Below are 59,986 nucleotides of genomic sequence, written 5' to 3'. Positions count from 1 at the left end.
TGGCCCTGGGAGCTGAGCTCACTGCACTCCGATGGCACCAGCCTCACTTGTCTTGATCCTGGGTACGTTATGGTGAGAAGTCACGGGTCGTGACTTTCTCTCTCCGGTCACAGCCTGTGGCCAGCTCACAGTAGAGACGAGGGAGCTATGTACTCAGCGGGTGGTGGCGGCCGTGACTGCAGAGCAGCATCTGAGCTCAGCAGCAGCTGTCCTCTCCATCTTCCTGTTCAATTTCACCAGCCCCAGGTCTAGTGAGACCACGCCTTGCTCTCACCCCGTGAAGAGTGGATGGTACGTGGTCTTCTACACATGGCATTGAGTTGTACAGCAGCCTTCTAGACCTACAGTCCACATCTATGACATTAAACAGATTGCATCTGTACTGACATGCGGAGGCTTTCCTTGTCATTCTGTAAATGGTGCAGTCACCACCACCTGCCTCACTTACTCATCTCGCTTTAGAAATGACTACAGAATGCCAGAGATAGGCCGTATACAAACATGGCTCAATTTTACAGAAGAGATTGGCTTATCCAGGTTTGATATCATGCCACCCCCTGTCAGTACCAAGGGACTGCCCCAGCGGAAATACTGTGGTGAAAAGAGAAACTTATTTAAGAGTAAAGCTTACCAACTCCCTGACTGCAGGCTAGGGATGCACCTACTGGTTTTCTGGACCTCGTGCTGTCTCTCATCAACCAGGGCTATCGGTACTAGAGACCTAGTTGTTTCAGGCCCTCGGTGCCACAGTCCTATAAGGCAGCATCTGAAATGGGAAGCTACTGGCTAGCTTTGAGAACTCAGCATTCTGGGCCAGTGTCACAGACTGACTGGCTCCCCTGGATTCAGGCCCTGCTCCTGACAAGCTCCTCGGGCTCTGTCTGAAAGGCTGTGGGGAAGGAGAGATGTGATCCAGCCGAGCTGGCCTGGGAGGGCACACACCATTGTATCAGTGGAGGGCACATGGGAGGTCTCCAGGCTTCCCCAGCATCCTCACCAAAGCATGTGTACAGAATGTGTTCAGTCACAAGCGATAATAGAGGCCAAGTGTGCTCAGGCACAAGCGATGATATAGGCAAAGCAAAAGGTTAATATTCTTTATCCCAATTCATATTTTATTTTCCTCTGCATCCCAAAACAAATGTAAGCAGCAAGCAGGTTAAGCATGCTCAACAACATCATCTATGTCTAAGGCATCTTCATCCTAGCTCGACTATTAACATGTGAAATGGTCCTCCTTGTAGACTTGGTTTTGACCTGGTCAGTTTCTTGCTACATTTAAGACCATTGTAAATGGCTTTTAAAAGACATGGCTGTCCAGGTTGGTTTGAGTTCAGCAGTTCATTTGGCCGTGCCTGGCTCACTAACGTCAGTTCTACAGTTGAGAAGTTCTGTCTCCAGGCTTACCACTACAGGTCACTCGTTCCTGAAGTCAGCTGATGCCCTGGGGATCCCCATCCTAACTGTGGTCCTAGGGGAGATCCAGGGGTGCAGGGGGTGAGGAGGAGGAACCCTCCTGCTGTAAACATTGGTCAGTGCCAGTTCTACTTGCTGGCTCCTCTGTTGTCTGCGGGGAGGCCCTCCGGAGGCAGAAGGAGGGGTTGAGGCTGTGACTCCATGGACATATTTGGTGGGGCTGGAGACTGTGCCTGTGGACAGAGCAAATGAGAGGCAAACATCAAAGGACTGGCTAGAGAGTGGCCCTTAGCTGGAGGGCCTACCTGTCCCTCCCTGCCACGAGCCTGTGCGGAAGCCAGGGAGACATGAGTGTCTTGTTGGGAGCCAAGCCTTGAGTCCTTCCTTCTGTGCCAGCCCTTGCTTCTGTGTTCATCTCTCCTCAGGCATCCAGCCACATACCTGAGTCAGTCACTGCTTAGCCACACTGTCTTTAGCTAAGCTATCTATCTTTCCTGGATTTCCAGGCCCTGGAGGTGCTGGACACAGTGAACATGGCTGCCTGGTATAAACCTCTTGGATTTTATTCACAGAATAGGATGATTGCTATCTCATAAGTGGCGTCAGGGTGAGCAGGGGCCAGGGACAGGCTAACAGGAGACCCATCATGTGATTACAGTGGTAACAGTGAGGGGCACAGGAGGGGAGCTGCTGAGGGCCAAAGCCCTTCTCCTCAGATGCCCCAAGATGAGCCTTTTGTTTCTTGTCCTCCACCTTATTTTGGGGTGGGGGTCCTCACACAGTGCCTCAGGGGACTTTTCTTTCTTTTTAGATTTCATATCTGCGTGCCAACATCAAGTGTATGCCACCCAGAGAGGCCAGAAGAGGATGTCAGATTCCCTGGAGTTGGATATCAGGCAACTGCCCCGTCTGGGTGCTGGGAACCCGACTTGGGTCCTCTGGAAGAATAGCAAGTACTCCTAACTGCTGAGCTACCTCTTCAGTTCCAAATACACACATGTGCACATGTCTTCGCCACCCCTCCCAGCTAACACACGCACGCACGCGTGCACACACACACCTACACCCCTTTAGGTGGGTTAGAACTTAGTGTAGACCAGGCTGGCCTCAAACTCACAGAGATCTCCCTGCTTCTGAGCAGTTACAGGGTAGAATAATCTAGAAAGTCAGTTACCCAGCCCCAGAGGATCTCCCAGGACTCATCTCTAACTTAGCCAACAGGACTTGACCAAGAGACAGTGACCAGAGATGCCTAAGTTAGGCTCCTGTGTCCCTAGGGAGCTCATCAACAGCAGTTAACTGGCACCTGGGGTTGTTTGGGCATTTTTTTTCCCTTTTACAGTTTTATATTATAAAATCCATACATGTAAGGTGCTCTGTAGTATGCTTATTGCCACACTAATTTTAAAATAATGACACCATTCCCAAGAGAACCCCATTTTCAGTCCCTTCATTTCATCTGCTTTCCTCTAACCCCTGGGTAACTACCAGCCTCCACTCTGTCTCTGGCTTCACCTATTCTAGAAATTTCACATAAAAGGAATGAGAAGATACATGGTTTTGTGTTTGGCCTCTTGCACTCAGCAGGATGTCTCTGAGGGCTAGTCATGAATGGCTCACTGATGATAAGTGCCGAGGAAGTGGCTCCCTGGGTGGTCTCTGTGCAGATATCACAGGCTGGACTCACACAAACAGTGTGGAACCACTCCTGTATGTACTGATTGTCATTGTGAGGCCATCGGCTGCTCACCCACGGTCACTGTGAGCGGGGCTGTCCCGACACAGTGCCCTCCTTACACTATTACATCTGCGTTTGTCCCATCGTCTGTCTTCCTGCTTACCTCATCTGTGGGGAGCCTGACCAGGACATGTAGAGCAGGATGAGGAAGAGGAGCACCACGAAGGTAGCCAGGCTCACCCAAAAGGCAATGACGATGGAATCTGTGGGAAGAAACAGCATTAGCTGCGTTGGCCTGACAGCAGAACGGTCCTCAGCAGCAAGTCGGGAAGGGAGGTGGGTTCCCTGTGAGCTGTCATGACCAGCTGTGTCCAGGAACAGCCTTGGGAAGGGAAGTGTGCGAGCAGCTCCTCCTCAGTTAATCACAAACTAACTGGAATCTTGGGGCTCCCCACAAGCTTTCTCCTGTGCTGCTGCTGCTTGGAGGAAGAATCCTGGGGGATGAGTTACAGTCTCCTTTTCACAATGCGTGCAGCTCTGTGCAATAAGACTCTTGCTGAACCGGGGCGACAGGTCCCAGGAGGAACCTTGTAAGGGACCCATCCTCAGAAATCTAGGAGAACTTTATAGGGCTACTGGGCCCTGTTGAAACTCAAGGCTCTTACCCCTGTGGGTGGGGCCTGGTACCAGGGAACTGGGTAGTGACCCTCTCTCAGGTAGAGAGGGTTGTAGCCAGCACCATGGCCATGTGTGTGGCTCTGGGCAAGTGGCAAACAGGAACCTTACTTAGTGTCTTCCATCCTTGTGGAGAGCCTGGCAGGGAAGAAGGGCCTGTCTCTGAGGCTCCAGGTCAGGGTCATTTGGCAGGTAGCTGGGGAATTTTCATACTATGGAGGTTTTGGGGTGGTGACCTACGGCTATGAGAACAACGGGGTAACCTCAGGACAAGATGCCCAAGCTGGGAGAATCTATACATCCCTCAATGTGTGACATAAAGAGACCACTGAAGCATAGTAACCCAACAGGTACTAAGCACACAGCCCTGCCGTGCAGCCACCTGTTGGTGAATTGTAATGCTACACAGATGGGAGGGCTAACACAAAGGGAAGTGCTCACACATTGTATCAAGGCAAACAGTTGTTCATGAATGCTGTACAAACAAACGAGCAACCATCCCAAGAAATAATGGTGGCATGAGAGACGTCAGCTAAGTGGAGATGGAAGTGAGGCTTTGGGTGTAAATAACGGCATCCCTCCTTTTCAGAATCCCCGACCTTTCCAAGGCCCCTAGTGAGTACCAGCATCCTCAGATCCTCAAGTCCATCATGGAAGCCCACACTGTGTGTGCATATAGCCTGTGCATATGTAGCACTGCCCATGTTTGGAAAAAAAGGGGAGCATCTCTGCTTCCTATGACCCAGATAGGTAGAGAAAAAGATATTTGCAAAAGTGGACCTTGGACCCTAACAGTTAATGTCAAACTGAGGCTTAGGGCGGAGGAGGTGACTCCGCTGGTGAGCAGCCTACTGCACAAGCATGAACACCTAAGGTTGGATCCCAGGCATGCATGGAAAAGTGAGGTGCTCATCTGAAACCCTGGCCACTGAGGGGGGACGACAAGTGGGTCCCCAGAGACCACTGGCTGGCCAGCCAGGCCAATTGCTGAGCTGCTGAGCTTCAGGTTTAATGAGCAACCCTGTCTCCGTAAAATTAGGTGCTCAACATTGAATCTGGTTGCCCAGGCATATGTGTACTTGCACACTATACTACACACACGCAAACACACACACACACACACACAAAGGAGCGGGGGGGGGGGGGGAAGCGCAACACAAGCCCCTGCCTTTTAATCAGTTCTTTACAGCATTTACAGGAGGCAAAACAGAGATCTGAGCTGTGTCCCTAAGCTAAGAAACATGAAGCAGTTTAAGGGAATTTCTGGGGTACTGGGAAGTGGAAAATGAGGTCATAGTGAATGTCCTAAACTGAAACATGTCAGGTCGAGAGGAAACTCCAGTCCTCCAACCCCCAAAAGGCAGTCCAAATATTCAGAAACAAGCTCAGCCTGGACTGTGAGGTGGCTATTAGCACATGAGAGCTCACACCGGCCTCCAGGCCCCCTCAGTACCACAAGTACTGTTACACATGCAAACTCCATGCTAGACCCCAGCTCTCCTCCCCTCCTACCTTACCCTAAACTCCCTCCAGCTCACGGGCTTCCTTCCCCCAGATATTCAGGGTTACAACCCTGCTACTCTCTGTGTTCTCTTCTCTCTCTATCCTTTGTCCTCTATCCCCTCTCACAGCTAGTGCTGGCCATGGTCAGTCTACTTTCTCTGCTCTGGGGACTCTTGCAGATGCCTCTAACTGTTCTTTCTCATATCTATAATAAAAAAAAAAAAAAAACCCTTCCCTGTAACCACACCATGGTCACTTTATAAAAAAAATCCTTTTCAAAACTGGCCAGTGGTGGCGCACACCTTTAATCCCAGCACTTGGGAGGCAGAAGACACTCAGATATCTCTGAGTTTGAGGCCAGCCTGGTCTAGAGTGGTTCCAGGACAACCAGGGCTACACAGAGAAGCCCTGTCTCAAAAACAACAACAACAAAAAACCTTTTCAAACGATCCCTTTGGCTTCCTCAGCATGCCTTGCCATGGGCCTATACTCCCGAAGAGTTATAATTCATTTCTTAACTCCCAAATATGAACTTATACTTTCTGAAAATTTAGAGTTTAGTTTGGAATTTTCTTCTGGATGGGTATTTCTGATTTCTGTGGGCTTGATGCTCCTTTTTCCTCTTCCCTAAAATGATGCGAGCTTTGAGGTTCTTAGCTTCTCAGTAGTTCCAACGAGCTGCTCAAGGGAGCGGCTTCAAGCAGTCAGCAGGCGAGAGCGGCCTCCTCACAGCTGCCTGCTGCAGGCCTGCTTGTTATCCCAGATTCTGAGCAGGAAATGAGGCAGCCTCTCACCTGGAATCCATTGTCTATGGATAAGTAGAACTTACATTTTGTTGTAGACCAAACTGAGGATCAGTAGCCACCAGTCAATTTCTATGCTAAACTCACTCTCATTGTGTTGCTTTGAAAAAGAAAGCCAAGAAAAATAGTTTCTTCCTCTTCTACTGAAAGTTCATGAGTGTTCACTGAGAACATTTTGTTCTAGAGGCAAGAACCTCCATCTGACTGAAAGGCTCTCACAACCACGGGTTTGTTTTCACAAAGAGGCTGTGGCCTGGCTAAGAAGGAAGCCAGTATTTATGGAGAACCGCCAAGCTCCTCTCTTTGCCTCTTTCCTGCCCATTCTTTTCTCTTCCATCCCTCTTTTCCTCTCCGACCCACCCTTCCCACCCCTCCTTTCCTCCTCTCTCCCCCCTTCCTTCCTCTCCCAGTTCACACAATGGACTGTGAAAGACCAAGCACCAACAGAGAATCCACCAGAAAAGATTGTGAGGCACATGCAGCATTGTATGCTTTGGTCTCAGCTATGTGGGGCACTTGGTGCAGGAAGATTGCTGGAGCTCAGGACGCAGGGCCAGCCTGGTCAACAAAGAAAGACCCTGCCTCTCAAAAGGCTCAGATGCCAAGTGTGGATGGCTTCGCTTTGTGTTAGAGGACTTATCTAACCTGTACGACACTGTGACAAAGTCCCTGCACATGCAACTTAAAAGGAGAACTAGCTTTGTGGCGCACGGTTTTAGAGATGACAGTCTGTGGTTGCTCCAGGACTCCCCAGTATCCTCCTTAGGGGCATATGCCAATGACCTAACCTCCATCCCCTAGGCCCCGCCTCTTAGAGTCCTCTCACTTGTCAACTATACCTCAGGCGCTGACTGAGCCTTTAGTGTAAGATCATACAGATCTTAGAATGGAGTTCATTAAAGCATCCCTGATAATGTGCTTCAGTGTGGCTGAGCCAGAGCCAGCCAACTCTAGTTTTGTTCTGGCTTCACTAGCATTCCAGGGTCCTGGTAGGAAATCGACTTCAGGTTTTTTTTGTTGGTTGGTTGGTTTTGTTTTTGTTTTTGTTTGTTTTTCAAGGATAGGGTTTCTCTGTGTATCTCTGCCCTGGAACTTGCTCTGTAGACCAGGCTGCCCTGTCTGCTGGGATTAAACCCACAGTGCTGGGTTTATGCAGATTGGTTTTAGGTTCACATTTTAACCCTTTCATTTCCTATTTATGACCTTGGTCATTCTGAGATTTTTTTTTTTTTTAACATTCTATCCTTGTCTATAATAGAGCCTATTATCAGAATTCAGATGATTACATGAAATAAATATAATTCAGGATAAATCCCTGGCATGGTTTCTTGTCCAATGGTTATGATTTCTAAGGAGAGCTAAGATTGTTGTTTTTGTCAAGAGAGTTTTATGGCAGGTGATGCGGTGACCTCTGACCTCACTAAAATGTGGAGTCTGAATAAACTGTGGCACAGTCCACTAGTTATGAATCCTAGGGTCTGTTCTTTATCCCTGTTTCATCTGGGCTCAAGGCTATCTGAAATAAAAACTGCATTTCCCAGCCACCTTTTCAGCTAGGTTTTGTCTGGCTAGACTTCCTGTACCTTACATCCTTCCTTATTCCTTTACTCCAATTTTCTGCTCAGCCATTGACCGTGATGTCATGAGCAAAGCCTAGAATGTGAGGTTGAGTGACGTGTATCAGGGATGGTAGAGGAGTGAGCCAGAAGTCGCCTAAGTCCTGAGGATTTCACGGCACCAACTCGCCACCCTGCTCTGGCAGATGTGCGTGAAAGAGAGCCATCAACTGGTTCTGCACCCTGCTCCTCTGTGAGCTGCCATCTGTGTTGCTCATGGAAGAGACAACAGCAATGGCAGATTCAAATGTCACCTCCCATTCTACCATGGAGAGAGAGAGAGAGAGAGAGAGAGAGAGATATTTTCCCAAAGTCTGTCTATTGATCAGATATTGAGAGCACTCTTCTCACTAGTTCCCAGAAACAAGTCACCCTCAACACTTCTGCGTCATTTTCCCTCCGAAGATGCTTCAGAGAGTGTGCTATGGTTGCCCAGAGTCCGTTTCAAATCAAAGGGTTCCTGCAACAGAGTCACTCCAGGGCCGTGCCCCCCCCCATCCCCCGCCTGAGGCCATTTGGTGAAAGTTCATTCCAAAGCAAACATTGCGACATCTTTCTTTAAACCTCACTTTCAGGATTTATGGCATGGGCGTGGGGTGGGCCATTTGCTGAAGACACTGAAGTCATGAGTAAAGTCTGACACTGATTGTTCCTCGTGTGAGAAGAGAGGTATCCTCAGCCCTCTGTGTCGGGTTTGTGGAAGCCCCTGTTATTTTCCAAGAAGGAGTGTGATTTAAGGTGTGGTTCTGCTCCCCTTAGCTCAGCTCCTGGAGTAGCAGGTAAACAGACAGTGTCATAGAAGCTGCCAGAAGCAGGGCAGCAGCAGAAGTCAATGTGGACGATGACAGATCCTTCCTAACCCATAATTACAGGGAAGGAGACATATGGAAGCTAATAGAGCATTAAAGCCAGTTCTCCTCGAGGGAAATCAAGTCACTGGAGGTCCATTTTATTAGGATAATTCGCATTGTCTCTGTAAGACTGGCATGTAGGATTGGTTTTCTTCTTAGTGCAGCCTCTCCCCCTCAAGAGAGGGACAGATATGAAGTCACCCCGCCAACTCCGATGGGTTCTTCGAAAGCCCATCTGCTGTTATACTGTGTTGCCACATCTCCACGAAACAGACATGAGCTGCACTGAAAACTACAAGGCTAACACCCTTGTAATATGGCAGCCCACAGCCCCCGGCTAAGTCCTGATTTCCTCTGTATCATAGTTAGAACTAACCTCCTAAGAACCGGGGGCACTTGAGAAGCTAATATTGTACATGCGTATGTCATGTGTGTGAAGGCATGCATATGCCATGGCACACATGTGGAGGTCAGATATGTGTTGGCCATTGCCATCTGCCTTATTTGGTACAAGATCTTGTTGCTCCTGTGTACCCCAGGCTAGCCCATGAGTGTCCACAGGAGTTCAGGGCTACCACACCCAGTTTTTATATGGCATCCAATCCCTGGTCCTTACCACTTTAAATACTGAGCCACCTCTTCGGCTAACAAATTAATATAGTCTTACTACATTTACTCATTGTGTGTGCACAGCCCAGCATGTGTGTGTGGGTCAAGGACAATTTGTGGGAGTCAGTTCTCTTTTACCACTTGAGTCCCAGGCACTGAGCCTCAGGCACTAGGCAAGGTTGAGCTCGCAGACTCTGAGACAGCCAGGAGTCCTCCCACCCAAAACAGTGGAACAGCTTTACAGAGCTGGTGGTGACCAAGTGGGACATCATCTTCCACACTCAAAAGAGTCACAGGATCTGAATGTCCCTGAACTCTGCATCTGACTGGTGTTCATTTTAAAAAGCTTTTCTCGGGGGAGATTGGGGGGGCGGGACTAGAGAGATGGCTCAGAGGTTAAGAGCACTGCCTGCTCTTCCAAAGGTCCTAAGTTCAATCCCCAGCAACCACATGGTGGCTCACAACCATCTATAATGGGATCTAGTGCCCTCTTCTGGTATGCAGGTGTACATGCAGCCAGAACACTGTATACATAATAATAAATAAAATCTTTAAAAAAAAAAACTTTTCTCAAGGCAAACCCACATTTTGTCCAGACCAACATGCGTCCTCAGGTTCCGAACTTGTGGTGGTATTTACAAGTAGGAATACTTTTTAATCCCACCACTTTCTCCCTCCACTTGTCTTCCTTATTGTGAGTCCGCATGTACAAGCACCTTCCCCTGAACATCGCAGTTATCTACCTGGCATCAGACAACACACAGCAAAGCTACTGTCCCCACCAAGGGCTTCCTGTGGTGTTGGGGACAGGGAGGTCCACAGGAAGCATGGACAGGCGCCTGCATTTGATGACTGCAAGTTGGAAACGAAACAGGAGCTTCATCCCAGAGGATGTGCTAGAAGGCAGTTCTGCCCCCCCGCCCCCGCTGACGTTTGACCTTGACCACATAGCTGGACTGGCCAGGCAAGATCATCTGCAAAGAGCCAAGACGCCCGAGAGATAAATGAAAGCAGATGAGTAAATGGAAATTAACTCCTGCTTGCTTTGAGGCCAGAGAGGCTGGACGTCTGTTGTCAGTTCACCAGATAGCTCAGAGGTGGTGGGAACACAGCTCCCAGATCTCAATATGAACAGTGAGAAAATGTAAAGTCTGCTGCTTGAAGAAACTTACGCAGCTTACTGGTGCCCCCAACAAAGGCAACTTTACCAGGAGATGTGCTTTCAAGACAGAAGTGAAGGGGGCTCGGCAGGCTCTTTGGTTCAATCCCCAGCATCACAGGGTGAGTGAAAATAGGAGGGCAGCTATTTGGGGGAAGGAGGGCTGGGGGCAAGGGAGGGTAACGGGGCCTGAATATCATCAAAGTCCATAGTTGGCCATGGTGGTGCGCACCTGCAGTTCCAGAACTTGAGTGACTGAGGCGGGAGGATTGCTGTGAGTTTTGAGTACCAACTGAGCCAAAGCTATATAATAAGACCCCTTCTCAGAGGAACAAAACCAAAAAATTATACTATCTACATGTATGAAAATGTTATGCGAAACCCATTATTCTGTAAATTAATATATACTAATCAAATGGGTGGAAAAATAAAGCATAAAAGTGTATGTATGTATGTTTGTATAATGTGTATGGTTGTATATGTGAGTGTGTGTGCATGCGTGTGTGTGTGTGTGTGTGTGTGTGTGTGAGAGAGAGAGAGAGAGAGAGAGAGAGAGAGAGAGAGAGAGAGACAGACAGACAGACAGACAGACAGACAGACAGACACAGCACTCAGACTAGGAGCCCATTCAGTGGAGAACCAGAACAACTTCCTCAAGTTGTCCTCTGACAGTCACAGATGCACCATGGCATTCCAACCCCTAGATAAATGTATATGTCTTTTAAAAAGAAACATTCAGGCTTAGAGAGATGGCCCAGTGGTTAAGAGCACTGGCTGCTGTTCCAGAGGACCGGGTTCAATTCCAAGCACTCACATGGCAGCTCAGAACTGTAACTCCAAGATCTGATACCCACAGACATACATGCAGACAAAACACCAATGCATATAACATAAACAAATTATTAAAAAAAAATAAAGGCGCATTCTGCTTAGTTTTATGGCAAGTTAATTCATAACCTTACTACTGCAGGTGCAGTTTGAACCCCATGCCTGCTTCATTTATATCTGTGTGTACACCAGCCGTATCATCACTGCTGGGTGAGTCTTCTGGAGTCAGTAAGTGAAGTCAAAGCCAAGAGCACCTCATCTAGGGCTTGGCCGGAGCCTCCTCTGTCTGGCCACCTTCCCAGGCTCTAACTTACACTTGTTGGCTTTCAGCTTCTTCTCGTCCACGGGAATGAGGTCCATGTAGTCCAGGTAATATTCATAGCTGGTGTCCAGGACAGAGGCGTTGGTCCTGTTGGCCATGACTGTGGCTGTGGAGGCCAGTGTCTGTCAGAGGCTCATATCCGGAGCTGAGCCCGGAGTCCCAGGGACGAGATTGCTTAACTAGTTTCTGTCAGACTCACCCAGACCTGTCTGTGGGTCTCCAGACATGGAGCCTGCCTACTTATCAGAGCTGCTTGGCTGGAAGGTCAGGGGGCTGTTCCCTTGTAGGGCCTCTGGTTCTTGCGTCTCCTGGAGAAAATTCCATAGAGAGAAAAGCCAGCTGCTACAGACGCGGCTTCCCGTTCAGCTCCAGCTTGCCTCTCAGTGGAAGGACAGGGACCTGGGCAAGAAATCAGATGGCAGACGCAGAAAATGACTAGCAGGGCTAGACTGAGCCGTCATTTTTGCCTCTGATACCTGAAAAGTGACTAAAACTACAAGGAGACCCTGCCAGTGCCCTTGACTTACATTGAGGCGGTTCCTGGTGTTATTGAGTAACCCGTGGGCCTCTGGCTTGGATTCTGAATGCACGCCCTGTACTTGCAACCTCTGTCATGTGCACAACCAGTTACCTAAAACCCCCACATCCCACTACTCGGCTGAATGTACCCCCCAGCTTTTACCCAAGCTTCTAGCAGCCAGCTGGGTGGCCAGCTGCGTCTGTTCAGACCAAAGAGGCAGTATATCCGTGTCAGCATTCCACAGAGCTGCACTCTCAGGAAATATGGCACAAGGGTCTTCACAGCTCTTGGCTGACACCGAGTGTAAGGAGGAATCCAGGCTTCTTAGGGACCTACCCCTAAGTTACACACTCACACGATCCCTAGATAGTCCCCAAGAATACGAAGGATACTGGAACCTGCAGCTAAGGCATGAGACACCTTAGGAGTTCCCTTTGGGGGCTCTGTTCTGGTTCTGGGTCTTTTGTGCTATGTCTTTTTTTAAGTATTTCAGTCTTCACCCCTGGGTGTCAGCAGGCATATTCTAGACAACTTGAGCCCTGCCAGTTCTGATCAGTCTGCTCTGCCAAGGCTGGCATCCACTGGGAGCTCTCTGAGGTCCTCAGCGGACTAGAAAGGGAGGAGATTGGATTTCCAAACAAAAGGGCCACTCGTTCCCTGGGAAGACACTGGGAAGCTCGCGTTTCTTCTGCTTTGACCTGCACCAGAAGTGTAGAGTTTCCTTCTGAAGCAAACTCCTGTTGTCTTCAGACACTCGCTCACACCTGAGCTCGGTGCTGACGTCAGCTGCCCTCAGTTGGCAGATCCCTAGGGTTGTGGGCACGACCCACAACCAACGTGTCTCTCCCCACATCAGCTGTTAATTCCAAACCCCAGGTTGTCGCCTCAGTTCTGACCTACTGGCTAGACACTGAGGGCTCAACAAGCCTTTCCTCTCGTTCAGTCACATGCTGGGATAGTTCCCAGGACTCAGGGGAGTGGTTCTGTTATCATTAAGAATGAGATGCTATGCAACAGATATAATATGGAGTGATTTACTTGGGGGAAGGGAAGGGGAGAGGAGGTAGAGCCTGAGTGAGCCGTGAGGGTAGAGAGGGACAGAGGCAGAGAGACAGTGGGAGAGAGAGAGAGAGAGAGAGAGAGAGAGAACGGGAAAGGGGGCACCCCTTAGAGAGAGTGCAAGAGAAAAAGAAAGGAGTGGCCAGCCAGCCAGCTGGTCCTTTTATATCTGGTGCCTCTCGCACACACCTGGTAGCGGGTGGCAGATGATGCTGTCAGAGGTTGCTAAGCAACCTAGAGGCAGATCAGACCAGCTAGCAGGCCAGCAGATTGGCATGTGAACTAACAAGTTCTTCACTGGATTCCTAGTGTATCATTGTTGTGGAAGGCATATTAGACTCTAGCGGGCTTCTCTGTCCCAACCAGTTCACAAAGAATCAAGACAGAGACCTTTTAGATTAATAAAAGCTTTAAGGGACCGTAACTAGAATATTTTGCTGTTTCCCAGCTATAGACCCTAAGTTGCTTGCCATAATTGTTCCTGCCTGGGCTGCTTCTGTTCCGTCAGGACAGCCTTCGTGGCCACGTGCTCATGGTCCATGCTCCCCCATGGCGTCTTCCTTCTCTCGGCGTCCTCTCTCTTCTGCCTCCTCTCTCCCTCCTCCCAGCTTCATGGTGCCTCCAAGACCCCAAGTCTGGGAACCGAAGCTCTGCCTACCTCTCTTCTGCTCAGCCTATAGCGGTCAGCTACTTTATTTAACTAGTCAGAGAACATTGGCAAGCCAAGTTTACACAGCATCACTGTTTTAACTTCTCTGAACACTTTGCAAAATATGTAAGACAAAGACCATGATTTACCTATTATCAGAATTTATTGATAATATCAGACTAAATATGTTCCATAAAATTAAAACAAAACAAACTGGGCATGGTGGCACACGCCTTTAATCCCAGCACTTGGGAAGCAGAAAGGCAGGCGGATCACTATGAGTTCAAGGCTAGCCTGGTCTACAAAGTGAGTCCAGGACAGCCAAGGGCTACACAGAGAAATCCTGTCTCGAAAAACAAAAAAACAAAAAACCAAAACCAAAAACAAAAAGAAGCCCCCCCCAAATTAAAACAAAACAAAACAAAAAACAAAGATGCAAAACTGCTGTAACTGTCAACTAATCTAAATTGTTTATATATAAAAGTATCAAATTAAACCAATCAGGTTTTTGCTTGTTTTGTTTATTACTTTTGTTTTGGTTTTGGTTTTTTGATACAGGGTTTCTCTGCGTAGCCCTGACTGTCTTGAAACTCACTCTGTAGACCAGGCTGGCCTGGAACTGAGATCTCTGCCTCTGAGTGCTGGGACTAAAGACATGCACCGCCACCACCACCTGCCAGAAAAAAAATATATAATATATATATTATATATATGTATGAGTGTGTGTGTGTGTGAGTGTGTGTGTGTGAGTGTGTGTGTGAGTGTGTGTGTGTGTGTGAGTGTGTGTGTGTGAGTGTGTGTGTGTGTGTGTGTGTGTGTGTGAGTGTGTGTGAGTGTGTGTGAGTGTGTGTGTGAGTGTGTGTGTGTGAGTGTGTGTGTGTGTGTGAGTGTGTGTGTGTGTGAGTGTGTGTGAGTGTGTGTGAGTGTGTGTGTGTGTGAGTGTGTGTGTGTGTGAGTGTGTGTGAGTGTGTGTGTGTGTGTGAGTGTGTGTGAGTGTGTGTGTGAGTGTGTGTGTGTGTGTGTGTGTGTGTGTGTAATTGTAGAGTAGCACATATCCTACTAATGGGCCTCCAGGTAATAAGTGCAAAATACGGATAAGCTATAATAAAGCAAGTATTCAGAGGCACTGGAGAGGGACCGAAAGCCACAGAACAAAAGAGAGATCAACACGGGGGAAAGGAACAGCACGGATGAGGTGTGTGTTTATCGATGTCTTTCCTGGGTGTGCCCTACAGCCATTTCAGCAGAAGCCAGTGGGAACTCAAACAGAAAACAAAGTGGAATAATTGGCATAGCAGGCTCCAGTGGATTTTCTTTTTTGGTTTTTCAAGACAGGGTTTCTCTGTGTATCCTCGGCTGTCCTGGACTCACTCTGTAGACCAGGCTGGCCTCGAACTCACAGCAATCCACCTGCCTTTGCCTCCCGAGTGCTGGGATTAAAGGCATGCACCACCACGCCCGGCACAAGCCCATATCTTTGTGTAGGCATTTTAGTTTATTATTTTTGTTTTGTATTGGTTTTTCGAACCAGGGTTTCTCTATGTAGCCCTGGCTGTCCTGGACTTGCTTTGTAGACCAGGCAGGCCTTGAACTCACAGTGATCCACCTACCTCTGCCTCCCAAGTGCTGGGATTAAAGGCGTGCACCACCACGCCCGGCGGTGTAGACATTTTAAACCAAAGAATTATAGGCATTTCCACCCTCCTGATCTCCTTCATTTCCAATAGAGCATAATTAGATTAGTTTGAAATTTTCACTTCTGTCTAATGGATTACTAATTGTTAAGAAAAACTTATTGGTGTGACAATAGTCCTGACTTAAAAAAACAATGTGGGGGTGATGGTGGGGGGGGAGGCGAGGACGCACACACAAATTAAACATCTCCTCTCACTTTTTGGCTTTAGAGAAAACAAATATCCCTACCAAGATCAACGCTTTGAGATAACAATGACATGCTTGTATTAGCAAATACCTCCAAGACCTTGAGTAAGTACTAGCTGTGTTTCTGTCCTTTTAAAATGGTGACCAAGATCTGGGCGGTGACCCTGTGCTTTTCTAGGTATTTCTGTGAGAAAAGGAAGCAGCTTTCCTAGAAGGTGTGTGTGTGTGTGTGTGTCTGTGCGCGTGCGTGCGCCTGCGCGCGACTGTCATGTACCCACTTGTCCGCCCAATATTTATCAATCCAGGCTCTCCTAAAGGCCAGCCAGGTGCTCTTGAACCCCACAGACCTCAGCCTTTACATCTTTAGAATAAAATACATCAATGAAGATGTGCTGGTTTCTCGGCTTCATTGTATTATGGTTTTTGCTGCAAACCATGTTCTCCTTCCTTGTTTTTAATCTTTCATGAGAATCAAGGATGGGTGAGGGGTGGTAAATTGTGATTTCACTCACTAGATAGAAGAGAGAAGAAACTATGTAGAAAGCATCCTGCCTCTGAGGATGCTGTTAAGGGGAGCCATTCCTGAGTTCCTTCCGGAACACTGATGCAAAGATCTCGATTCATACCCGTTTATCCCAAAGCACATTGTATCCCCTAAGAAGGACCTTGAGGGTAGCACAGTGTGCCATTCTCCTGGTGCCACTTGGACAGGGAAGGCAGATTTGGGTACCATTTGGATCCCAGATGCACACTCATGTAAATGATCTTTGAATGTGGCCACAATCAAAGCTGCCTGCTAGGGAAGTGAGCCACCCACCTCCGGGGACCTTTCAATCACATCTTATTATCATCTTGGAGCGCGAGTGTTAGGAAGTGCATGCAATTAACATCAGTCTGTGAGTGGAATCAGCAGTTACTAATTTCTCATTTTCCTCAGCTGCCAGTGCACTTTGAGAATACATAATGAGGGCTCGTGAGATGGCTCAGAGGTTAAAGGAACTTGGTGTCAAGCCTGGGTTCAACGGCCAGGAAGTTAAAAAAAAAAGTGACTCCAAGTTGTCCTCTGACCTCTGACATGTTCATGCCCCCCACCCAATAAATGCAAATAAAAACGAATCCACAATTCTCCCAGCAGAATGGTCAAGGTCTTATCCATTCACTTCTCCCACTTTTTAAGTTCTTTCTCTTTCTTGGCTCTCTTTCTTCCCTTCCCCTCCCACCACACCAAGTTCAGCAAAACATGGATTCTAGAGTGTCTGGCAATGGCCGCTGTTCCCCGCATCTACTGAGAGCTTGGAACCCTGAAGGAAACTTCCTGGAAAGAAGAAGAGACTACAAAGGAGAACTGAGGCCTCAGAACTTCAGAGGCCGGAGCGGCTGGGATGCTGTTGAGTTCAGAGCCCAGTTATTTTGAGTTATCTTTAGTCTTCTTACATGGCCGTTTAGTGCCCTCCCCTGTATAAGGCCACTTCCTTAAGACTATTACGTAAATACTTTAATATATACAAACAGATCCCTCGCTTCCAGCCCAAATGCTTAACATGTGGCCAGAGAGTGTCAGAGGTCTACAGCCGAGGGTTCCCCTTGCTTGCCTGTAACCTGCCTACCTGATATACCTTCCAGTGTATTTGAGATGTTTGTTGGTTTATGGCACTTTGTTCTGTTACCTTAATGTTAGGTCTCAGGAAGTGCATATATCAAAAAATGATAGTCTTGGACCACCTCAAACGGGACCACAGGAGGATTCCTGGTGGTTAAATAAAAACCAGTATTTCTTGTTTTTTTTTTTCAAATTTTATTAATTTATTCAGATTACGATTAAATTGTTTTCCCATCACTTGTATCCTCCCATTCCTCCCTCCCTCCCTCTTTCACCCTATTCCCCTCCCCTAGGTCTATGACCGAGGAGGACCTCCTCCCCCACTATATGGTCATAGGCTATCAAGTCTCATCTTCTAGCCTGCTTATTCTTTCTTTGAGTGCCACCAGGCCTCTCCACCAAAGATAGATGTGAGGACATCCTACTGGGGAAATAGAAGGACCCAGAGGGTCCTAGAAACCTAGAAGAAGAACATTGTGATGGGTGGATCGGGGCCCAGGGGCTCTGCTCAAACTATTGCACTAACCAAGGACAATACAAATAATAAACATCGAACTCCTATTCTGATCTACGCAATGGACAGGACATTCTCTACAGTTATGTGGAGAGAGGGCACTGCCGCAGACATGAACTCTGTCCACACGTTCCTGTCATACCTTTCAAAGCTCTGGCTCTGGCATCCTGGCCTGTCTCACCTCCTCCTCTACCCTAAGTTCCCAGGCCTGTTCCAGATCCCAGGCTTTTCCTCCTCCGGGAACCCATTTGTTCTCCATATAATGGAAAGGTCCCCTGCCCCTCTGTCTTGCCATCTCTACTACTCTCTCCCACTCTTCTGCTTTCCCTTCAGATAGCACCTGCCATGTCCACTTGGCTTCTTTTCCTCTCTGCTCTGGATTCTTCCAGATACCTCTGGATATTTTCTCTTTCTTAGCTACAATAAAGACTTTCCCCCCTAGTTGTTGGATGGCCGTTTCAGTGTTTTATTTACTGTGCCCCTCATATACAACTAAACTTCATCAAATGGCTCCAGATGGTGGTGCCATTTGGTGAGGTGGTGTGGCACTGCTGAAGGAAGTCATGTCACTGGGGGTGAGCCATGAGAACTTCTAGCCTCATCCCAGTTCCAGTCCACTCTCTCTGGTTCATGCTTATGTCAAAGATGTGCTCTCCCAGCCTCCATATCTATCAGTTACTGCCTTACCTTTCCTCCAGGGTGGACTCTATCCCCTGGAAATGTAAGCTAAAACACACCTCTTTCTTCCACGGTTGCTTTTGGTCATGGTGCTCTATCATAGCAGCCATGTGCCATAACTGGAACATGGAATTTGGGGAAACATCCGTCTGTTTCTTCTTAGGCCACGGCCACTCATATTTGGGGCCAAAATAGACTATCTGTTGGGATTCAAGCCTGGGACAAGCAGCTGAGTTGCCTATTTAACACACCAAAGTGGATCTGGCTTCCAAGTTTTCCCAGCATCCCTCAGTCCCTACCTGTTACAGGGCATGGCTGGCATGCCCCGCCCTCTACCCTGAACTTTCCAGCCCAGGGGCTGGGCTTCCTCTCCCTAGTCCCCAAGGTCTTCATTGTATAGTCCAGACATTTTGGTGCTCTCTCTCAATCTCTCCCCTTCCCCTCAGAACCTTTCTTCTCTCTCTGCCCTCCACTTTTCTATCTCTGTGGGATCTGTGAACTCACCGGAGAGCTGCCCCCAGTAAGCATGCCTTTATATAGTTTAATTTGGCTTGAATTGGCTTGTTTTGTTGGTAGAGAGAAAAACTATCACTCTCTCTTAGCCACTTGGAGGTGAGAGCTGTTTCTTGCAACAACAGGGTGTATTCTCTGAGAGTAAAGGACTACTGTACTGGGATATCCCACTACAGAATTCTAAGTATTGACCATAGCATCCCAGAGTCTGAGGCAAAAAATCAATTGCCCATTGCCTTCCAAAGACACTATCCTAAATCCACAGCTCATGTGGGTTGTATTACTTATGGACCACAGATAATGTAGGCCAGGCAACACTTCATAAGAGTGGTAGGAAAGAAAACAACTCTATGGGTAGGAAAATCCTCAGTTCTTTGATGCATTTTCTTCTACCCGGAAGATAATTGACTCAGGCACGGTATCCTCATACATATTCCATTGCTTGGCCCTCATCGATAGTCCAAGAGGTTACTGATCATTTAATCCATGACGAAACAGACTCAAAGGTATATGGGAGGTTGAAGCAGGAGGATCACTGTGGGTGAGTTCCAGGCCAGGCTGAACAACAAAACAAAAAAACCCAAACAAACACATAAACAAACAAACCAACCACAACCAAAACAAAACAACCAGACTCAAAAAACAAAAAGTCAAAATCATGCATAGAGACGGAAAAATAGTCTTTCCAGTTCTCTGGCCTACTGATCACCTCGTGGAGTAGGCTAGGTCAACGTGAAGATTTTGGATTTGAAACCTTTTGCTAGTGGCTAAAGACACTAAAATAGGAAGCAAGTTTTTATGTAGTTTAATGAAGCGAACTGGGTAGTGTTAAAGTAACTTTCAGTTGTCTGATTTAATTGTCATCTATGAGGCTTACTGCCTCCATCTGCTAACCTAGGCCTAGTCCTGGATGCTTCTAGCCTCCGTGCAAGTATTGTAGGCTCAGAATGTTTTTAGCCTCTGAGACATTCTGCTTAATAAGCTCACCCTTCCTAGTACTGAGCTCTGCTGGCTAGTTCAACTCCGCTGTTCTAGCTCAAGCTGACTGATTCAAACTGGTTTCTCTCTGCTTCTGACTGAATTGCTCTACTTGGCCTCACACCAACTTTGGCATCATGTAATAATTTTCTGGTTCATTTTATTCTCTGGCTCATTCTGTCTTCACCTTTGTCTAGCTTGTTCTTTCTCTGCAGCCTGTGTCTGTACTGTTGGGTTCCGGGTAGAAGCAGAGAAAACTCACTTCAGATGCACTAAACTTAAAATGAAAGCTTTATTTTCTGAGCTGAGGGAGGCAGCCAGTTCAGGATATGAACCATGTCCTTGAGAGGCAGTTGTATTGCATATTTAAAGATGAAAACTTCAATTAACTCACAGGGGGGGTGCTGATGGTGGAACAGGGTGGTCAGCTCTGACTCAAGTTATTTTTCTAACAAGAAATTCTAGATGACCTTGAGACAAGTGTGCTTGGCAGTTGAGGGCAGCTGGGCTTGTTTTTGTTGAGTTTTTGCTGGTTAATAAGGCCATAGTGTATGCTGCTCATCAGCATAGCTTATGGCCAACCTGACCTTGTACAGAGATTCTCTTATATCAGCAACAAGCTGAGAGGATGTGACTGGTGGGCCTGAAATAAAAATATCTATAGTTAGGCTATCCAAATGGAGCAGGCCTCAAAAGTACGTACAACTCTCCTGGTAAAAACTGCCTCCTCTCCTCCCCCTGCACTGCTCTCTTTAGCCCTCTTTTTCCTGCCTCTTCTGGTGAGAGTTGGGTGTCTCTGTCGAGGCCTGCTCTTTGACATAGCTGCAGCCATTTCTGCATTAAGATTCCATTTTGTTTATAAGGTGAAATTAAGTTCAGAATTTTTAAACTTGTCAACTCTGCTTCCTAGAAGCTGTTACTCATAGCTGACACTAACATTCCCTGCCAGGGGTCTAGTTCACCTATACTAGATGAATCCATGGTGTTGTAATTCATACTTTGTTATCTACACATTTGGCTTTGGCTACCCTCTGGTTGCACATTTTTGTTTGTTTGTTTTTTGTTTTTTTCAAGTTTCTCTGTATAGTCCTGGCTACGCTGGACTTGCTTTGTAGACCGAGCTGGCCTCAAACTCTACAGAAATCCATTTGCCTCTGCCTCCTGAATGCTGGGATTAAAGGCTTGCACCCCACTTCTTAAAGTCAAGAGACAAGCTGCACTCTTGTTTCCTACACACTTGGCTACACTTTGGATGTACCCTAAGCATTGCCTTGTTTATTTCCCTTAGGACTTTTGGGTGATGATCTAATCTGTTTCGATGCTAATTACTGCTTGCTGTCTCTGTGACCCACCTTTTGATTAATAAAAAGCCATCCCACCTGGGCAGGGCAGAGGAGATAGAGGGGTGGCTAAGGGTCCCAAGAAGGAGAGAGGAATTCTGGGAAGAAGAAGAAAGACCATCATGAGGAGGAAGGAGAGGGTCCTGAGAGGAGTAGAAGGCTGCCATGGGTTAGATGGAGGAGAAGCCCACGGCTGGCATGGATAGGGAATCTGGCCCAGATGAAGAATATTAGCAAGTATTTGGGATTATGGACGGGAGGTAGCTTGATAGAAGTTATTGGAAGCAGATGGCATGGGATTAGGGCAGGTATCACATACCTGCCCCACTATGGAAATAGTTGATTAATATCTGCCTTGTCCCAGGTTAACTAAGGCTATTTTAAAATATAACAAGTGTAAGTGTCTTAATTAATTGCTAGCCAGGTCTACAGATAATACTGATAATTTAAAAACAATATAGGACCAGTCAAACTAAAGGTCAGTTTGAACCGCTTGTTAGCAAAATAACAGAGCTGACCACGTTTCACCATTTGGCCCCCTGTGTGAGCTAATTGCGGTTTTTGCCTTTATAAACTGACTCTGGAAAATGGGTTGATGTCGCATTTAGGCTCCCGAGTCCTTTCTGTGGTCCTGATTACAATCAGCCTTGTCTTGGGTGTGCTTTCACTCAATAAACCACCCATATCTAAGACTGGAGTCTGAGCGGTTTGTGTAGCCACTCTTGTACTACAAATCTCCTTATCTCTGGCTCACTCTGTCAAATACTTTTCTGATTTATCATTTTTTTCTGCCTCTCAATTACACATCACTTTCAAATATGGCTTCTTCCTTCTACCAACTAACTGTGCCTTCATAGTTTGGGATTAAAAGTGTGTCCTGAAGGGTTGTCTGCATTCCAGCTGGATCACACAGAACTAGAAGGTCTTTGGATGTAATGAGAGCAGCTATGTTGCTGGATTAAAATTCCTCTGCAGGGAAGTATGACTTGGTAGAAAATAGATATTCTTTGGGTGTTTCCCACTGGTGCATCCAGGCTGTTCACAGCGGCTGCCCTTCCGCTCTTGGGCAACCTTCGTCTTGCCTGTGGTCTTTTCTAGTCAGAAGCTGACTTTCTGAAGCCTGTCTTTCCCGCCCTGGAGGATAGGGTGTACCATACAATGACCCAGACAGTGGGTTTTTTTTCTAGCCAGTGATGCTGCCCCGCCAGCTTCCCACCCCCACCCCCTTGCAGTGTTAGCCTTAGTGATGCCACATCCTTGAGGCTGGGCGTGTCTTTGGCTCGCCTTCAGTCCCTGCTTTTCCAACATCAAGGAAGGCGGCTCCCCGGGAGCAGACAAACTAGAAGCAGGGATGTGGTTAGCAATACACAGCATCGAATTCCTGAGTCTCCTTCTGGCTCCCTGAAGGCTGGCCGCCCAGCTCAACTCACCCAGCACGGTAATGTCCACTCGTGCTAATGGTGGGAAAGAACTAGGTGAACGGTTGTTGACTTAATTTGAGGCCCTCAACTTTCTCAGTGGCTGCTCAAGGACTTGAGACACAGATAACCCTCCAAAACTCAGCTCAACTTCCTTTGCCTAGAAAGACACGAGGACGCAGGCGCGGCGTGCACAACTCCGCCAGCCGGACGGTGAACATGCGCATTAGGTCGCGTCCGGCCCTTCCTCATGCCCCACCCCCTTGAGGGTGTCCGCGCATGCTCAGCTGTGTTTTTCCGGTGGGTCTGCGGGGCGCGCCAGATTCGTAATTCATGGCGGCTTTTTGTTCTCTGGGGTGCTCCTCTACTTCTGGTGTGTGTAAACACCAAGACAAATGGAGCGACTCCTCGCTGCTGGGGAAGCGGCTGTCGGAAGACTCGAACCGCCACTTGTTTCTGCAGAAGTGGGCGAGTTTGTTGGACGCGCCGGAGCCGGAGCCGGAGCGGCGCGAGGAGGCGGCTGCGGCCGGGGAGTACCCGCTCGTGTTCCTGTGCGCGCGCTGTCGCCGGCCGCTGGGCGACTCGCTCACCTGGGTGGCCGGCCAGGAGGACACCAACTGCATCCTGTTGCGCTGTCAGTTCGGGCCGGGGGCACAGGGGTCCGCCTTCCCTCATGAGGGGGTTCCTTGATGCTGCCTGGGGTTTGGGGGCGTGAGGTGTCCCAGCAAACCCGGAGGAGAGGCGTTGCTGTAGGTGGCTCACGAGTGACAGGTCTTTTCCTGGGGTCTCCCGTCCTCAGAAGGGCCTCGGTTGAGCTTCGTCATGAGCATTTTTCAGAAAGAAGCGTTTTTAGCCAAGTGCCTTCTTCAGGGAAGTGTCCAGAATTTTCAGGTCTGATGGGCTGTCAGCTGCTTTTGGGGAGAATTGCGGGCCACCACCGACTTAGCTAAGTGTACTTGTGCAAACTATTCAACCGCTTGTGCCTCAGTTTCTCTTCTCTAAAATGAGGGATAATGCATGGGATAACAGGGAGGATTAAATGGGTTAGGGGTTTCTGTACTGGGTGATCCACCCTGTCAGCCTTTTGATAGAGGCTTAGTCTGGGTCAAGCATTGCCACCATATTATGGCTTTAAAGGAAGTAACATGTTTTCTTCCACACCCTGCCCCCATTTTTTATAGCTTTTCTATCTTGCTTTCTATGTGTATTAATACTGCTGTTAGGTTTTAACATTTAACCTGTATAAACTAGATAATTTTATTTATCCTCATAGTAATTAACTTCTGCTGAGTCTTTTAAACAGTAGGAACAAAGGTTTCCTGTAGTGGTTCACTGGGATTACCCCTTTGACCTATTAATACAGAAGGGTTTAAAATTTGTCTAAAGCCTGGCAGTGGTGGCACACGCCTTTAATCCCAGCACTTGGAGGCAGAGGCAGGCAGATCGCTGTGAGTTTGAGGCCAGCCTGGTCTACAAAGTGAGTCCAGGACAGTCGAGGCTACACAGAGAAACGCTGTCTCAGAAAACCAACCAACAAACAAACAAACAAAAAGAAACCCCACAAAACTAAAATATGACATCTCAGATTAATTTTGCCCCAATTGGAGTGTTTTATTTACCTTTGTTCATGTTTATGACACTAACAGTTTTTTGTTTGTTTGTTTGTTTGTTTTGGTTTTTCCAGACAGGGTTTCTCTGTGTAGCCTTGACCATCCTGGACTCACTTTGTAGACCAGGCTGGCCTCGAACTCACAGTGATCCGCCTGCCTCTGCCTCCGAGTGCTGGGATTAAAGGCATGCGTCACCACGCCCAGCTCATGACACTAACAGTTTTAAAAGACTGTTTTCCTGTTTTGCAATGGGGATTTTGTTGCGTTTCCCAGGGTGGCTTTGAACTAGTGACTTTGCCTTTGCTTTCTAAGCAGTGGGGAGTTATAGATGTGTGCCCCTGTGGCTGGCTCAGTACTTAGCATTTTATTTATGGCCGCAGCATGGCGGCTTAATTTTCTTATGATGCTCTATTAATTCACTTCTCAAGCCCAGTAGTTTTATTAATATATTAAAAGCATTAGGGACTGGAGAGATGACTCCGTGGTCAAGAGCACTGTAAAGGACCAGGGTTCAGTTCCCAGCACTGATGGGACTTATAACTGTTGGTAACTCCAATTACAGGGGATATGATGTCACAGGCACCACACATGCACTTGGTGCACACACATGCATACAGGCAAAACACTGAGAAATTAGTAATTAAGAAAAATTGTAATTTTCCCATTTTGCTTGTCTGTTTTTTTGAGGCAGGGTTTCCCTGTGTAGCCCTGGCTGTCCTGCACTCACTTTGTAGACCAGGCTGGCCTTGTATTCACAGTGATCCCCCTGCCTCTGCCTCCTGAGTGCTGGGACTAAAGGTGTGCATCACTGCCCCTGGCATTTTCCCCATTCTTGAAATATTTAATCCTTACAAGTGTCTTTCCTTTCCTCAAGATGTCAGGTTTGAGTGCTGGAAAATTTTTTATTATCTTTACATGTAAATGCTAACTTGGGTCCTGCCGGCCCTCTGCCCCTCCCCTCCCGTGCTTGGTACCACAAAGGGTCCCAGGCTAGTGTGGCCAAAGTGTGGAATAAAGACAAGCGTTAGAGAGAGGCAGGAAGTGAAGGGACTTGTAGACTGTGGTAAAAACAAGTGAACACTGGGCAGAGGAGTGACAGGAGTCTGCTCTTCTGGAGCAAGCAAGGAGGGAACACTGGCACTACTGTAGCTGTGCTGCCATAGCAAGTGTGATGGGTCTGGGCTTGCCATAAAACCCAACAGAAACTCACAGAAACCACCCCAGCTTCTACCTTGAGCAACTGAATTTGTGGGTGTGGGACTTAATGTAGCTAAGGCACCGTGGAGACGGGGAGGTCAGGAGGTTGCTCTGGCCATTTACTAACCCAGGTGTCTCCTTGGAATGCTTTGAAATGCCTCTCTGGTCCAGCTGTGATGTGATCCAAGCACAAGGTGTCTGGCTGGGGACCTGGAGGTACAGTGACATCCATCTCCCTGGGTCTTGGTCCCAGTTTCACTGTACCCAGGAGCTTTTCTTTGTAGTTTATAGCTTGTGACACTCACAGCCCAAGTTCCACCATTGATGTTCTCTGGTAATTTTGTTCATTTCTTTTTTTTTTGGTTTTTTGAGACAGGGTTTCACCGTGTAACCTTGGCTGTCTTAGACTTGCTTTGTAGACCAGGCTGGCCTTGAACTCAGCAATCCGCCTGCCTCTGCCTCCTTGTTCATTTCTTAATATTATTGATTTTCATAGAAGGGTATGAAGTAACTGGTATTTCACCTCTTTTCCTAGAAGGCCCCCATACCTTTAGTGTTGAGCCATATGCATACCCTCACCAGCTTTTTTCTTTTTTTGGTTTTCCAAGACAGGGTTTCTCTGTGTAGCCTTGGCTGTCCTGGACTCGCTTTGTAGAGCAGGCTGGCCTCGAACTCACAGCGATCCACCTGCTTCTGCCTCCCGAGTGCTGGGATGAAAGCCGTGCGCCACCACTCTTGGCCTTCACCAGCTTTTAGGCTTTTTTTTTTTTGTTCCTAGTCCTCTGAGTTCTAAAATATAAGTTAAAGTTGAGTTAAGGTTCCCTGTCGGCAGCTGTCTAATAACCAACCGTACAATAGAGCGCTGCCATTCTCATTCCAGCTGTTTCCTCTAACGTCTCCGTGGATAAGGAACAGAAACTGTCCAAGCGCAAAGATGAAGATGGTTGGTAAGTAAGGTATTTGTGTGACTATGTCAGAGGAAATTTTAATTCTAAGGAAAAGTCTTCCACCATTCTGTGAGATTGCTCGAACTAGAACTTTCATCATAATTGGATACATATAAAGGCAGCAGAAGCCCGTTGCTTGATGGTGAAGGCCCCGTTAGACGGGAAGGGGGATGTTTGAAGCTACAGATGGTGTATCAAACACTGACTTTTAGAGCTTTGAGGTTGGTGCTGAAGGAAATGGAAAGTTAGTGTAGAAAACATCTCTCTTAAAATCTCCAAGTCAAGGGTGTTCTGTTCCAGTGCTGCCTGCCTTTTCCATGCCCTGGCACAGATAGAAAGTACGAATACAGAGCCACACCACAGCTGACAGGTGTACAGACTAGCTGTCTGTGACCGCAAGCAGCTACTCCCAAGCCTACAGTGATCCCAGGTTCCATGTGGCCACTGCTGGGGCTGAGGGGACAAAGAGCTTGTCACAGTTGCCATCCAGTGTCTGCAACAGCCCGTCTCAACAAACTGATGGCTACCCAGCTAGGAACTGTGTCCTGCCGAGTTGTAGAAACTGACCTAGGTAGTGCTCATAGATGCAAAAGGGATGCTGGCTTTAAAGTTTAATAATGCTAGAATATCCCGTTCAAACACTACAGTTCAGTCTTCCAGAAGCTTGAAGGAAAAATTACATTGTGTCAACAAAGATAGCATGTAGGTGTGACAGATTATGCTGCTGGCAGGTAGATGACTACAATTTGGAAATCTCAACTTCATTTATTTTTTAGACTTATTCTTATTTTATACATATGTGTTTTGCAAGTATGCGTGTACATTTACCGTGTGTGCCTGGTGCCTGCGGAGGTCCACAGAGGGTGTAGGATCCCCTGGAATTGGGAGTTAACAGACTGTTGTGCGCTGCCATGTGGGTGCTGGGAATTGAACCTGGTTCTCTGCAAGAACAGCCAGTGCTCTTGGCCATTGAGCCATCTCCCAGCCCCAGAAATCTCAGCTGTAGATGTGGTCTCATGTTGTGGCTGAGGAAAACAAGCCCGAGGACTAAGCACCTGTCTAGGCTAGAGCACTGATTAGAGTGATCCGCACCATCTTGGTGTTTGCCTTCCTGCCTTGCAGAGTTCTCTTCTCTCTGATTCCCAACCTGAGTCATTTAATGTAACCTTCTCGTGTTTGTCACCTTCTCCGTGTTTGTCATGTCTGTCCCAGGTCCACTGATTCCTACTTAGTATGTTTTCATTAGATCAGCTTAAAAGTAGCTATAGAGATACTACCATGAGTCAACTATTAGAGCTCACGGTTCCTGCGTGTCTGGCTCAGAGCCTGTTGTCTGTTCTCTTGGTGTTGAACAGCTTGCAGCAGTGCAGTGTGGAACTGAGGTGTTCTTCTCTGTAATTGGAATTGGTAGAGGTTTGAGGAACTGACTTTGTCACCCAGTGATCTGGACGTTATTTGATGTTCTTTATTTGTGTCACCTAAACTTGTCATTTGTATTGCCTAAACCATCTTGGGTGTACACTAGGGCCCTGTATTGCTGTAGGATGCTTATGAGCTTTTCAAAAGGAACTTCCCACTGAAGGTCTGGCTGAGCCACTGCAGTGGTCAAGCAAGGCACGGGTGGGCGGCAGAAGGGGGTTGTGGAGCTAGCAGTCCTGTCTCCATGTTTTTCTGAATCCGCCCTTTGCTGAGGATCTTACAATTGAGTCAGTTCCTTGTTTAAGGTCACTTTCTGGTTTCCGGTATTGATTCTCAGTCTTGTGCAGTGATAGGCTGATTCAGGCCAATGGTAGTGACCACCCACACCCTACTGTTCCCCAGGGTATTCTGGGGTCTGGATTAGTGTGTATTGTGATGGAGTGCCTGACCTTGCTACCTTACAAAGGAGGGAGGCTTGCTTTGGCTCAGGGCTCTGGGGTGCATTGTGTAAGGGCCATGCTCAGCGATAGCCTTGACGACAGTCCCAGACGGTGTACAGTATAGCACCCAAGACTGAGCCTTCCGGGAGTGTGTGTCTTCTAGCCTCCCCTCTTCTTATCAAGCCAGAGACCCCAGTTCAGAGGACCACGAACCTTAAGTGCACACGCTGTCACGGTCTCACTCAAGTTCAGAGGATCATGAACCTTAAGTGCACACGCTCTCATGGTTTTACTCAAGTTCAGAGGATCACCAACCTTAAGTGCACACCCTCTCACAGTCTCACTCAAGTTCAGAGGATCACCAACCTTAAGTGCACACCCTCTCACGGTCTCACTCAAGTTCAGAGGATCACCAACCTTAAGTGCACACCCTCTCACAGTCTCACTCAAGTTCAGAGGATCACCAACCTTAAGTGCACACCCTCTCATGGTCTCACTCAAGTTCAGAGGATCACCAACCTTAAGTGCACACCCTCTCACAGTCTCACTCAAGTTCAGAGGATCACCAACCTTAAGTGCACACGCTCTCACAGTCTCACTGAAGCTTCTTCACGAGCTTCACGAGGAAGACAGACCTCAGGTGTCATGATGGATTTTGAAAATTCAGATTATGTGTTTATCAGTAGGACTTCAAATCTCAGGTTTTTATAAATGTTTTTTTCTTGATTAATAATCTTTTTTCCCCCCAAGACAGGATATCTCTGTGTGACAGCTCTAGCTGTCCTGGAACTCTCTCTGTAGACCAGGCTGGCCTTAAACTCACAGAGATCCTCCTGCCTCTGCCTCTCAAGTGCTGGGATTCCACCTGGCTTGATTAATAATCTTGATAACTGGCCAGGTGGTAGTTGTACACGCCTTTAATCCCAGCACTCAGGAGACAGGCAGGTAGATTTCTTAGTTCCAGGCGAGCCAGGTCTACAGAGTGAGTTCTGTGACAGCCAAGGCCACACAGAGAAACCCTGTCTTAAAAAACAAAACAGACAAGGCCTCAGAGAACCCAAACTTGATAATTTGTGGTAGCCTCCTAATTATTATGAATCTTGATATACATAGCACGTAAATTTGCCTGTTCACTGTTGGTAGTATAGGTGGATCTTTCTACTTGGGAATCTATTAAGATGTTTTGTTTGTTTATTATTTTATGTCTGTACATGTTTTGCCTGCATGCATGTATGTATGTGCACCACATGTGTGCTTGGTGTCCACAAAAGTCAGAGAGTCCATCAGATCCCCCAGAACTGGAGTGTGGGTGGTTATGAGCTGTACTATGTGGGTGCTGGGAACCAAACTTTGTTCTCTGGAAGAGTACCAAGTGCCCTTGACCACTGATCCATCTCTCCAGCCTAAGATGTTTTTATATCTCTTTTTAAAAATATATTCTTATTTATTTATTATGTGTGCAGTGCCTGCCTGCATGTACACCTGCAGGCCAGAAGAGGGCACCATATCTCATTATAGATGGCTGTCAACCACCATGTGGTTGCTGAGAATTGAACTCAGGACCTCTGGAAGAACAGCCCAGTGCCCTTAACCTCTGAGCCATCTCTCCAGCCTTAAAATTAAAAAAAAAATTTTAAATGGTATATATATGTGTGTGGGTTTGTGAATGTGAATCCGGGCCAGCAAGGCTGGAAGAGGGAATTGCATCCTGTGCTGGATAGTTTATATCAACTTGACTCAAGCTGAAATCATCTGAGAGAGGGAATCTCAGTTAAGAAAATGCTTTCACAAGACCCAGTTCTGTGCAAACCTGTAGTTATTTTCTTTCTTTCTTTTTGGGCACAAACATTTATTGGCCGCAGACTTGCTCATGGCTGCCAGCTCCTTGCTAAGCTCCTCCTGCTTCCTCTTGGCCTACCCTCTTGATGAACTCAAGTGTGCTTGTCCTTGGGCACCTTGAGCAGCTCCCTGGCGCACTGTACGTAGGGCATGAAGCCACACACCTCTCTGATCATGTCCCACACAAACTTGGTGTGCTGAGTGAGGTGCCCACAGCCCTGGCTGTGCCTCAGCTTGCTGACGCTCGGCACCTTGTGGCCCTTGTTGAGGCCCACCACCATGGCTTAGAACTCCCAGCCCACTCTGAATGGAGCCATCCCTGGCCTGATGATTCTGGGTTCCATAAAAGAGCAGGCCATGGGGAACAAGTCAGTAAGCAGCACCCTCCATGGCCTCTGCATCAGCTCCTGCCTCCAGGTTCCTGCCCTGCTTGGAGTTTTATCCTGTCTTTCTTCACTGATGGACTACAATGTGGAAGTGTAAGCCAAATAAACCTTTGCTTCGTCAATCCTGACTAAGACAGACCCCCTGGAAGTTGGAGTGATAGGGAGTATGAGCTGCTGTGTGGGTTCTGGGGACCTAACTCAGGTCCTTTGCAAGAGTAGTGTGTGCTCTTAACCACTGCCCCATCTCTGTAACCCCAATAGCTTAGCCAACTGTCCCTGATGAAATCTTACCAAATGGTGATCCATTTTGATCTTTGTTCCATATATTACTGCGATAACTAAAGAACATCTCTGAGTGTGTGCAGGTAGACAGTGGCGCTGTCTGTCTTACTCTGTCTGACTCTCAGGCACCCCCCCCCCCCACCTTTAGCATGCCAGCAAGAGCATCTACTTAGTAACGACAGGTCCCATATTAAGTTAAAACATTTCTGAAATAGTAAGCCTTTGTGGTGTATGTCTTAGCTCTTCAATTAAGAGCAGATCTGAAAGTGACAGTTTGGTGCACGTTGGGACTGTACCTTTCCTGCAGAATGCTTACTTAAATACACTAATTTGCAAAGGCTTTTGGGAAACACTGGATTGTAAGAACATTTTAAAGGTGTTGATGGTCACAGAGGGAGAGCCAAATGTGTGGAACAGGAGCTGAGAAGACTGGAGGAGCAGTTATATAGAGAAATAATGGAAAACTAAGTAAAACGCTGTGAGTCACCTGTACTGGACATAGCTCTAGTTGGAGTACAGTGTTTGTGTCAAAAAACAATGTCGGGAAATAAGACAGTTCTAGCAAACACATAGCAAATGCACGTCGGAGGTTGACTTAACTAGCTGGATGTAGTGACACACATGGATCGTAAGTTGACAGTTATTCATGATGACTTAACAAGTTGAAGGCAAGCCTGTCTCAAGAGGACAACAGAACGGGGCAGAGCTGCTTGGGAGGACACTGCTTGAGGGCAAACATGGTGACCACTGCAAGGCGCGGCGCAGCCCAACCTCTGCGGCGGCCTTTTCTCTTAGCAGAGTGGTTTGCAGCTCCACCAGGACATTTTATTTGCAGTTGACCTTTCCATGTGTCCTCACCCAACTTTAAGTCTACAAACCCACTAGAGCAGGGTTGCAGACTGGTGTGGGTGGGGCGTGTTTTTGTTGGGTTTCTCTTGAGTTTTAGAGACAGGGTTTCTCTGTGTAGCCCTGGCTACCCTGGGACTTGCTGGGTGGACCAGGCTGGACTGGGCTGGCCTTGTGTTTGTGGCTGTGTTTCGGAACATAGATGGCTCAGTTCTGTGAGTCTGGCTGGTTTTGGGCTATGCTATGAAGTGGATGTTCACACCAGACACCAGGTGGCCTGAAAGCCTGAAATACTTATTTTGTGTTTCATAACAGAAAAGAAATGCGTCCCTTCTTACCTACGGTGTTAATGACCCTAGGTAATTGGTTGGACATTGTAAAGGATACACAGTCTTTTTCTTGCTTTTCTAGTTCTAAATAGTTGTCTTAATACCAGATCAAGGACTTCATATTCTTTAAAAACCATGCCTTGGCATTTTGTTTATGTTTCTCATCATTTGTTGTCTAAGGTAGTGTGGCCTAGAGCAGACTGTTTGCATTTCTCCTACAATCATCTTATCGGTTTTTTTCGTGTGTGTGTGTGTGTATGTATGTATGTATGTATGTATGTATGTATGTATGTATGTATGTATATCAGAATCAGAATAGCTCCTGTCTACCTGAACCACCTAAGGGCTTATGGAGTTTATTTAGTTTAATTTTTATTTCTTTAAATTGTGTGTGTGTGTGTGTGTGTGTGTGTGTGTGTGTGTGTGTGTGTGTGTGTTGGTGTCTGTCTGTGTCTGTCTACGGAGGTGAGGGTACAACTCTCCTTTCACTATATGGGTCCCTGGGTCAAATCAGGTTGTCCTGCTGGGCAGCAAGCACCTTTACCTGCTGAACAGTCTTGCTGGCCCTCAACTTGTGGATTTTAGGAAGGAGGAGGTTCTCATACACATTGCTACTTCCTCCCTAAGTGGTGTCGTTTCTTTATTGCAGCATTCTTGAGACTTTGTACTGTACCGGCTGCTCCCTCAGGCTTGGCTATGTGTACAGATGCACTCCTGAGAGGCTGGATTTCAAGAGGGACCTGTTCTGCCTCAGTGTTGAAGCCATTGAAAGGTAGGTTCAGCAGAGACCTAGCAGTCTCTGACTGCTTTCTCTCACAGCTACGTTTGCAGAAATTGGCATAGCAGTACTGAATCAACACTGTTGTGTTCTTATGTATTTTTGAGTAATAATTTCTGATAGTAAAGCTAGTGAGTCACCCCCTACCCAACTTCAGGTCGAAATGTGAAGCTTTTTTTCTTTTCTTTTTTTTGTTGTTGTTGTTTTTTGTTTTTTCAAGGCAGGGTTTCTCTTTGTAGCCTTGGCTGTCCTGGACTCACTTTGTAGACCAGGCTGGCCTCGAACTCACAGCGGTCTACCTGCCTCTGCCTCCTGAGTGCTGGGATTAAAGCCGTGCGCCACCACCACTGGCTGCTTTTTTAAAAACAACCTATCAAGTCCAATTTGTGTTGCCTGTCTACTCCTGTGTGGGTGGTCGTGTGCTGGAACGTGGTCACCTACAAGGGCTACATCCTTAAAGAAAACTGACTCTCCTTCCTTTAGATGCCATCGTAGCTCCCTAGATCTTTTGAAAAAGCCATATGGAAGCCTGCTATTGTTTTATATGTTTATGTGTGTGTGAGTTCAATTGGAATTGTCCTACGCAGAGAATTCTGCTCATCCCAGAAGCCATGAGCCGCCACATAAAGAACAATTTCAGATGTCTTAATGGTCTTCTAATCGATGAAATTAAATCAGCTGATACAAATGCATCTTAACTCATCCTTGCAAAGATGTGACCCTAATAATAATTTAAGAAGAAAAGACCTATATTTTCCTTACTTGAGCTATTTTTATCATGCTATTTAATTTCATAGCTTTTTCTCCTAAATTTTTTAAATAATTTTTTATCCAAGTATTAATTGATAACTATGTATTTGCCAATTTTGAAAATAGCCGTTTAAATCAAAATTTTATATTCTACAAACCAGCTTACATGTAATAAACAGTAAGCAGTGAGTGGTGCTCCCTGTTACAGAGAATGTTGTATGTGGTGCTCCCTGTTACAGAGAATGTTGTATGTGGTGCTCCCTGTTACAGAGAATGATGTGTGTGGTTCTCCCTGTTACAGAGCACATTGTGTGTGGTACTCCCTGTAACAGAGCACGTTGTGTGTGGTGCTCCCTGTTACAGAGCACATTGTGTATCTGGTGCTCCCTGTTACAGAGCACGTTGTGTGTGGTGCTCCCTGTAACAGAGCACGTTGTGTGTGGTGCTCTCTGTTACAGAGCACGTTGTGTATCTGGTGCTCCCTGTTACAGAGCACGTTGTGTGTCTGATGCTCCCTATTATAAAGCATGTCTGTGTCTAGTGGTCCAGGTTTGAGCAGAAGGCCAGGTCCCAGACACATGCTCCTTTAATCCATGAGATGCTCACCAGGGTCAAGGAGAAGGGACTGAGAGTGTACATGCAGAGAAAAGAGAGGGCATTTCAGCCGTGTGTGGCTATGTTCCCTGTAATCTCAGCACCCCAGAGGCTGAGGGAGGAGTGTAAGGCCAGCCTTGGTTAACCAGCAAGATCTCTCCTTAACAATGATAATGGTAAAATGGAAGATATAAATTTTAATCCTGTAGGATTTGAGCAAACTCTCTGTTTTTGTTTTGTTTTAGATTTTTTTGAGACAGGGTCTCATGTAGCCCTGGCTTGCCTGGACTTGCTGTGTAGACCAAGCTGGCTTTGAACTCAGATCCACCTGCCTCTGCCTCTACCTCTCAAGTGCTGGAAGTGAAGGTGTCACACCCAGCTGACCTTTTCTTTCCCTTTTTAAAGAAGAAATTGTTTGTTTGGGCTCAGACCTTGAGGTTACAGTTGACCAGTGGTGGTTACAGGACCCTCAGGCTGGTGGCTGCATCGCAGCTTTAGGCACGAAGCAAGGAGATGAATTCCTAGCGTATTTCATTTTCTCATATTATTTTAACACTGAAGCAGGGTGGTAGCATCTCACTGAGTCCCTTGCTGGCCTTGAGCTCAGTGATCCTCACTAGGATTACAGGAATGTGCCACCATGCCAGGCTAAAAACAAAAATTTTTTTTTGTTTTTTGAGATAGGGTTTCTCTGTGTAGCCTTGCCTGTCCTGGAACTCATTCTGTAGATCAGGCTGGCTTCGAACTCAGAGATGCACCTGCCTCTGCCTCCCAGAAGGCTGGGATTACAGATGTGTGCCATCACACCCGGCATTCTGGCTAAACAATTTTAAAGTAATACTAGCTGTATAAAAGAAAAAGTAGAGAATATTTTGCCCTAGAGGATCACAATATTAAAGTTATTTTTCTTCTTAAGAGATGAATTTAGCACTCAGGCAGAGGCAGGCAATCGCTGTGAGTTCGAGGCTAGCCTCGTGTACAAAAGGAGTCCAGAACAGCCAGGGATACACAGAGAAACTCTGTCTCAAAAAACAAAACAAACAAAATAAAGAATTGAATTTAAGGCACATGTTACCTTGTGGAGCAAGGTTTTCATGCTGAGGAGTCTGGGTTTATTATAGGAGTGTTTGCCCAGTGTAACATTTATACACAGTTTAAAAAAATTACTTAAATGAGCCAGGCGTGGTGGTGCACGCCTTTACTCCTTGCACTTGGGAGGCAGAGCCAGGCAGATCTCTTAGTTCAAGGCCAGCCTGATTTTTGCCGAGTGAGTTCCAGAATAGCCAGGGCTACATAGAGAAACCCTATCTTGAGGGTGGGGGGGGGGATGGGGGTAGCAGAAATTACTTAAAAAAATGGCATCAGATTTTTTTTAGTTCATTTCTTCTTTTTTTCTAAAGAGCATGTTAACTGCCTTTTATGGTTTTATCTACTATGCTCTTTTTTCTGGAATATAATTCAGGCATATAAATAAGGCGGCTTATTTGTCCTTTATGATCTCATGTGTGTAGGTGTCTTGCCTGTGTGCATGTCTGTGCACTGCATGTACAGGGCCTGTGGAGGCCTGAAGAGAGCGTTCGATCTGGGGGTGGAATTGGGTGTTGTGAGCTGCCCTGTGGGTGCTGGGACTGGAACCCAGACCCTCCGGGAGAACAGACAGCGCTCTTAACTGCTGAGCCATCTCACCGGCCCCAGATGACTTCTTACTTGACGGAATGACATGACGTTGCTGTGTGAATAAAAGAAACGGGACCGAATGGAACGTCCCTCCTTGTGTTGAGATCTATGCGGTAGTTGGCACCAGACTTCTTTCTCTTGGGCCAGGTTGTTCCTGCTCCGCCTCCTTTTTTATTAACTTTGTAATACTATATTTCAAATGATAACACCCCATAACCCTAGAGAGCTATGGAAAACAAGTTGGAGGACAGTGTTGAGGTTGTCTAAATCTATTTTTTTAAAACTTTCTTATTTTTATTTTACGTTCAAGGGTGTTTTGCCTGCATGCATATGTGTGTGCCACATGCAAGCCTGGTTGTGTGGAAGCCAGAAGTCATGGATCCTCAAAACTGGAGTTAGAGTGAGCTGCCATGTGGGTGCTGGGAACCGAACTCAGCTCCTACAGGAGCAGCAAGTTCTAACTACCCACTGTCTCTCTAGCCCCAAGGTTGTCCAGATTTTGGTAACCAAGACTGTTTCACAAATTATGACTTATAAAAGTCAAATGTGAAAATACCTAGGTTTGTTCTGCTTGCCCTTGGGTCTCCAGCTGTCATGGTATTTTGCAACCTGTCCACTTGAGGAGGAGGCATATTCTAATAGTGAAATATTTATAACAGAAAGAGAATGGGCTATGTGGACAGAGCCATCAGGGAGGGGTGAGGTGCTGATGTATGGCTTCCCCAGGCCTCCACGGAGAGAGCATGGCTGTGTTCAGTTGCTGAGAGTAATGGCCTTAGCTGGCGCTGTGAGCTGCTGTTGTCGGGGTTTGTTCCTTTTCATGCTTTAACTCCGTGTTGTACTACACCCCAGCTATACTTTAGGGTCCTCGGAAAAACAGATCGTGTCAGAAGACAAGGAGCTTTTCAATCTTGAGAGCAGAGTTGAAATAGAGAAGTCTATAAAGCAGGTAATTTTACTCTAACCTCATGCCTTTGAAGAGTTAACTTCAGGGATCTGATGATCCCGCCACACAACCCTGAGATGTAGTCTGTGTGCTCTTAGCAGCTCTTGTTTGGGAGCTGAGCTGTGAGCTAATGTGTCACAACACTGCGCACGGCCGCACGGAGACCAACAGCATTCATTCTAAACCAGAGCTGCAGCCCTGAGCAAAGCAACATATAAACTTTTAACTCTTTTTCATGTGTCTGGGTATCTGTGTGCTTTGCCTGCATGCATGCATGTGCACCATTTGCATGCTTGGTACCTGGGGGCATTGGAAGGTGCTGGATCCCCATCAGGTCTCAGGGTTGACCCCAGGTTGTCAGGCTCAGCAGCAGGTGCCTTTACCTGCTAAGTCATCTTGTGGCCCCAGTTGGATTGGCTTGCCTGGTGTAGCAGCTTATTGCTGAATACTAATGTTTCTTGAGACAGACAAGATGGTGAGTGCATGTGTGGCTGTAGATCGATCGTGAGTGTGACTACGCCAGTGAGATTATCAGTATGTTTCATTCAAGAGAGTTTGTTAGACCAAACATCTTTATGTCATGCATAACATTCAGAATGACATGGATTATTGTAGTCATTAAACTCTGAGTAATCAGTCATCCTCACACTTGGGTTTCTTCATGCTTTTTCAATGTGGCAGGTGGAAGATGTCCTGAAATCCTTGCAAACAAAGCTGTGGGAGGTTGAATCAAAACTGCCCTTTGCCGGCCACTGCAGCTGAGCTGTGCTCTGTAGCCCACCGTGCCCCGCCCTTGTTCCGGACACACCGTTTCTATGGCTGTATTTTGGGGTAAAGAGGTAGCTGTTCCTGTATGTGAATTTTAAAGCCAGTTTATGATACATACTGAAGTGGGATTTGGGAGTTTTTATTTTGATTGAAAAAAATGAGTGCTTTTCTAACTGTCTCATTTTTTTGTTAAACACTGTATGTGTGTATATATGTACTTGTTGTATTGTGTATTTTTCTATTTTTAAACTTTGAGTACTTTGGATAATTAAGAGTAGAGAGAGAATCTTTTTTTCTCATCTGCTTTGTAGCGTATCCTTTGAAAACTAGTGCTTAAGCCTCTGTGAGAACTGTCAGTTAATTAGTTAGGATGAATTAACGCTTGTGTAGAGTAAAGAACCGTGTGTGAGTGAGACCCCACCTTGCTGTGCACTGCTTCATGCTTAAAGGGTCCAGAAGGACACTTGCCCAAAGAGCCCAGTCTCTGGGGTAAGATTTTAATGGAATGTATTAGATTTTGATTCTCTATAAAAATGTAAAACTTTTATAAAGAATTTGTATTAGTTGTTATAATAAGAGCATACGGATTTAAAAAGCATTCTAACATTCGTCTGTTTGTTTATGAACTAACTTGTTATTTAAGTGACATAAAATATTGGGGCCCTGAGATCTACATAGTCAGTTTGCATGCTCTGTGATCGCAGACCCAGACCCAGGCTCGTCAGGGCCCCCTGTAGGCTGACTCAGCTTCTGATCAGCTTTCCTGAAGCATTCTGAGAATGCTAGAGTTACAGCAAGTGCAGCCAAGGGCGTGCCCCCGGTGACTGGAAGGCTTTGGGGGACATTTCACGTCTGAACTATGACATGGTATGAACTCCACGCTTAGTGGATTCATTTGACAATTGCATCAAACAGAACATGGGCCATAGCTGTGCCTTTGCTGTGTGGGAGCTGGTGTTTGAAATGGTAGCAGTATCTGAGCTGCTGGTAAACCACTGGCAGCTCGAGGCTGGCCAGAGCGGTGTGTGGGGGCATTACACTAGAGAAATCGACAAGTACTGAAAATTCAGGGTTTCCCGCTTCCTTCCAACCTGGCTTTGGATGGAGCACCAAACACACTGTTTCAGTCTTGCTCCATAATTTAACGCTTAGAAGAAAATACTTCACACAGTTCTTTTTTTGAGCCAAGGTTTACTTTTTATTATAATTTCTGAGATTATAATTATATCACTTCCCCTATCCCCTTCCCTCCCTCTAACACCTCCCATGTAACCCTCCTTGCTTTTTTTTTTTTTTTTTAAATTCCTGCCCTTTTGTTGTTGTTGTTGGTGGTGGTGGCAGTAGTGTGTATGTATGCAACACACAATTCTTGCCATCTTAACCATTCTTAACATCTCATTTGTTAAGAAAAAAAAAAAAAAGAAAGAAGAAAAGAAAGAAAGAAAAGAAGGAAAAGAAAAAAGAAAAAGAAAGAAACAAAAAAAAAAGAAAGAAAGAAAGAAAGAAAGAAAGAAAGAAAGAAAGAAAGAAAAGGTCTTACAACCATGGGGATTATAGTGATGTTCTTCATTTTCTTCCAGAGAAAAAACATGTGAAAACAAGTGACTTGGAGTCTTAAATAGTCACTGTCTTATCCACTGCTTTTATCCTCCCTGAGTAAGGAAACTGGTCAGTGTCCGCCTGTGAGCAGCTTGCCGTCACTGCTGCTCTGTGGGCAGAGGGCAAACTCACAAGTCCTCTAACCACACATGTGGCTGCTCCTTAATCTTTGTAGTGACACCTTTTCTCCCCTCTGAGCACATGTGCTCGTGTGCGTGCGTGTGTGTGTGCGTGCGTGCGAGCGAAGATCCGAGGACTGCTTTCAGGAGCTTGCTCTTTTACCGCGGGCCCTGAAGAACCATTAGGGCTTCAGGTTTGAGTGGCCCTTGCCAGCCCCACCCTGTTGACCGGGTCCTGTGCTGTTCTGCATGTGACTGGCTAGGCTTCTCTGTAGTTGCTGTTCGCTTGGAGCCCTGCAGCATCCTTCTAGAGACTGCAGATCGCTCAGGGTGGTCATCGTTCCTTGATCAATAAATCATTGCTTCTCTAACTTGATTTTATACTCTGGATTTGGGGAACTGATTCTTCAAGATTTAGGTGTCTCCCCCCTCCCCAGCCCCACACCCCCACCACCTGTGAACCCAAAGTGGCAGACCCTGGACACTGAATGGAGGCCATTGATGCTGGTTTTTAAGTGAGAAGAACAGTTTTCACCCCATCTACTTGCTCATGAGTTACAAGGGTGGCCTGCACCGTATGCACAAGCTAAGCTGGGAAAATGTTTATGTCTAAACCCCCCTCAGTAGTTTAGAATGAACATATAAGAAGAAAAAGAAGCTGCCCCCAAATGCCATGGTACTGCAGGGCTTAGCACAAAATGTTAACTGTAAATCAGAGTTCAGGGGGAAATTAGCAAACCCAACCCATTTGCATGTGCAGTTACCCACCTGCGATCATTCTACTGTTGTGTCTGTTCCATCCTTCCCCTCCCACACGAAGGTAAAAATAATTTCTATTAAAAATTGTTTTTTTTTTCCCCCTAACCAAATACAATGAATTCTTAGAATTGGAGGTAAAAGTGTGATGACTTGAGTCAGGGCTCTGATCCCAGCAGGTGCTTACTGTGTGTGCCAAGTGTGAGCGACAAGTGCAGCGGGCAGGCATTATAAGCGAATCTCAAGAGGGGATTTCGAGGTAAATAGGCCAGAGAGCATCCTACTGCACCCAGTGGTCCCAGTGCCCCGAGAGCCAGCCATAGCTTTGTTTGTGTAGAACCCGCAGGGCACAGATACAGCCCCCATTGGTAGGAAGGCTCCCAGGATGATCTCAGGCTTGGAGGAGGAAGTGGTCCGAGCATCTCAGCATTGACCAGGAACTATAGACAACCCCCTCCTCGCCCCCACCACCACAGCCTTGCCTGGGTTGGCAGGATAGGAGTCTAATGGCAGTGCCATCCTGCGGCATGCTATCCCCAGAGTGAAAAGGTCTAAGTGGAGTGATGCTGGGGCATCCCATGTGGCACCCCCTCCAACCCCCCAACCCTGGAGCTGCTCAGGATGGATAACTCATGTAGCCCAAGTCTCAGACACCCACACACACCAGGCCTCTCCTTCAATTAGCAACTGGACTTGTGCTTCCTGAGGCTCTCATGGCCCCTGTCATGTTCAAGAGCATGTCACTAAGGTAGAGTTAGATTTTTTTCCCCTTTCTGAATCAGACCACAAGGGGGCCGCATTTCACCACATAAATAGTCACCATGTCTGACTGCTCACAAGCACGGGACAAGCTGAGAGGCTGCTCCCATCTAACCTGGAGCAGCAGAAGCCTCTTAGTTAACCAGCATAGTCAGGGCTCCTCAGCCCCTTTGCACCCCAGCCCCCATCAGATTGCTAACAGTTTTTCAGCTCACCCCTAAAATTGTTTCTGCTTATGCTCCTGAAGTTAATTATGGTTGTTCTTTTTTTTTTTTTTTTAAAGATGTATTTATTTATTATTATGTATACAGTGTTCTACCTGGTTGTGAGCTACTGTGTGGTTGCTGGGAATTGAACTCAGGACCTCTGGAAGAGCAATTAGTGCTCTTAACCTCTGAGCCATCTCTCCAGCCCTATGGTTCCTCTTTCACTGTTTCCAGGACTCAGGTTCACTACTAAGCCCCTCCCCAAATGCTGACTCCCTCAAACCTGCTCCATCTGGAATTGCCAACTGAGGGTATCAGGCTGTTGGAGAGATACACTTTTTAAAAATTAAATTTATTCATTTTACATCTCAATTGCAGCTCCCTCCCTCCTCTCCTCCCTCTTTCTCTTTAGAGAAGGGAATGAACACACACACACACACACACACACACACACACACGCACGCACGCACGCACACACACACTCCTACAGACCTACCTCGGCACATAGAGTCACATCAGGACTAAGCACATCCTTTTCCACTGATGCTGGACAAGGCAGCCCAGTTAGGGGAAAGTGATTCACAAGCGGGCAACAGAGTCCATGTCAGATATGACCCCCGCCCCCGCTCCATTCGCTAGGGGACCCACATGATGACCAAGCTGCCCATCAATTACATATGTGTCATGGGCCTAGGTCCAGTCCATGTAGGTTCTTTGGTTGGTGGTCCAGTCTCTTTGAGCCCCCGTGGGCCCATGTTAGTGTACTCTGTTGGTCTTCTTGTGGTGTTTGTTTTTTGTTTTTGACTGTTTTAAATTGCTTATTGGGTATGAATTTCACAAGCATTGCGTGTGTTAGTGGTAATGGTGGAGCTGGAGAGTATTGTGTTTTCTCCAGGCTGCACGGCGAGAGCCACCAGTAGTGTGGTGGAACTTGTGGCCCTTTCCAAGGCCATGGCTCTTGCGGCCAGCAGATGTCAGCCATCTCTCTGTGTTTGTGGACTGGCTTGGTGATCCACTGGGTGTCAGGATTTCTTCTGATAGCTTTATGGAATGGATCAATGAGAATAATCTCAAAAAATTTATATGTGGACTCTTCACCAACCCAGTAAGAATTCAGGGCTCTCAAAGCCCCACAGTGGTGTCCAGCTCTCTCCTTGGCAGATTTCTGGCAAATTTTAGTTGGTTAACACCATGGTAGATAGGCTTGCCCTAAGTTGCACCCTTAGGAACTGGGTGTTTGTGGCCACCATGGTGGACACGAATCCTGTAAATGACATAATCTTGCTTGGCCTTGTATCCCAGCCTTCCAGCCTTATCATGCCCAGTGTGTGTGTGTGTGTGTGTGTGTGTGTGTGTGTGTGTGTGTGAGGTTTGGGGGGCTGTCCTGTGCAGTGCAGAGAGCTGGCAGTATTGCCAGCAGCAGGCCCTCAGAAGAAAGCATATCATGTCCAGCTGTTTCTTCCTCCATAGCTCCTGCAGGCATTTGTATGTATCCATCTTGGCTTACCTGGTGGCTGCCGCTAGAGGAAAACCTTGTGGTATTCTTGACTCCTCTGGGATCTTCTGTCCTTCCCCTACTCTTCCAGAGGACTCCCCGGGCTCCACCTAATGTTTGGCTGTGGGTCTCAGCATCTGTTTCAGTCCACTATTGGGTGGAGTATCTCAGAAGACAGTTATGCTAGACTCCTGTCTGCAAGCATAGGAGAGTATTGTTAACAGTGTCAGGGGTTGTCTGTTTCTTATGGGGTGGGTCTCAGTTTGGGCCAGTCATTGGTTGGCCATTCCCTCAATCTCTGTTCCATCTTTATGCCTGCACATCTTGTAGGCAGGGTAAATTTTGGGTCGAAGGTTTTGTGATTGTGTTGGTGTCTCCTCCCTGGACTGGAAGTCCTGCCTGGCTAGGAAGTGGTCACTTCCGGCAATATAAAGCAAGCCTATAGCCAACATCAAATTAAATGGAGGGAAACTTAAAGCAATCCCACTAAAATCAGGGACAAGACGAGCCTGCCCACTCTCTCTGTATCTTCTCAATGTAGTACTTGAAGTTCTAACTAGAGCAATAAGACAACTAAAGGAGATCAAAGGGGTATGAGTTGGAAAGGAAGAACTCAAAGTATCACTATTCACAGATGATGTGATAGGGTGCATAAGTGACCCCCCAAAATTCTAACAGAGAATTCCTACAACTGATAAATACCTTCAGCAAAGTGACTGGTTACAAAATTAACTTTAACAAACAAACAAACCAGTAGCTCTCCTTTATACAAATTATAATCTGGCTGAGAAAGAAATTAGTGAAGCAACACCTTTCACAATAGCCACAAATAATATAAAATACCTTGGTGTAACTCTAATCAACAAGCAAAAGACCTATGTGACAAAAACTTCAAGTCTCTAAAGAAAGAAATTGAAGAAGATATTAGAAGATGGAAAAATCTCCCATGCTTATGGACTGGTATGACTCACATATTAAAAAAAAACACTATCTTACCAAAAGCAATCTACAGATTCAATGCAATTCCCTTCAAAATTCCAGCACAATCCTTTACAGACCTTGAAAGAACAAGTCACAGTTTCTTGTGGAAAAGCAAAAGGCCAGAACAACTAAAACAATCCTGTACAATAAAAGAACTTCTGGAGGTATCACCGTCCCTGATTTCAAGTTGTACTATGGAGCAGCAGCAATAATAACTGCATGGTATTGGCATACAGACTGCTTGATTGATCAAAGCCCCAGAAATAAACCACACACCTGTGGACACTTGATTTTTGGCAAAGAAGCCAAAACCATATGATGAAAAAATAAAGCATCTTTTTTTTTTTTTTTTTTTGAGACAGGGTTTCTCTGTGTAGCCTTGGCTGTCCTGGACTCGCTTTGTAGACCAGGCTGGCCTGCAACTCATAGTGGTCCACCTGCCTCTGCCTCCCGAGTGCTGGGATTAAAGGCATGCACCCACACAGCCTGGCTAAGAAAGCATCTTTAACAAATGGTGCTGATCTAACTGGATGTCTGCATGTAGAAAATGCAAATAGATCCATATTTACCACCCTGCACAAAACTCAAGTCCAAGTGGATCAAAGGCCTCAACATAAAACCAGAAACACTAAATCTAATAGAAGAGAAAGTGGGAATCAGTCTTGAACTCATTGGCACAAGAGACAATGTCCTCAACAGACCACCAACAGCTCAAGCACTAAGATCAATAATTGATAAATGGGAGCTCATGAAACTGAAAAGCTTCTGCAAGGAAAAGGATACTGTCCGTAGAACAGAATGGGAGTCTACAGACTGGGAAAAGATCTTCACCAATCCCACATCTGACAGAGAACTCATATCCAAAATATATAAAGAACTCAAGAAATTAAACACCAACAAACCCAATAATCCAACTTAAAATGGGTACAAAGCTAAACAGAGAATCTCTAATGGTCAAGAAGCACTTAAAGAAATGCTCAATGTCCTTAGTCGTCAAGGAAATGCAAATCAAAATGGCTCTAAGATTCCATCTTGACACCCTTCAGAATGGCTAAGATCAAAAACTCAAGTGACAGCACATGCTGGTGAGGATGAGGAGCAAGGGGAACACTCCTCCATTGCTGGTGGGCGTGCAACTTGTACAACCACTTGGGAAATCAATCTGGCACTTTCTAAAAAAAATGGGAATAATGCTACCTCAAGACCCAGCTATTCCATTCCTGGGAATATACCCAAAAGATGCTCCACCATACCGTGAGGACACTTGCTCAACTATGTTCATAGCAGCCTATTCATAATAGCCAGAAACAGGAAACAACCCAGATGGCCCTCAATAGAAGAATGGATAAAGAAACTGGGTACATTTACAAAATGGAATACTACTCGGCTTTTAGAAACAAGAAAACCATGCAATTTGCAGGCAAATGGATGAAACTAGAAAAGATCACCTTGAGTGAGATAACCCAGACCCAGAGAGACATAGTATGTTCTCACTTATCAGTGCATATTAGCCCTATATGTATAGTACAGGATAACAACCATACTACAGTGCACTGACCCAGGCAAGGTAAGTAGTGAGGAGGGCCCAAGGGAGGATGCTGGAATCCCTCCCTCAGAAGGGGAAGCAGAATAGACGACCGAAGTGGATGAAGAGAGGGAACTGGGTGGGAGAAGGTGTGGGAGGAGAAAGAGGATAGGGATCAGATGTAGGGAGACCTTGGGTGGGAGAGAGGAGGGAAACTGAGGGGGAGGGCATCACTGAGATAAGCTGGAGTCCTGCCACAGGGTAGGCTCCTGGGAGGATAGGGGGGTGACTCTAGCTGTAGGGGACATGGAGACGCTCTTCTAATCACCCCACTAAAAGGCCTAGCTTCTAAGAGGCCTTGGGAGTCTCCATTCATCTCCCTGTCTCGAGTTTCCTTGGAAGGCCAAGGGGGGCAGTGCTTTACTGCCAAGTAACAGGACTTCCAAAAGCACCTTCAGCTAGTCCACTTTCCAAAATGCAAGTGCATGGACAGCTTACACCAGCATGAGGTTAGAGGGCCCTTTGCAAGGTATGGGAGGGACTGGGGAGAGAGCTCGGCTAGCCTTGAAAGCATAAGGACCCTGGGCCCCATGGCAGGGGCTGGCCATGAGTGCCTGTGACCCTCGCACTGGGGAGGTGGAGACAGGAGGAGCTCCAAGCTCAATGGCCAGTCAAGCTAGCCTCACTGGTGAGCCCCAGGTCCCAGTGAGAGACCTGGTCTTAATGTAAAAACAAGGAAGATGACCACACCCAACGTTGAACTCTGGCCTCCACTGTGGTGGTGTCATTTCACCTTCCCTCCCTCCCCCCTTCCTTCCCTTCTTCCCTCCCTCGCTCCCTCCTTCCCTCCCTCCCTCGCTCTCTCTGTCTCTCTCTCTCCCTTATGTCTCTGTCTGTCTCTGTCTCTCCTTCCCTCCCTCCCTTGCTCCTCCCTTCCTCTCTCTCCCTCTCTCTGTCTCTGTCTTTCTCCTATGTCTCTCTCTGTCTCTGTCTCTCCCCCCTTTCACATACACTCTGTCCATTTTCCACAAGTACTTGAAAAAAAAATGTAACTGTACTGAACATCTGTAGATTCCTTTTCATTGTTAGTCCCTAAACAATAGCATATAACAGTATTTGCATAACATTTACATTGTGTTGGGAATCAAAAGTAATTGAGAGGTAACTTAAAGTATAAGCAGATGTGCCTCAGTTATGTGCAAAGCATAATGCCACTTTATAGCAGAGACCCCTGTGGGTGGGTACTGAGGACGGCCTGTGCTTCACGTTTCCATTTGCTGACACACACATTTGCATTCGTGGATTAAATTATGCTCAACGTGACTGCAGAGGCAAAGCTGGCTCTGTGAGATCCCACCAGAGGAGCCTGGAGCTCTGTGGTCCGGCTCCTGTCACGCCTCTGACAGATATGCACTTGTATCCTTGGCCTCTCATCTCCCAGCATTGGTGTCCTCGACTGTGTAAGGAGGAATTGGACTCAAATTACCTGTAAAGTGACTTCTCAAATTTACTTTTAAAAAGAAGTAGAAAATGTTATGTTACTTTTTATAAAGTTTAGTGTGTGTGTGTTTGTTTATATGTGTGTGGTGGTGGTGGTGGGTGCATGCTACAGCACGTGTGTGGATCTCAGAAGACAACTTGTAGGAATCAGTTCTCTCCTGGGTCTCCAGGGTCAAATTCTAGTGGTCAGGCTTGTCAGCAGACACCTTTGCTGTATGGCTTCTCTCGGGGCCCTGCTATATTTGTTTTAATTAAGTGAAGGTTCAGTGTTACTACCATGAAAGCCTAAACTCTGAAAAAAAGAAAGACCTTTCTGAGGTGTAACATAACCCCACGAACGTAACCTCAACAGCCAGTGTCACGTGATAGGTCACAGTGAGAACGCTGGAGGGCTAAAATTACCGTGCAGCATTACCTCCGCTCAGTGTAGAGAAGATGCGTATGGCAGTGGTATTGATCTCCTGTTCAGCCTCTGCTCTCGTTCCCCAGGTAAAGATTTTAAAACCTAAACATATCTGAAACATCAAACAGTTCTTTCCCCAAGCGTCTCAGAGAAGAGCCACTCAGCTGATACTGATTTGAAGTGGAAACCACACCTGGGCAGGCGGAGATTCCCATGAAGCACTTGTGTCCTGGTGGACATCGACCATAGCCTGCTTATTAGAGCCGGAGACCAGAAAAAAGAGGTTCGGAATAGAAGTGCTAACCACGCTGCTGCTGGCTGGCAGGTGGCATTGCCGGTCTTGAAGATATTTTTGAGTCGGCTTCATGGGATTCTGAATAGAACTCAAACACAGCCACGTGAGTGCTTTGTTTCCCAGCGTCTCCGGTCTCCAATGTTTCAGTCACCATCATGATTGTCAAAACACGCTAGTGATTTCTCTTGACACAACTTGCTCTGTTAAAGAGAGCTATCTTGTTACGGTCATTCCACGTGCCCAAGTTCCCCTGTTCTTTCCCCTCCATCATTGTGTCCCCAACAAAGCCATAACCAAGTCACACTGAATTAGTCAGCACTGGCTGTCAGTCCTGGAGCAGGACCCGCAAAGTCTCGTGACGCCAGCCTGCTGGGCACCGTCTCCAAGGCAACAGGGGCTGCCTTTCTCTCTCTGAAGGGAAGCCTAGGAGAATCTGGTCTTGATGCCGCTCTTCAGAGAGCCAGTGTGGGGGAGATGGTCTGTGAATGAGGAGCCTTGCCTGGCTTGCTTAGTTTTCCTCACTAAGGATGCCTCATTCACATTAATTTTCCCTCTCTGACATAAGCGTTTGAATTGACCTGCTACTGGTGGGCAGTTACAAGCATATTCAAAATGCACCCAGGCACCAGTCTGAAATGCCCCGGGTCATTGTCTACTTTAGAAAGCAAGAGGTTCAGAATCCTTTCAGAAAAAACCCAGATGAGATTAGCATGGACCACAACACACGTAATGAAAGGTGCAAGTCCCCGAGCACAAGGGCACCCCTGCAGTGCTGCTCCTGCACTTAGGACTAAAAAGTTTATTGTCCAAATTTGGGACACATTACACAGTGGAAGAGGAAGTTTCATACATAATTAAGCAACACGACAGACTCACACTGTCCCTGTCATCCGCGTGTTTGTCACCCTCCACCTTGCCTCAGAGTGGGAACTTCTTTGAACAAATGCTTTTCCAGCCAGAGTGGAGTCTGAAGACTTCTGAGCTCAAGTGATGAAAGACTCTCCTTTGGGCTGTGGGATAAAATCTAGTCAGGATGGATCAGAGAAGGTGCCGCAGCTCGGAGGATCAAACCGACCGAGGGGACAAGGCTTTGCAGCTGCCTCTGAGGAAGGAGGGACGGTTCAGCTGGCTGTGTTAGAGGAACTGCGGTTCTGTCTAGTAGAGAGCACAGCCATTTTGCTTTATGTCTGAGCAGGGTCATGTGAAGCAATCCCAACACAATAAATAAGACAGAAAAAATGTGGTGTTGATGACAAATTGTTTCCTAAACATTCGCTGAAGGGAGACATCAGCCAGCCTGGGGAACATGCTTAGCTTTGACCAATGATGGTAAGAGAAACTGGGAAGGCTGTGTGCATTAGTCAGGGTCCTCTGGAGGAGGAAAGCTGATATAGGATGAAAATCTCTCTCTCTCTCCATCCTCTCTCTCTCTCTCTCCCCACCCTCTCTCTCTCTCTCTCTCCCTCTCCACCACCACCCACACCCACACCCCTACACAAAGGTTTACAGGCTGTGGACCAGCTCGTCCAACAATGGCTGTCTACCAACAGAAGGTCCAAGAGTCCAGCAGTTGCTCAGTCCACAGGCTGGATGCCTCGGCCGGTCTTCACTATCGGCAAGAATCCTGAAGAAGTCGGCTCTAATGCCAGTGAAGGACTGCCTCGCCAACAAGCAGGCAAAGAACAGGCTTCCTCCTTCCATGTCTTTATACAGGCTGCTGGCAAGAAGGCATGGCCCAGGTTAATGCTGGAGCTCTGCATCTCACAAGATCTGGGTTAAAGGCGCATCTTCCCACCAGAAGAGATCTGCTTTAAAAGTGGGTCTTCCCACTTCGAATGATTTAACTGAGGGGAAAAAGTCCCTTCCAGGCATACCCAGCTGCTTGGGTTTTAGCTAATTCTCAGTGTCATCAAGGTGACAACCAAGAATTACCATCACACTGTTTTCACACTGTAAAGTGTGCCCATCTCAGGTGTAAATGTGTTTTTCTTTAACCATACATAGGCTGCCTGGAAAAATAATCTCACAACCCTCATAAATTACATAAGAAATACACTTTGCTGTACACAAACCAGACATGGGGACCCAGGTCTAGCTCAGGGGTTCCCTATCATACACGGAGTCCTGGGTTCAATACCCAGTACAGCACAGTCCCAGCCTGCTGCTGGGTGCCTGTGCTCTAACACTGCAGGCCAGAGAAAGGAAGATCAGAAGTCCAGGGCACCCTCCTACACAGTATGCGGGAGAACAACCTGGAAGGCCTGAGCCAGTGTCTGAAAAGTGAACAACATGGAAGCCCAGGAAATGGAAACACAGAATAAAATGAGCCCCAAGTAGCCAGAAATGGCCACTAATAGTGTAACAGCGCACACCTTCCGCACCGAGGCTTACACACTTTATTTATAGACAATTATAAAAGGCAGCTAACTGCATTTTCTGTATTGTTTTATGGACATCAAATACACACGTGTAGCTCAATGGCATTTCACAATATTGTGTAGTACCAGAAACTGAACTCCAAGCCAGGTGTGGTGGCGCACGCCTTTAATCCCAGCACTCAGGAGGCAGAGGCAGGTGGATCTCTGTGAGTTCGAGGCCAGGCTTGTCTACAAAGCAAGTCCAAGACAGCCAAGGCTACACAGAGAAACCCTGTCTCGAAAAACCAAACCAACAGAAACTGAACTCTAAGCATCAGGTCTCTGGCTCTTCCCAAGCCCTTTCTGCCATAAGTGGTGAAGTGTGCATGTGCCTGTGGATGCACAGTCTTGGTTGCACGAGTTTGGAGGGTCCCTGCCGTTGCTCCCTCTGGTTCTGTTTGTGATTCATTGGTGGGATGGACACAATAAAAGGCAAAAGAGAGACGAGTTCCTAATTCTCAATCAGACACAACCCTAAGCACAGCTCCAACCCTTCTGTTCTGTTTCTTACTTGTCACATTACAACGATCAGAGAAAAGGAAGCCTGCTAAAACCCCAAAGTTATAAAGCAATTTATTTCTATAAGGAGTTGTTACTTTCTTTTCAAAAGGATGTTAGCAATTCTATTAAAAAACAGCCCCTTCCAGTTTCATTGTTGTTGAGCCAATTGGTAGGTGACTGGGAAGTCAAGGTGCCTGAATGAGAACTTGTGGGGGGACAACAGGAAGGTTTGGGGCCCATCAGACTGCATGTCTGCCTTCTGAGTCGTCATAAGGGGGGGCCAGGGCAACAATTGGCTTGCAAAGGTCCCCTTGGTGGAGGTGGCAGCGAGCTTGCCGTGTGATATTGGTGGTGGGTGGTCTCCTGGCGCTCTCCCCTTTCCCCACTACCCTGGAGGAGCCTGTGCTAAGGCGACTGTCAGACTGCAGTGCATGTCAGGTCTGATGCTGTCCAGCCCTAGAGACAAAGGGCAACCCGCTCTCAAGATAAAAAACAGCTGCTGGAAGGGGAGTCTGGGAAAGTATTTTTGATAAAGAATCCAGGGACCTCCAGCTTCACATGGGAGAGGGCTGGGGGTGGGGCTGGGGCTGGGGGTGGGGTGATATGGTTGAAAAAAAAAAATTGGCAGCCTGTATTAACCCCCACGAGACAGCTGTGTAGCTGGGATGGCATGTGTTCCAAGTACCTGTGCTTTCTCAGTGCAATGGGAAAGCCGTGGAGGAAATACCACAGACCACACACAAAGATGCCTGGCGTTTTCCTTTCCTCCAGTGCTCCTCATGGGCTACCAATGTGAGTGTTAGGTCCTGCTGGGGATGCACACACTGGGATAGGTTCTGAGGAACTTCTTTTCTTAGTTCTGCTGAGACCAGATGAGATCAGCCCAAGTAGAAAATTTTTTCTCATACCAAGTGCAGAGATAGGGCTGAGTCCCGAGAGTGGAGGCCATGAGCTACCCCCCCCCCCCCCCCGCCACACACACACCCATGACTGGTCTGGCACCACCAGCTTACACCAGGGAAGCCTGTAGGGATCTCACAGTTCTCTAGGGCTCTAAATGGAACGATAGCTCCTCCTATCCACGTAGGAAAATAGTTTGAGTTAGAAGGACATAGAAACCCAAATTAACGGAGACAACATTTTTTGAGTTTGCCTACAAGGTAAAGCATTTTCCTTTCCTGGCCAGGCTCCCCAAAATTGAGCTCAAGGGCCAGGGAGATGGTTCCAGGGGGTAAAGGCACTTTGCTGTGCAAGCCTGGTGACCTGAGTTTGATCCCCAGAACCCGTATTAAGGTGGAAGGTGAATGAACTAACTGGTAGGCTGAGTGCGGGGTAACAGGAGCTCAGTTGGGTTGGGTGACGGAGAAAGGAAGGCATCTTTCAGGCCATGGTGAGCTGGGTTTGAAGAGGCAGAAGCAAATGCTGGCGTGGAGAGCTTTCTAGAGCCTTTCCTTCACTGTGGACGGCTCCCTGATGGTCATTCAAAGTTCCTGAACCATTGTAAGTTTGCTACGCGATGCTGACCATAACGCTGTATCAAAGCATTTCCACCAAGTGGAACAGTGATCTAATTGCTTTTAACCAGCCCCCAAAGGCTTCTAACGTTTGCCCAGCATAGGAGGCATAACAATGGCCTCTGGTTCAGTAAGGAGAGCCTGGGAAGACTCTGGTCGTAACGGCCTTTTGGGTTTGGCTTCATAGTTTTCTTGTGTTTGGTGATTTCATCTTTCCATTGACTGGCAAGTCATAGAGAGAGAGAGAGATGGGTGCTCTTGAATGTGACAGGTCTGAAGAGAGGTATGGGGACACCCTAACTTAGGCGTAGAGGTATGGGGACACCCTAACTTAGGTGTAGAGGTATGGGGACACCCTAACTTAGGCGTAGAGGCTTTCTAGACTTGAGCTTTAGAGGCTTTGGGTGGTGGGTGGATAAGCTGGTGTCTCATCAAGGTTACCTCACATGAAGAGAGGGTGTGTGGGAGAGAGGGAGGAGGCTGGGCACAGACAGAGTGGGACAGGAGGGCTGAGTTGAACTGGCCACACAGGGCCCTCAGAGATGCTCTGGGCCATTGCTTTCCACCCGGTGAAAGACTGTTGCTGCACAGGACTCTTTCTGCTGCATTCGGGCCTCTGGTTCTTGTCCTGTGATGGTTGTAAGAGGAGGGAGGCCACCCAAGGAGTCATCAAGCCAAGGGGGAAGGGAGATAAGATTGTCCCACATCCATCCCATTCATCTAGAATCGAAGCTCGTCCCAGAGGGTCTGAGGAAGCCGGAGAAGACAGAGGCAGCCGTCCCTGGGTCCCAGGGAGGCCTGTGTGAGTGACAGACCATCAGGGGTGAAAAAGACAGGAGGTCCAGAGTCTCAAGGGGGAGGGCCGAAGTCTTGGAAAGCTGAGAGTCAGTTTAAGCGTGACCTTGTTTGATCTCAGTGGGTAAAGAGGGATCCTGAAACCTGTCTGTAAATACCTTTAGGGATTTGTTATGGGTTAGAGTTTTAGTTGGTATCAAACTTCTGTCCTAACAATTTCTTTTACAAGTGTATGGTTTTAAAACGATGATGATGCGTGTTAATTTAACTCACTGACATTGCATATATTGGGATCCCAACTACCCCCTCTCATCGTCCACCTTTCTCCCTCCTCCCCTTAGTCTTCTTATTTTATAAATAGTCCTGGTACTTCAGGTAGTCACTTAAAATTTTCAGTTGACACATGGAAAGAACAGGCAATATTTGTCATTCTGCATCGTACTGGTTTTGCTTACTAATGACTTCTAGTTTCATCTGTTTTCCTGCCAATGACATGACTGTGTTCTTTATGGCTGCATAATATTCCACTCATGTATATATGCCATATTTTCTTAATCATTGACGTGCTGGTAAGTATTTATACTGGTTCCATACAATAGGGATTATAAATAGTGCCATGATAAATATAGGTATATTCTATTTAAAAATAGCACAAATGTTTACATTTTGTAAAAAAAAAAAAAAAAAAAAAAGATGGAGTAAGATTTGAGTTTTAAATAAATTTAAGTGTATTTACACACACAAGTAGCGGCTAGAATTTTGGTACTGGCCATCACATTGGTATGATTTCTTCTCTTCCTATTGAGGATGGACCTACTGTGGTTCCTTCTTGTCACCCATAAAGGTGACAGTTTATACACACCTGAGCCACAGACATTGCCAGCTAGAGCTGGGAGGCGGGGGCAGGAAACAGCTGTTGCACTTACAGTGAGGTTTTGCTCATCTGTGATCCCTTACGTGAGGGGGAACTGGATCCCTTACGTGAGGGGGAACTGGTCTGTACAAGGCTCGTGCTGCCCACTACCTGGCTGAACAGAAGCAGAGAATAAGCTGCCTGCTGGTGGCTGGTGAGGCTGAGTAGGGATGGACAGCCCTGCTCCCCTCAGAGATGGACAGCTCCGCCCCCACAGGCATGGACAGCCCCGCCCCCCTCAGGGATGGAGAGCCCCACCCCCTGAGACATTCAGCCTGAAATACTGGGCAGAATGGCAGTATTCAACACGCTTGTCTGACAGTGGGCCTTAGAGTCTTGGTGGGTCAAGGAGACTTAATGACAGCTATGCAAATGATCTTGGGTTTACTCTGGGGTCATTCCAAAGCAAGGTAGGGAAAAAAGTAATTTTATTTGTATAAAGAAGACAGAAATGCTTAGAAATTCACAGCCCACTGAGCCCTTTTCTATTGTTTTTCTGGTTTCTTGATTTCTGTAACTTCCTAACCCTGGGATAGGTCAAATTTACTGCTCCCAACAAAGGATGGTCTATATGCTTTGACAGTAGGAGAAATGAGGGAGAGGGAGAGAGCAATCCAGAGCCCAGACCATTCTTTCCAGAGAATGTCAAGTTCTGAGGTGGAAGTAGCTGCTGGGTCAAAGATTAAATAAACATCAAACGGGTGGAGGAGTTAGAGAGGCTTGGGGACCTGCTGGGGTCAGAAGTGTGTCTTAGGGGTCACACGGTGAAGGAAAGGGCTCCGTCCGCACACTTGGTTTCCATCTCTGGCCTTGTTAGGGCTGGACAGAAAAGGAGCAAGGTTTCAGACATCGCTTTTATCCCACTTCCACTCCCAGTGGCTTGAACAAGCAGCAAAATCATTGATATTTGGCTATAAATGGAATGTGTGTGTTTTCACGCTCAGCAACATTAAAGGAGCTTCACTGAGCACCCCTGGCCTGCCCGGTTCCTAGCTCAGCACTTCAAGGTATATCAAACAAGTGTAGCATCACGGATAGTGTGGAGAGAGGAAAAATCCAGCACCAAACCCCAGAGCCATCTCTCTCCAACTCCCAGTGCCATCTTTCTGGGAGCTTGGGCCAGTGGCACCATGTTAGTGCCCTTTGGTACTATGGCAGATGCCTCAACAAGAAGCATCAGAGGCTGGGGTGTGGGTGGCTGTGGTCAACTACCAGGCTGTCCTAGGAAAATGCCTTGGACCATGTGGCTTAGATAACAGACACACGTTTGCTTAAAGTCCTAGAGGCTTTAAGTCTAAGGTCAAAGGGAGCTCATGCCTTCTGCAAGCTTAGCCATCTTCTCAGAACGTCCTAGTGGTGATTTGAACAAGAACCCCTCCCTCCCCCCATGTATTTCAATACTTGGTCCTCTCCATTTGTGGTGCTATTTGGGGGGAGGTCTTGGAACTTTTGGAGGGTGGAGTCTGGCTAAAGGAAGTACGTCACTGGGGAGGGCTTTGGGAGTTTATGTTTACTCAAGTTCTAGTTTGAACTCTGCTTTCTTGTTTGCAGGGGAAGGTGTGATCTCTTAGGTTGCTGACATGCCTCCCCCACTAGTATGGTCTCCTCCTCTGGAGCCATTAGCGTGGATAAACCCCACCTTCTATAGCTGGGCCTTGCTCTTGGTCTTTTATCACAGCAACAGAGAAGGAGCTAGTCCTGTTATCATGTGTCTGTGTCTTCTCCGTGTAGCCTCACGAGTCTTGTGTGTGAGGTCTGTGTCCCACTGTAAAAGTCTAGTTTTACCTTCATCATCATCATCAATTATTTTAAAAAGATTTATTTATTTGTTATTTATACAGTATTTTCCCTGCATGTGTGTCTGTACACCAGAAGAAGGCACCAGATCTCACTATAGATGGTTGTGAGCCACCCTGTGGTTGCTGGGAATTGAACTCAGGGCCTTTAGGAAGAACAGACAGTGCTCTTAACCTCCGAGACATCATCTCTCTAGCCTTCTTCTTCTTCTTCTTCTTCTTCTTCTTCTTCTTCTTCTTATTATTATTATTATTATTATTATTATTATTATTATTATTGTTTTTTGAGACAGGGTTTCTCTTGTGTAGCCTTGCCTGTCCTGGACTCGCTTTGTAGACCAGGCTGGCCTCGAACTCACAGAGATCCCTCTGCCTCTGCCTCCCGAGTGCTGGGATTAAAGGTTGTGCCACCACCGCCCGGCTTACAATTATTATTTTAAAAAATGTATCCTCATATATAATAACATTCTGGATGCTGGGATTTAGGACCTAAATACACACATTCTTTCGTGGTCCCTAACTCTAGGCCATGATGTGGGTCTTGCTGGGAAGCCATTGCCCTCAGGTAGCATTTCTGTCTTACCCCAGGTGCATGGCGTTCTTCCATCAGTGTCAGCCCTTTTGGTTCTGCAGAGCAGTGGCTTTCCTCACACTGGGCTCACTCCTTGCAAAGGGGATGGCGCCCATAGCCATGGTGAAAGGTACCAAAGCCCTAACAAGTATGAGGGCTCAAGATTTGGGGGTTCTGGTCTGAATCATGTCTCTGCCTACCAGGTGGCTTGGAGGTAGTTTCTCATGTGTAAAATGGGGGTGATCAGGTAGAAGAGAGTAGGCACAGTGGCCAGTTGATTGCCAGCTGGTGGAAGGCCAGGGCCAGGGTAAATGATTGGCACCAGCTGGAATTACTGAGAAAGGTCTTGTGCTTGCTGGGGTTGGAGGGTTTCCCGTCCACACTGGGCTGCAGCCAGCCGCCATCCGTGACTGGCTAACTTTTTGGTCAAAAGTAACTCATCTCTTTTTCTTCTGGGGTAAAATATACTGGCCTTCTGAATGCAAATAGCACATGTTTAACTGGGACATCTTGGAGAAAGGCACTTCCCACCCCTTCCCATCAGCCACCAGATCATCTGTCCTGGTGCCGGTGGCCTTGGCTCGAGTCTCAGCACAGGCCTTTGGAATTCTTAAGACCAGTTAGTGAGACAAAGAGCCTGTGTGAACTCTGGCGACACAGTGATGGAGCGGGAACAAGAGCCAGATGGAGGCGGCTCGATCCTACGTTCTGATAGGAACGGTTCTCAGGGACTCAGCCTTCCCCTCGCTGTTCCATATGGATACTTTAATTTTGCTTTTATTGTTTAATTTTATGTGCATGTGTGTTTTGCCTGCATGTGTGTGTCTGGTGCCCTTGGCAGTTATAAGAGGGCAAGTATCCCTGGTACTGCATTTATGGATAGTTATGAGCCACTGTGTGGGTTCTGGGAATTGAACTTGGGTCCTCTGCAGGAGTGACAAATGCTCTTAACCACTGAGCCATCTGTCTAGACCCCTGTGGGTGGATTTTAAAAACAAATTTTTAGATTTATTTAGTTTGTGTATGTATCTGTGTGCACACATGCTTACACACACATGCAATGCACACATGTAGAGGTCACAGGACAACTTGTTGGAGTCAGTGCTCCTCTTCCGCTGTGTGTGTATTCCAGGAATTGAACTCAGGTCATCGTGCTTGGCAGTAGACACCTTTACCCACTGAACTGCCTTACCAGCACACATGCATGGGTCTTGAAACGTTTACTATAGACATTGGGTGTCTTTTTGTGGCTGAGTAGGTCACATCCTGTTATCCTTGTAAGTCAAATGAATGCTAGAACGGAAGAGAAGAAGACTGTACCTTGGTGGGGGGGGGGGGGGGGAGGGGCCACTAATGACTTAACAGGACTATAGATCTAGATAGAAGTCGGTAAAAGTGGCAGGGGGAAAACCAACTCAAGCAGCATGGTCTCAGATCTAGATTCAGGTGGACTTCAGAGACAAGTGTTGGGATCAGCCACGCTGGCACATGGTCCTAGCAAGTGGGAGAGGGGTGGCTGCGGTGATTGGAATGTGCTTTGTTCTCCAAAGTTTGAATGCTTGGGGCTGAAGTGGAGCTGACACTGGGGCCAGATCAGCCTGATCTGCAGTTTGTTCTCACTCATCCTTATCTTCCACAGCACTGAGGTGCAGTATGGTTCCTTCCATTGCCGTGGGTTTGACTAGCGAGAGGGTACATGGGAGAGGACCTGTCCTAGCATGCCCACTGTGTAGTGAGTGTGTCAGGAACTGCTGACGCAACAGCTCTCATGTCAAAGCCAAGGAGAGCTCATTTACCCTGAAGACAAATAGGAGTGGCCCATGACACATTCCACTGTGCACATGGTTATATGATATATGTTTTGGGGGGAGAGTGTTTGACACAGGGTTTTCTCTGTGTAGCCTTGGCTGTCCTGGACTCACTTTGTAGACCAGGTTGGCCTCGAACTCACAGAAATCCACCTGCCTCTGCCTCCTGAGTGCTGGGATTAAAGGTGTGCACCACTACGCCCAGCGGTTATATGAGATTTTACTAGTTCCAAAACAAGGGAAGTGTAAAAAAAAAAAAAAAAAAAATCAAGATAGTTATCAAATCCACTGATGACAACACAGGGTTAGTACATTATAGCACAGTGGCGAAACTTGGCCACTGATCCCAGGTGTGATCTAAAGATGTGTTTGGTGGAAACTAGTCATTAAGGACATATTTTAAAGATTTAATGGTCTAAGGTCAGTCGAAGGGCTGAGCAATGGGTGGCACTGAAAGGGACTAAAGTGACCCAAGGAAATTCAACCTGCAGGATTCTTCATAACCATGAAATTCTAATCAGTCATTTAGCTTTGTAGACCCTTCAACACAACTGTGCTACCTGCCCCTCCCAGTGGGGATTTCAGGAATACGAACAATAGTGATTTTTGTTCTTGAGGTTTACAGGGTGGGAAAGCTTTCGATGATAAGCAAGGTGGATCGGATGCGCCTCATCGGTCCACAGCCTCCATAGTGGGAAGGTGTCCACCAATCTGATCTTGTCTCCTAAACTACCCCTGTATCAGCGCCCTGCTCTGCTGGCTCCTTAGGATGCCTGCTCTCTTCCCATTAGCTAGCTCATCACAATAAAGTTCTTTATCCATCACTACCCTGTCTCCCAACTGTATGATGGGAGCATCATATGGCAAGCAGAGTGAGCCTTTCACGTGGTGAAAGAACCCTCAGGAGCTGGAACATGGCAAGAGGTGTTAGGTTCTTGGGGATAATGCCTGTGGTGGTTTGAACGAAAATGGCCCCCATAGGCTCATCATAGGCACTATCAAGAGGTATGGCTTTGTTGGAGGAAGTGTGTCACCTGAGGGTGGACTTTGAGGTTTCAGATGCTCAAGCCGGGCCCAGTGTCTCATTCCCTCTTCTTGCTGCTTGCTGGTCCAGATGTAAAACTCTCAGCTCCTTCTCCAGCACCATGTCTGCCTGTACGCCGCTGTGCTTCCCGCCATGATGATAACGGACTAAGTCTGGACCTGTAAGCCAACTCCAGTTAAATGGTTTCCTTTATAGGAGTTCCTTAGTCACGGTTTTAGGCCCTTGCCCGTCCTGCCCATGTGGGGAGAAAGAATAGGAATGAAAAATGTCCCTCCGACACTGCTGATCTCATCAAAACCATCCAGCATTTGAGATACCCAGGGTGAGAAGTTCTTTCTGAGGGCTTGGCATGACAGCAGGGCTGCTCGCACCACAGGACCCCAACAGCTTAACCATGAAGATCAGCCATTAGCTCTCCTTGTCTTTGGTAGTTCAAGGCTTGTCTGCTGTTGGTAGCTCCTCATCACTCCCTTTCCCCAGTTGTAGTTTCCCTTTATAAAGCTGGAAGTCCTCCTGGGCCTGAGGGACGGTTCCGCTCTACGCTCCTCTACAGGACGCCGAGGAACATTAGCGAACTCGGCTAACTCAGGCCAGGCATCCACTGTCTGATTTCACTGACATCCCAGAACGGCCAGCGGGGACCTTGACATTTCAGTACTTCCGCTCCCTTCCTGTCTGTGTGGGTGGAAGGGCACAATTTAGATATTTATCTTCCCACTGAGATAAATGGTGCCATTCCCATCAGAAGGCAGTGGTGACTGCAATCAGCGTGGCTGGTAATAGCACTCTTTTCTTTTATAGTAAAATCTGATCATAGGGTAATCAGTGGGCTCCTAAACATTTAACAGGGTTAGGAAATGAACACCGTGAGCCTTCACAGCTAGGTCAAGGATTAGAGAATTCATTTTCTATTTTTGAGCATGATGTGCCTTGTGAAGATAGTTTTTTTTTTTTTTTTGAATGAAATCCAGACTTGCTCTGTACAAACTGAAGAGTCCATTTTGCCCACTCAGTTAAGACACCATTTACTATGGACATTGTTCTGCTTTGGGACTCCTGACGTCAATCAGACTATTTGCCTATTGCTGCACCAGTGGAACACTTGAACAATTATGGTAGCTTGTAAGGCACGATGGCTCATTTCTGCAACCCTAGCATTCAAGAGGCTGAGGGGGTAAGATTGCCTTGAGTTTGAGGCTAGTCCTGGTTACAGAATGAGAGCCTAGCTAGAAAACCAGACCTAAAAACACACAACAGACAACTTGGTAATTATGCGGTATATTTTGATACCTTCCAGTTCTTGGCTTCATGTATGGTTACTTTCTCCCACCCCACCAATTTTTTAAAAAATATACTTGGATTTGAACCTAGGGCTTTGTTATATAAATGCTCTACCAGCCGGGCGTGGTGGTCCAAGTCTTTAATCCGAGCATTTGGAAGGCAGAAGCAGGTGGATCACTGTGAGTTCAAGGCCAGCCTGGTCTCCAAAGTGAGTCCAAGAAAGCCAAGGCTACACAGAGAAACCCTGTCGAAAGAGAGAGAGAGAGAGAGAGAGAGAGAGAGAGAGAGA

The 59,986-nt window shown here is 47.0% G+C and overlaps 2 protein-coding genes across 2 annotated transcripts; one reads left to right on the top strand and one right to left on the bottom strand.

The window, feature by feature from the left end:
- Positions 1–1,101: 1,101 nt before the first annotated feature.
- On the bottom strand, positions 1,102–11,788 carry Mrap (melanocortin 2 receptor accessory protein). The gene is made up of 3 exons (XM_051150200.1): positions 11,453–11,788; positions 3,258–3,357; positions 1,102–1,649 (listed from the first exon to the last, which is right to left on the bottom strand). The coding sequence occupies exons 1-3, from the start codon at positions 11,556–11,558 to the stop codon at positions 1,472–1,474; spliced, it is 384 nt and encodes a 127-aa protein (XP_051006157.1). The 5' UTR covers positions 11,559–11,788; the 3' UTR covers positions 1,102–1,471.
- Positions 11,789–22,922: 11,134 nt separating this feature from the next.
- Mis18a (MIS18 kinetochore protein A) lies at positions 22,923–37,599 on the top strand. The gene is made up of 5 exons (XM_051150243.1): positions 22,923–23,244; positions 26,298–26,364; positions 32,555–32,677; positions 36,557–36,653; positions 37,332–37,599. The coding sequence occupies exons 1-5, from the start codon at positions 22,944–22,946 to the stop codon at positions 37,410–37,412; spliced, it is 669 nt and encodes a 222-aa protein (XP_051006200.1). The 5' UTR covers positions 22,923–22,943; the 3' UTR covers positions 37,413–37,599.
- The last annotated feature ends 22,387 nt before the right edge of the window (positions 37,600–59,986 follow it).

Source organism: Acomys russatus, chromosome 8, assembly GCF_903995435.1.
Source record: "Acomys russatus chromosome 8, mAcoRus1.1, whole genome shotgun sequence".
NCBI classification, from domain to species: domain Eukaryota; kingdom Metazoa; phylum Chordata; class Mammalia; order Rodentia; family Muridae; genus Acomys; species Acomys russatus.
Note: the sequence above shows the minus strand (reverse complement) of the source record. Positions and strands in the feature narration are given on the sequence as shown.

Coding starts and splice junctions, on each gene's coding strand:
- Mrap (XM_051150200.1), bottom strand. CDS start 11,558: ATGGCCAACAGGACCAACGCCTCTGTCCTGGACACCAGCTATGAATAT. Junction 3,358..11,452: donor GAAGCTGAAAGCCAACAAGT/GTAAGTTAGAGC, acceptor TTCTTCCCACAG/ATTCCATCGTCATTGCCTTT. Junction 1,650..3,257: donor TCAGGCTCCCCACAGATGAG/GTAAGCAGGAAG, acceptor CTCTGTCCACAG/GCACAGTCTCCAGCCCCACC.
- Mis18a (XM_051150243.1), top strand. CDS start 22,944: ATGGCGGCTTTTTGTTCTCTGGGGTGCTCCTCTACTTCTGGTGTGTGT. Junction 23,245..26,297: donor CAACTGCATCCTGTTGCGCT/GTCAGTTCGGGC, acceptor TTCTCATTCCAG/CTGTTTCCTCTAACGTCTCC. Junction 32,678..36,556: donor AGTGTTGAAGCCATTGAAAG/GTAGGTTCAGCA, acceptor ACTACACCCCAG/CTATACTTTAGGGTCCTCGG.